Source organism: Lepisosteus oculatus, chromosome 14 (genome assembly GCF_040954835.1).
Source record: "Lepisosteus oculatus isolate fLepOcu1 chromosome 14, fLepOcu1.hap2, whole genome shotgun sequence".
In the NCBI taxonomy this organism is placed as follows: Eukaryota; Metazoa; Chordata; class Actinopteri; order Semionotiformes; family Lepisosteidae; genus Lepisosteus; species Lepisosteus oculatus.
This window is the reverse complement of record NC_090709.1, coordinates 47,991,568-48,053,410: the sequence shown is the minus strand read 5'-3', so window position 1 is coordinate 48,053,410 and position 61,843 is coordinate 47,991,568. Positions and strand designations below refer to the sequence as shown.

Below are 61,843 nucleotides of genomic sequence, written 5' to 3'. Positions count from 1 at the left end.
CTCTCCCTCCTGATTTTAGAATCGTCTCATATTTCTGACATCAAGGTGTGAGACACAATATAACAGACTGTCAAAATCCTGAACTTCAGGACATTTTACGGTACCATTTTAAAAATATGACCCTCTGAGCATGGCATGTGAGAAAATGGCATGTGAGACTGCATTGGGAAAAGGTGAATGCAATTTCTGCTGAATTGCTATGGCCCTCCCTCCTGATTACAAGCTCGTCTCACAGGTCTGACACTGAGGTGTGAGACACAATGTATCAGGCACTCATAATCGTGAAGTACAAGAGATTTTACTGTAACGTTTTTTTTTAATAATGACCCTCTGGCATGTGAGGACTTGTAGTCAACAATATAGCACACATTCTGCCAATTTACTTTGTCCCTCCTTCCTCGTTAGCAAAACATCTTAGTATACCGACACTAAGGTAAATGTCTCTAAATCCAGAAGTTAAGTTGTCAAAGTATATCGGAGTCAACCGATACTGATCAGGTTCTGCTGATGCTGAGCCCGCAGCCTTCACCATAAGGTCCAATTCCCCAAGCCTGCTAACCTTATATGTCCATCCCTTCTCATCAAAATTCGTATTTTCACAGGGTACCCTTCAGAAATCGCAGTATAGAATGAAAAAACTCCAATAGATATCTGCCACTGTTGGCGATTTTCCTTTAAGATAGATAGAAAATACTTTATTAATCCCGTAGGGAAATTGACAAATGATTCTCCAGAAATTTTATGGAGTGTATCACTTTCACTGAGACGGAGAAGTGTTAAGCTGTATGTGAGTCTTTGTGGTTCGGTTGTTAACCAAAAGGGTGGTGGTTTGAGACCTCCCAGGGACGCTGAGCCTTTAAATGAACACACCCTCTTCACTTCATTTCTCCATGGCCGGTCTTGTACGGCAATCAAATACAGAGCCCGTAGGGGGCAGTAAGCTCGCATATATAGCTCACTGTGTATAAAATGAAGAAGCAGAGGTTAGTTTCTCATCTGCATGTTGCAGAGCCTTACGCAACTCGTACCAACAGCTGAGGTTTGATCCCTGCACGGGCTATTAGTTGAAAGACCATTGTAAATGAGGTGTAACAGATTTATCCAGCTGGCTTTTATGTTTCATACTAAATTGCTATCTTGAAACCAAAATAATTAGAAATATGGAACACAACTGTTGTTCCCCATGAAGGAAAGCTGTTTTACACTGACGTCACTCCTTTTTATTTAATCCAGATTTTAAAAACAACTCCGACCTATCAAAGGAAAATGTTACACAAAAGTTGGAAAGCACACTCTGAATCCATCTGTATATTTGATCTCCGCAATCCGTTCAAGGCTGCCTATGTTAATCGTAAGTGTATAGATGAAACATTTAATATATTGTTCAGTTTAAATCAAAATGCTTTACTACTACAAGAGAGAAGTATAGTATGGAGGATGCGACAAATGTGTGATTTCTTGGAAGAAAACTACTTTTCTTTGCGTTCGAAATTAATTCGAAACAATTGACACACAAACCCTTTGTCTTTTTTAAAGAGATTATATCTTTAAACAGACAAATGTATAAAATGTGTTTTTTTTACCTAGAGATTTTGGACAGGGGCGATGTATTACTAGTAGAGGCTGCTGACTAACACTGTACTGTCTGGAGATCAGCTCCATTTGCAATAAAAAAACGTGCGTAACAAAGCTGGAGAGCAGCTGAACTTGTGCTCAGTAGTCAGTATGGTGCTGAGGGTTCAATACTGTCGTTGTTGTATTAGCACGAGCTGCACAGGCTCTGAATCAGACCATTTCAATTAGTCTGATCAGTGCAGGACAAGTTAATGTAGAATTATTGCTTTGTCTGTCTCTTGTTTGTATATAAATGGATGTCTCTGATAACTTAATGTTAGTTTTTATTTTAGTTTTACGATGTAGGTCATGCGTTGATATATGACATGTCTCATTCCTGATTCAGCTCATGTTCCATAGGAGAGAAGAGATTCCTCCTGTTTCTCGTACAACCATATCAGAACAGAAGCCCATGTCACCCAGCTCTGATTCAAGATCGAGTTGCATCTTCAACATTTTGTTTTTGTTTCTGATCATAATTTTCTTTAGTTATGATCAATATTGAACTTTTTCTAAGTAAAACAAAACGAATCAAACATGCAGGCAGATTTTTGAAAAGTATTAGGAGTTGATAGGGCGCTCCTTCGGAATAGTCGTCAGAAAATGTGAGAAAAGGAAAGTTACGTAAACTCTCACACACAGCATTAAAGACCGGAATCTGATCATAAAAAAACTAGCTGTCTCCCCGTCGGTAATCAAACCCCGGTTTCCCGCGTGACAGGCTGGGACACGAACAACTTTACTAACTAGGAGCGCTTGCTAGCTATAAGGAGGCATTTACTCTTAAATATGTTACTGTTTTGGGTTTCGACTTTAATTTTCCCGATACCAGTTTTTTACAAAAGTAAAGGCACATGGCACATGTGTGGCACATCACGTCCAAGTTTAGTGACAACTACCTCAGAGATTGTAAGCTGGGTAGTTTCAGATCACTTTTTTTAAAGGTTCAAGCAAACCCGAATACCTTTGTGTAATCGTTTTTCATAAAGTGTAATTGTATTATAGCATGTGCCCCTGACGATTTTCTTGATACGTTATATGTGCTCTTGTTTGTATTGTATGTAGTTTTGTTGTTCAAATAAAACGTAAAAGACACAACTTTCCGGATGCGGCTGCTGTAAAAATAAAATGACATCAAGGGTGCTGTACGCAGAGGTCTGAAACCTGCTCCACAGAAGATCTTTATCCAGAGGTGTAAAAGAAGTCGAGATCTCGCCATGAGAGGGGAAGCATCTCAGAAAAAGCAGGTGCAGTCGGTTCCACGGTCATAACGCCACTAAGTCGGGCGACAAGAGCAAAACCCACCCGGCTTCCTCCGGGCAAGTAATGAAACAAAGAAACAGCATGCAGCAGGTAGTGTGGCTGAGCGTTTTAAGGCGCTGGATTAAGGCTCCAGTCTCTTCGGGGGTGTGGGTTCGATCCCACCACTGCCAGGTGCTTCTGTCAAGAACCCCTTTCAGCTGGCTTCAGACAAAAGGGAGGGAGTTGCTTTTTGGCAGTCTCTCGAGAAACTAAGCAGAGTGTTTAAAGATACTTTCTCAGCTTGACATCAAGGCACAAAACAAAAACCTTCTTGCGTCCTCTCAACCCAAAAGCGCTTTGCCACTTTTTGCGTTATGCAGGGAACGACGTCTGCCCAGATCACTTTTGTGTCAATGCAAATCGTAGTGTGCCCTCCGTTTTAATGTTGGCTGTGCTGGCGTGCTGCTTCTGTCTGTGAAACTTGAATGTTCTGCTTCTTCACACCAAATCGTCGGCGGGGGTTGAGCTTGTTAAATCTTTGCGCATAGCGCTCCTTTGGAAGTACTTTGTCCAAGTTCAAAAGCAATCGTGGGATTTACTTAATGCGTGCAAAAAGCATGCCTCGCACAACACCTCTACATACCCGACCACCACTGCATCATACAGCTGCCAGGGCACCTCACCGTGTCAGGCCACCACTGTGTCACACATATTTCAGCGCCATATATTTTATGGATATTATGGAATATAATGGATGGATATCTTAGTTATCTTTCTAGTTCACAGGTTTGCATGCATAATTTAATTTTGAAAGCCACTGAGACATCAAGTACTACATCAAAAACATACTAACAACTGTGCCATCCTACTCCTTAGTTAATACATTTTATTATTCATAAACAGTTAACATTGTTAGCAAAATATTTTGAATTATATTTAACCCTATTTTTTCTTTAGTTTTGTATTTAACTTATTATATGATAGTCAGACTTAATGTATATTGGAACAATGAAAATATATTTTTACAAGATTTTACATTAAGCACTTAAAATTAATATGGTTAATAATAGTAAACTGTAACATTCTGTAACAAGATCGGTTAAACTGCGAAGAAAATGCTTTCAGAGAAAATGTTTCAGGTGTGAAGAACATAGATCTCCAATGCAATTTCAACCAAACCTGTTCCCACACACCCTGCCCCCACTACCATTAGAATATACACAAACATTTTAGCGTTTCATTCTGAGCAGAAGACCCTCACACCTGAAGAGTGCTGGCTGTGACGAATTAAACCAGTTTTACAGGTTTCAATCACAGACCATGTGACATGGGAGTCAGGAAACTAACACACAGCGCCACCGGATTTGATAACGCTATAAAAACGCTATAAAATAATGTGACTTGGCACAGAACAAGTTTACAGCACAGTACAAAAATAAATGCTGACCATGACTTTAGAAGCATAAATTGCCTTACACTCAATTTAAACACAAGCTGTCTTTAGCCCTCTAAGCTGGTTCATACAGAAATGTAGAGATCCAGGCTCAGAACACACAGCTTCATTAGCGAATACATATGCAGGACAACTAGAGAAGACGTTTTACAGAGGATGGATTTTTAGAAACATCCCATCAGTGACATCACTGAAGTCAACTCCTAGGTACTGTAACTGTCGTGTGGATAGTTTCACAAGAATCAGACAAAGGTTTAAGCATCGCTTGTTCTAGATAAAACTGCAAAAATAAAAACAACAACCAATAATTAACTTCTTTGCGGCTCTGTTTGCCCAAATCATATATTCACAACGTGAAATCTAGAAAATAATATTACATAACCAAAATCCGCAATATGGAAACTGAACCTGTGTAATTGTTGATAGATGATGTACACGTAACATTTTTTCAAGACGAAATACAACATTTAAAAAATGACTTGTATGTACTTGATATCTCTAATCAATCCACGGGTCCCAGCACAAAACGAAACTAAAACACATACCGTTTCGCGCTTCTTATTAGTTGCTCAAAAGTAATTTGACCGTATGAAATGCATAATATAAACCTAGAAACATATACGTGAGCAGTACTTAAGCACTGTAGTATCGGTGTTAAGACATACCTTTCAAATACTGTAAATCAAGTTAAAAATATCTCAAGACCGATTCTGGTCATAATGAAACCATGTTTCGTGTATGTTTTCTTTTTCATCTTGAAATAACTCATTTCTAAATACCTTTTTCACTGTTAACATCTTGCAGCAACTCTGCGACAAAATATACACTCTGACAGTTCATCCTGCTACCAACATTAAATAAAACAAATCTTAAGATTTCTATATTTATGTCTTTATTTAGTGGTTTCATTAGTGACAAAGGCTAAACTTTCTTGGAAAAATGTCTTTTATGTGTTGCGGAAAAAACTGACTTGCTTTAACAAAATATGTTTACAAATCCTTTCACCTGGCATTTTCGTAGTTAGAAATTATGGAACGCTCTGTTAAAAGCAAGGAAGTTTGCAGTTCTTTTGCAACATGAATTTAATTATATCGTTATTAATTTCTTGAGATACGCGATTCCATATTATATTCCCTTTTAATCAAATTCTAAAAGTATGCTTGTTGACTCCGGTATCACGTTAGTTAAAGACTTCGAAGCTTACAATGTTTAGGGAGAAATGGAATACTGGTGTGTATTTTTTTCTTTAAAGTACCGAGACCAGCCATATACTGTATGTTTATGTTCCAAAATTAATATAGTTTATGGCCTTCACACGCGTTACAGTATGCTCCTATTCTTTTTATGCTCAGCTACTAAGATTTCCCTTCAGTGGTAAAATTAGATATGAATATTCAATACTTAAACGGGCACAGTTAAGACATTAAATATACATATGCTTACTGTATACAGTACAGTTTGCATACGGTAATATGTTTATGTTACGCGATTAAAAAATAAATAAATAAAAATGAAAATGAAAAGTCCAGCACCAGCTGGGTTTGAACACACAACCTGCCAGTTGGTAGTCATGCACCTAGACCAGTAAGCTACAAGACAGCTCGCGTGAACAGGCAGGCGAAACGGCCCTACAGAGCCCTGTCGCAGTACATGGATATAATCATACCGTTATTAAATTCTTGAGATACGCGATTCCATATTATATTCCCTTTTAATCAAATTCTAAAAGTATGCTTGTTGACTCCGGTATCACGTTAGTTAAAGACTTCGAAGCTTACAATGTTTAGGGAGAAATGGAATACTGGTGTGTATTTTTTTCTTTAAAGTACCAAGACCAGCTATATACTGTATGTTTATGTTCCAAAATTAATATCGTTTATGGCCTTCACACGCGTTACAGTATGCTCCTATTCTTTTTATGCTCAGCTACTAAGATTTCCCTTCAGTGGTAAAATTCAATATCTACAACGGGCACAGTAAAGACGTTTACAGTAAGTCTTTCTACGACAGACCAACGGACCACGAGTGCCCCTGTCGGTCAACCAATCACGCACCGCGGTATTTTGCGTCATCGCGCGTCACGATGCACGACGCCGTAGCCAATTACCTCCGGTATGTGTCTGTACCGCGCACTTTGAATGGCTGCATCTGTAAGGAGATTGGAAAATATAAGAGCGTCTGAAACGTATAAGTACAGTACAGGTGGACGTAAAAGTAGTTAGATAAACAGTGTTTGTATTTTTATACAATTAGTTGCAATAGTGGAAACAATTTGGATTTTTTCGAATGTCTCGAAACCAGACATGCTGAAACGCTGTAGGTTTAGAATCAAGACTGGAGAGAATAACGTCTTGTGAGAAGATCTGTTTACTTATTCTGAGTTCTTCCCCTGACGAAGAAACCCACAAGTCTGAGTTGCTTCAGCTTTAGAGTGTCTAATATTAAGCAGTTATAATAAGGCCCTTTTGTGTCGAGCATTGTGGAATTTTAACAGGGCCAGGGTGCAATGTTTTTACGGGGTGAGCACAACTTTTAACAGATCTGCTTAAGGGGGGAGTGCAGTACAAGGACAAGATTGCCTTGGTTCCAGCAGCAAAAGCCGCCTGTAATAATTTGAAACAAGCTCTCTTACAGGTGCTGAGACTGGGGTTTCCTCAGATGGATCAACCATTCCTTTATATGTAAGTGTGGACAAAGGGTTACTGTATATGTATATAATGTATGTATTTGTTGCATGTAGGCCACAATTCTGGATGGCTATGGAGAAATAGGATTCTCTCACAACGGCAGGGACTCCAGTTAAGAATACTGGGCTTGTCTCTGAACTGATTTGTAGTTTTACAGCTGCCGACAGAAGCAGCTTGAGTAAGGTGTAAATAACACAATAAATAAAGAATTCCAGTAACTCAAGGTAACAACCATGCAGATGCAGATGCCAGACGAGCGGCACTGGGAGAGCGGGAGTCTGAGACCCCTGTGAAACCTCTATTGGGGAAAGGGGAGAATTCAGGTTGAGGGCTTTAATAGATGTTTAATAGTGGTTAGAACAAATGTGTAAAAATGTGGGGTTGTATAATGATGGGATGTGGGCTGGCACATACCCAAGTGTATGACAAAGATGATCCCGTGGTACGGACTGCCCTTCCCCTTGGATACTGATCTAGGGGCATATTACACTGGGAAGGTGTGCCAGGCTGTAATTGCCTCACTAGGGGTAAGTTAGAAGTCACATTGCCCCCATCACCCACAGTCTGAAAGACCAACTAAGGAAATATCAACTGAAGGAACACCGTGGGTAGATGCTCTACCTGCAGTCCTGTGCGGTTTGCGGGCTGGAGCAAACAGAACTGTGAGACTGAGCCCATTTGAGATCATCACGGGCAGCCAAAGAAACTCCCTGGAGGCCAAGTTTGGCTAACGCACTGATGAATTAACTAACTCTCTATTAAAGTATTGTAGGTTTGTTAACTGAAGCAGTGCACAGGGCTCGTGAACAGGTGCCGGACGCTTGGGGACCTCCAGTAGAGGTGAGACACGACCGGATACCTGGCGAGTGGGTGTAGGTGAAGAAGAGATACCCTGCCAGACGTTGCAATCCTGCTGGGAGGGACCATATCAAGTGCCACCAACTACTGACTGTGCCATCTGAGTGACAGGATGAGATCGCTGGATCCGCGTATCGCACTTTCACCGACCCACGGCACCAGAGACTGAGTGAACAGAAAGAAGGATGTTGTTACCGTTTCTGTGTCTGATGTTTCCTAAGACCAACAGTGTGCTTGTTAGGCCTGAGGAGCATTTCTGGGGATATGGTATCAATACATTCCGGGTGTTGGCATATCTATAAGCCAAAAAATTATAATCGGAGTTGGGTCAGTATTGCTGTTCCAAGATCCTGACGATAGATCTCCACATGGCTGAGGTCTGCGTTTGGGTCCTGGAGTAGGACTTTATGTATTTGTAGGATTAGGGTTGTTTTATATGTATAATTGTAACTATCACTTGTACAAAAACATCAATAACATATTGTTGTAACTGTGGAACACACAATGTCATGGTAATGCATGCCTGTACATCTAAAAAGGAAAGATCTGCCCTGACATTGTATGTGTAAAAATAGGCAGTCCTGACGTATGCCATATTTTATAAGGGGGGAATGAAGTAAGAGATAAGATGTAAAAAGGGTTAACTTAAGTCAGTTCTGCCTGAAAATTAGACTTCTAAGCAACAGGGGTTTATGGCAGGAAAGGGGGTTAACTGATAAGGATTCCAGATGCGAACAAGGAACCCCCTGGGGGCATAATCTTAGACTGACCATTTGGCCAGGGCCTCTTAACTGGCCAAATACCATGACCCCACCCCTTACCATAACATTGAATGACGTCTGAAGCAGCAAGCAAGGACTATATAACCTAAAAGTTTGTACCGGCACATCGAACAATACTTCGGTTTTGTTGTTTCTTGCGGGAAACAAGACTTCGGCTTTATTGTTCCTTGCATGCAATAAACTCATCTGTTTTACTTCATCTTGGGATCAAGAACCTTATTCCTTCTGTTACAACAGTACCAAACGCACGTTTCTTCTGTAACCGGAGCCGATCATTTGCAATTCGGCTGTGCCGACAGACCAGGACGAGCTCTGTCGGCTCAAAAGCAGCGCAGGACCTGCAAGTACAACAGAAAGATTAGCATCCAGCGGGGGCCTCTTAGTGAGCCCAAGATCTCATCAAGAATCGGCTCCAGCAACAGGGCTGGGCGCATTGTTCCATTTTCCGACCACTCTCGGTGTAAACAAGTCCCTCCTGGTCTCTGCTTGAATTGCACTTTCCTGCGTTTGCTTTGGTGTAAGTGGCTTCCCCTGCATGGGCGAATGTGAAGAAGATCCTTAGTAAGTCATTGAAGAAAACCGAGAAGAGGTCGAAGTGGCCTCTGTCGTTCATCAACGATCCAGTCAGGCAGTACTCCTCTGTAAAGCGCCTTTCGTTCACATCGATTGGCTTTTTCTTGCCTTCATTCGTGCAAGTAGTAAAAGCGGACGCCCCTATTCTGCCGTGACCCGGATTCAAACCGGGGTTGTTGCGGCCACAACGCAAAGTACTGACCACTATACGATCACAGCGAGTTACTGAGACACACGCGGCAGGGCGGAAAGGGCTGTGCTCTCTTCGTGTGACATAATTCGGAAAAGTCCTGACGTTGCATTTCAACTGAGCCCCAGTATACATCGACCCTTCGACACTCTGAGTGACAACTCTCTTGCGTGTTTTCTCATATTTATGTAGTTTCCTTGCATGATGCCGGGAACAGCATGGTTGTTCGCTGCCATATAGTAAGGCGGTTAGGGTTCCTGGTTTTCACCCAGGGGGTTCGACTCGGTTTTGCCTCCTGCTTTCCAAAAGATCAGCACCGTGTACGAAAGAGCCGCATTAAAACTACTCGAACGTGCAAAACGTGCGAGAAGAGGGGGCGCTTGTTTCCAACCGAAACTTCTCGCGTGTGAGACGAGCTGATCATCGCTGTGGGAGGGTTACTCTGGTAGACAGGGCTGACCTTCGGCAATAGGATTTATAGTCTCCAAGATGATATTTACACTTTCTAGAGAGGCGATTTTCTCCACTTCAGTAGCCCGATTTCGTCGATTGCGTGGAGAGGGCTGTAGAATGTGGCGCCGCCTTTCCTGCTCCGTCCATGACAGGCGTGCTGGTCTCTGGAGAGAGAGCACGGTCCATCAGTGCACTCCAATAAAGGCACTGGAAGCAGCTGAATCGCATTGGCGAAGCTCAGCACTGGGCCACTGGGCACGTCTTACCACCGTTTCCATAGTGTAGTGGTTATCATGTTCGCCTCACACGCGAAAGGTCCCCGGTTCGAAACCGGGCGGAAACAGACATCTTTTGTCGCCAGGCACAAAAGGGGATTGGGGATTCGTCGAGCGCTGTGATCGAACAGACCCACTCACCTCTTAGTGTGGCGGGATCTGCACAGTGCATGTCGCAGCGCTTCCTGCTTTCACTTCAATGTGCTTCCTGATGTCGAGTCGTGTGCCGTGCGGAGGCTCTGAAAGCGAGAGCAATGAAAAGGTGCACGACGCTGTGAAAGAAAACAGAGAAGTGAAAGGCAGTCATTTCTCTAAGGAGGTGAAAGAAGAGCTACTCCCCGTCGGGGAATCGAACCCCGATCTCCCACGTGACAGGCGGGGATACTTGCCACTATACTAACGAGGAAGACATCGCTCTCTCCAACCCCAGGCATCGTGTCCCGACCCAGCGTGCTGGAAGCCGACGCGTGCTGTGATCCCTTTACGGAGCAGAAATGACAACCGAGGAGCCGAGAGATCATTTCAGCATTTCGCGTCTGAACGGAAAACACAAACGACCAACTCGGAATGACTTGCCTTTGACGCTTTTCAAAGCGTTCTTTGTGCACGACGACTGCGCCGCCTAGCAGATACAAATGGGTTGTACAACTTTGAACTAGCAAATGGAAGAGGGCTAAGCCCCCTCTCTTTTAGCCCAGGTTCGATCTGTCTCCCAGAATCACCAGGGCGCACACACACACACACCCGTGCCGTTGAAGTGCTCTGCTTCATTTCTAAGGGCAACTCAGCATTCACTCCTACCTCGAGTGCAGAAAAGACAGCATCCACAGCAACAACAGCTCAGGTCTCTGCACAGGAGCTAAGCTGCCCTCATCTCCTCTGCTCTGCGGCTCCTGCGGAGTGGAGTCCTTCCTGGAGCCGTGTTTGCAGGCGGCGGCTCCCCGCGCCCTGTCTGTGCGTCGTGTCCAAGAGCTCCTGGGAGGAAGAGAGAGCCCTCCCACTCGGGGGCTTTTCCACGGTCTGTGTGAGGAGGGGCGGGTGTGTCCAGTAGCTTATCGAGCGGAAGCCTGGGGCGGCGGAGAGCTGTGATCGTGCAGACCTTGAGGTGTCACCTCTTTGTCTGCTTTCCCGCCCCCCCTCCGCCCAAGCTCTGCTCCAAAGTAGCCCGGCAACCCCTCACACCTGCACGTGTCACAACCTAAGGTGCGGTCATGAGACACCCATGGGGTGTCGTTCTGTTCTTGCTAATTGTTTCCTGCCCGTCGCAGGCAGTAGTCCATGCGAGGAAGATGCGCTGGACAGAGCTCAGAGGGCGCAGCTGGGTGGCTTTCCTTCTGATTGACGTTCCTGCAACACTCTCCCGCTACTCTTGGTGCGCTCATGCCACAACACAGGAAGGCTGGAGCAGGTGGGTGAGGTCTTTGTGCACCGCCGAAATAGCTCAGTTGGGAGAGCGTTAGACTGAAGATCTAAAGGTCCCTGGTTCGATCCCAGGTTTCGGCATTTTGTTTCATCGCGCCCTTTGTTCCTCTCTCCAGCGCCCCCTGCCTAAAGTGACGCGTCCCTTTCTCAGCCTGAAACGCAAGCGAGACACCAGCAGCGGTCCCTGCAGGTTTCCGTAGTGTAGCGGCTATCACGTTCGCCTAACACGCGAAAGGTCCCCGGTTCGAGACCGGGCGGAAACAGCCTCGTTTTGCACGCTCCTGTACTTCACAGAAGTCTTGAGCGACCCGTCATTTGTTCCCAATGTATTTCCGGTGCCTTCGTGCACTCTTGTACCAAACGCACGTTCCTTCTGTACGCGGAGCCGATCATTTGCAATTGGGCTGTGCCAACAGACCAGGACGAGCTCTGTCGGCTCAAAAGCAGCGCAGGACCTGCAAGAACAACAGAAAGATTAGCATCCAGCGGGGGCCTCTTAGTGAGCCCAAGAGCTCATCAAGAATCGGCTCCAGCAACAGGGCTGGGCGCATTGTTCCATTCTCCGCCCACTCTCGGTGTAAACAAGTCCCTCCTGGTCTCTGCTTGAAATGCACTTTCCTGCGTTTGCTTTGGTGTAACTGGCTTCCCCTGCATGGGCGAATGTGAAGAAGATCCTTAGTAAGTCATTGAAGAAAACCGAGAAGAGGTCGGAGTGGCCTCTGTCGTTCATGAACGATCAGTCAGGCAGTACTCCTCTGTAAAGCGCCGTTCGTTCACATCGATTGGCTTTTTTTTGCCTTCATTCGTGCGAGTAGTAAAAGCAGACGCCCCTATTCTGCCGTGACCCGGATTCGAACCGGGGTTGTTGCAGCCACAACGCAAAGTACTGACCACTATACGATCACAGCGAGTTACCGAGACACACGCGGCAGGGCGGAAAGGGCTGTGCTCTCTTCGTGTGACATAATTCGGAAAAGTCCTGACGTTGCATTTCAACTGAGCCCCAGTATACATCGACCCTTCGACACTCTGAGTGACAACTCTCTTGCGTGTTTTCTCATATTTATGTAGTTTGCTTGCATGATGCCGGGAACAGCATGGTTGTTCGCTGCCATATAGTCTAGCGGTTAGGGTTCCTGGTTTTCACCCAGGCGGTTCGACTCGGTTTTGCCTCCTGCTTTCCAAAAGATCAGCACCGTGTACGAAAGAGCCGCATTAAAACTACTCGAACGTGCAAAACGTGCGAGAAGAGGGGGCGCTTGTTTCCAACCGAAACTTCTCGCGTGTGAGACGAGCTGATCATCGCTGTGGGAGGGTTACTCTGGTAGACAGGGCTGACCTTCGGCAATAGGATTTATAGTCTCCAAGATGATATTTGCACTTTCTGGAGAGGCGATTTTCTCCACTTCAGTAGCCCGATTTCGTCGATTGCGTGGAGAGGGCTGTAGAATGTGGCGCCGCCTTTCTTGCTCTGTCCATGACAGGCGTGCTGGTCTCTGGAGAGAGAGCACGGTCCATCAGTGCACTCCAATAAAGGCACTGGAAGCAGCTGAATCGCATTGGCGAAGCTCAGCACTGGGCCGCTGGGCACGTCTTGCCATCGTTTCCATAGTGTAGTGGTTATCACGTTTGCCTCACATGCGAAAGGTCCCCGGTTCGAAACCGGGCGGAAACAGACATCTTTTGTCGCCAGGCACAAAAGGGGATTGGGGATTCGTCGAGCGCTGTGATCGAACAGACCCACTCACCTCTTAGTGTGGCGGGATCTGCACAGTGCATGTCACAGCGCATCCTGCTTTCACTTCAATGCGCGTCCTGATGTACCCCAGTCTCCCGCGTGACAGGTGGGGACAGGTGACAGGTCCTATACTAACGAGGAAGACATCGCTCTCTCCGACCCCCGGCATCTTGTCCCGACCCACCGTGCTGGAAGCCGACGCGTGCTGTGATTCCTTTACGGAGCAGAAATGACAACCGAGGAGCCGAGAGATCATTTCAGCATTTCGCGTCTGAACGGAAAACACAAATGACCAACTCGGAATGACTTGCCTTTGACGCTTCTCAAAGCGTTCTTTGTGCATCGAACAGACCCACTCACCTCTTAGTGTGGCGGGATCTGCACAGTGCATGTCGCAGCGTTTCCTGCTTTCACTTCAATGTGCTTCCTGATGTCGAGTCGTGTGCCGTGCGGAGGCTCTGAAAGCGAGAGCAATGAAAAGGTGCACGACGCTGTGAAAGAAAACAGAGAAGTGAAAGGCAGTCATTTCTCTAAGGAGGTGAAAGAAAAGCTACTCCCCGTCGGGGAATCGAACCCCGGTCTCCCACGTGACAGGCGGGGATACTTGCCACTATACTAACAAGGAAGACATCGCTCTCTCCAACCCCCGGCATCGTGTCCCGATCCAGCATGCTGGAAGCCGACGCGTGCTGTGATCCCTTTACGGAGCAGAAATGACAACCGAGGAGCCGAGAGATCATTTCAGCATTTCGCGTCTGAACGGAAAACACAAACGACCAACTCGGAATGACTTGCCTTTGACGCTTTTCAAAGCGTTCTTTGTGCACGACGACTGCGCCGCCTAGCAGATACAAATGGGTTGTACAACTTTGAACTAGCAAATGGAAGAGGGCTAAGCCCCCTCTCTTTTAGCCCAGGTTCGATCTGTCTCCCAGAATCACCAGGGCGCACACACACACACACCCGTGCCGTTGAAGTGCTCTGCTTCATTTCTAAGGGCAACTCAACATTCACTCCTACCCCGAGTGCAGAAAAGACAGCATCCACAGCAACAACAGCTCAGGTCTCTGCACAGGAGCTAAGCTGCCCTCATCTCCTCTGCTCTGCGGCTCCTGCGGAGTGGAGTCCTTCCTGGAGCCGTGTTTGCAGGCAGCGGCTCCCCGCGCCCTGTCTGTGCGTCGTGTCCAAGAGCTCCTGGGAGGAAGAGAGAGCCCTCCCACTCGGGGGCTTTTCCACGGTCTGTGTGAGGAGGGGCGGGTGTGTCCAGTAGCTTATCGAGCGGAAGCCTGGGGCGGCGGAGAGCTGTGATCGTGCAGACCTTGAGGTGTCACCTCTTTGTCTGCTTTCCCGCCCCCCCTCCGCCCAAGCTCTGCTCCAAAGTAGCCCGGCAACCCCTCACACCTGCACGTGTCACAACCTAAGGTGCGGTCATGAGACACCCATGGGGTGTCGTTCTGTTCTTGCTAATTGTTTCCTGCCCGTCGCAGGCAGGAGTCCATGCGAGGAAGATGCGCTGGACAGAGCTCAGAAGGCGCAGCTGGGTGGCTTTCCTTCTGAGTGACATTCCTGCAACACTCTCCCGCTACTCTTGGTGCGCTCATGCCACAACACAGAAAGGCTGGAGCAGGTGGCTGTGTGCTCTTTGCACCGCCGAAATAGCTCAGTTGGGAGAGCGTTAGACTGAAGATTTAAGGGTCCCTGGTTCGATCCCGGGTTTCGGCATTTTGTTTCATCGCGCCCTTTGTTCCTCTCTCCAGCACCCCCTTCCTAAAGTGACGCGTCCCTTTCTCAGCCCGAAACGCAAGCGAGACACCAGCAGCAGTCCCTGCAGGTTTCCGTAGTGTAGCGGCTATCACGTTCGCCTAACACGCGAGAGGTCCCCGGTTCGAGACCGGGCGGAAACAGCCTCGTGTTGCACGCTCCTGTACTTCACAGAGGTCTTGAGCAACCGGTCATTTGTTCCCAATGTATTTCCGGTGCCTTCGTGCACTCTTGTACCAAACGCACGTTCCTTCTCTACGCGTAGCCGATCATTTGCAATTGGGCTGTGCCGGCAAACCAGGACGAGCTCTGTCGGCTCAAAAGCAGCGCAGGACCTGCAAGAACAACAGAAAGATTAGCATCCAGCGGGGGCCTCTTAGTGAGCCCAAGAGCTCATCAAGAATCGGCTCCAGCAACAGGGCTGGGCGCATTGTTCCATTCTCCGCCCACTGTCGGTGTAAACAAGTCCCTCCTGGTCTCTGCTTGAAATGCACTTTCCTGCGTTTGCTTTGGTGTAACTGGCTTCCCCTGCATGGGCGAATGTGAAGAAGATCCTTAGTAAGTCATTGAAGAAAACCGAGAAGAGGTCGGAGTGGCCTCTGTCGTTCATCAACGATCCAGTCAGGCAGTACTCCTCTGTAAAGCGCCGTTCGTTCACATCGATTGGCTTTTTTTTTGCCTTCATTCGTGCAAGTAGTAAAAGCAGACACCCCTTTAGGGAGCCTGTCAGCACCCGGCGTTTTCACCTTCTGTAAGCTCTCCATAGCCTCTCAGCTCTTCTACTGTCAAATCCCCCTCAAGTACTTCCCTATCTTCTTCACTCAAAACGTTTTCTAGCTTTGAGGTAAAAAAATGAGTTTCTTCATCCTTTACCTCTGTAGAGCTGTACAGTCTTGAGTAGAAGTGTCACGCCCTCTGCAGCCAGAGGGCGGTCCTTCTCTGTCCTGTCCCTAGTTTCTGGTCTGCTGTCCTTCCTGTCCCTCTCTTTCCCTTGGCTAAATATTTCAGGGTCTTGCACTCTGTCCTCGCTCAGCACTGACGTTCGGATGTCCTGAGACCCGCCTAGCACCAGGGCGCCCCACGTCCGCTCCCTGAGGGCACAGGTTTCTATACGGCATTCCTGAACTCTTTGCACTAATGAGCCCGGGCCTTTTTCCTGTATCGCCGCTAAGCATATGGGTCTTTTTCCGCCCTCCTGCTCCCCACGGTTAGTCCCCTTGGACGTCCGTGACAAGAAGGCCTCGATGCAGGAGAGGATAGCACTCGGCTCTGTTCTCTCTCTTCCCTCCTCATCAACTACACTTTCCATGACAGACTTGGAGCCTACCACTTTCCTGAAAAAGAAGCAAGTACACTTCTCATTTTCTTCCAAGAACTGCACTCTGCTTCTTAACAGCACTCCTCGACTACTTTCTTCCGCTATGCTCCGGACATCCTTTTTTAAAAGGGTGATATCCTCGAGCACATCCAAGCCACTGTCTCGTGTAGAGACGCTGCAGCTGCCTCTGTTTCCTGGCTAGCACTCTTCTCCGTCTGGCAGCAGCCTTCCTTCCCTCATCCATGAAAAAGGCCTTTGTCCTCACCTTCACCTCCTCCCACCACTCTCCTACTGACTCGTACAGACACTGCAAGGACAGCCACTGTGATAGTTTCTCCTTGTAGCGGGATACTACCCCCTCATTCTCTAGCAGCTTTGTGTTGAGTTTCCAGAGGCCTGGGCCAAAGACAGTCCCGCCCTGGAGTTCCACTCTACACCCTAAAGCCTGATGATCTGAGAAGAGGACAGGCTGAAGAGTGACCCCAACAACTTTCACTCTCTCTGAGACAAAGCAATAGTCAATTCTGGAGCTGCTAGTCCTCCCTGACCATGTATATCCTGCTGTTGTGGGATATAAAAATCTATATGTGTCTGAGAGTTTAAAGTCTTGAACTAAGTTTTGCAGGGCTAGTGAGCTGGAATCCAATTTTATCGGAGAGCTAGACTGCCTATCTGTGTGCTCTAAGATACAATTAAAATCCCCTCCCACTATCACGTCTGTGCTACATAACAATAGGGGAGAGAGTGCTTTGAGTAGCTCCACCCTTCCTCCAACGTCAGTAGGACAATACACATTGATTAGACGCAGGTTAACGGTCCCCCATTCCACATCCACACACAGCAACCTGCCATCTATGACCCTCTGAATACTTTTCAATTTGAATGCCCATCCTTTGAAAAGAATGGCCACGCCAGAGGTTCTGTTGTTATTGTCCCCTGACCAATCAGAAGGCCCTTTATCCCACCTATCTTCAAAGCTTTTATACCTCTCTTGATTTACTTCTTTTTCTTTTTCTTCTTACCAATTTCCTGCCAGCCATCCTCTGAATGAGCCTTCATCAGGGTGGCAGCAGTAAAAGCGTTCACGGAGTCCATTTCAGGGAAGGGGGTAGAGGGAGGGGTGCAGGGGTTCCAGCTGTCCCCATCACCATGCTCTCCTTCCTCCTCGCTCGGGGAGAAAACAGAGTCATTTTTCCTTTTCCTCAAGTCCAGCTCCTGGGAGCACTGAGGGGAAAGGGGTGCAGCCGATGCACCAGTCTCCTCTTCCCCCTCACCCACCAGCTGCTGCAGATCCTCCGTGATGGACTGGATGGAGGAGAGGAGGGCATCTGTAGGACTTGCAGAGTCTGAGAAAAGCAGCTCTGCTGAATCCTGGGTATCCTCGCTGGACCCGCTTCACCGGGGGGCCCCACACTGGCCCTCGTTCTGAGGAGCAGGAGTGGGGGAGGGGTCCTCGCTGTTCTCGGGGGTTTTCAAACCCTCGTGCTTGTCTGGTGCAGTCTGCAGTTGTGGGGGCGTAGTGGATTTCTCTTCCACCGGCCCCGGAGCCACAGCAGGACTGATCCTGGCTGGAGGCTGAGAGTCTTTGTCCAACAAGGGTTCTTTGTTTGACTTGTTATTTGCTTTGGATTTTCAGGCCGGTTTGGCTGAAACAAGCACTGCCTCATCCTTTCTCATTTTGAGTTTATTGGCGTAGGCGTGAGGGCAGTTCTTAAAAACGTGTCCTTCCGAGCCACATAAATTGCAATTTGGCAGCATTGAACAGTCAGAGGATAAATGTCCCTGTTTGCCACAGGTCTTGCAGCATTTCACAGTGCAGGACAATGCCAGGTGTCCCACAGCACCACAGCGCTGACACACCTTTGGTTGTCCCACATAAAAAACATAGCCATTGCAGGTGCCCAGCCGGATTGTAGAGGGCAGGTGCCTTAAGCCTCCATTTACATTGTCCGGTAGCAAACGAACCTCGAATTTCCTTGCCTCCTGTTTTTATACTGTCAACATCTCTAACCTCAGTTCCATGGTGGACGGTGCAGTACTGGTTAAGCCAGGTTTGAATGTCCTCCGTCTTTGCCAGATTCGAGAACATAACAACATGCACTGTTTTCCTCTCTCTCTGTGTCAGAGGCTGCAAGTTGATCTTCTCAAGGGCAGGAACTTTCCCTCTTTTTGCCTCAAACACATCCACACATCGTTCAAACAGAGAATAGGTAGCAAAAACAACCTCAAATGCTTTCTGACCTGGGAGAGCGAAGATGAAATCCAAGTGCCGAGGTTCAAAGCCAAGTTCCTTCTGCAACACTTTTCTACTGAACTGCATGCGATCCATGAAGAGGTCATCCAAAACCTCAAAACGCACAGCATTCTTGCGGGATCCAAAAGTTGCCATTTCGTAAACTGCAAAACAAACACTGCTTCCACAAAACAAGCAAACAATCCAACTACTCCACCTACAGGATGATCAAGGTATCTCCACTGCCAGGTAAGTATAAGTTATATAAGGCCCTGCAAGCGGCCCGGACCCACAGCACAAAGTGCGCAGCCTAGCCCAGCTCCTCGCCCCGCACGCCACTGCCTCCTGCTGGGCCCACTCTTTCGCACACTCACACGCCACACTAACACTCAAAAGGGTGGGCAAAACGAGAAAACGAGCACGCCGTTTCCTACACATCTGCAGTCGCCAATGCGCATTCGCTGCATGTCCCGGGATGCAATTCGGCCTCATTTGCATAACACCAGACCCACAAATCGCTACGCAGGCTCGCATCGTGCGCCTGCCACGCACCGAACAAACACTGGAGCCTTTTCAGCAATTTCCAAAAAATGGGCCTGCTCGCCTGCCCACAAGGCTCCGTCTCTTACCTGCTCTCCAGAGCCTGCTGCCTTCTGTGCTGTTCTCTCGGCACCACTGCAGCGCACACAACACGCTCCGCCGCAGGGAAGGCTCGCTCCGTGTGCACACGTCCTTTCAATGCCAGTTCAACAAGTGCTCCGCATTAGCGGCGTCAGGGCTCCAGCGTGTCACACCTCACCTCACCTCGCACAGCCCCCTCTTCGAATGTCTGGCGCTGGGCATGCCCCACTCTCCTCCACCTTATCTTATCGCGTGTGACCACCGACAATGGCCACAATGTCGGGGAATGGCACCTGTAAAGTGTTAATTGGGGCACAGGAACAGCCCGTCTCGTCCTGGGGGCCGGCTTCAAAGACAATAAAGCAAACACAGCGTGGCGGGGGAAGAAGACGACACGACACATGCAGGTACATTCAGCTCCGGCGGGAACGAGTCATTTGTCGGTCTTTTCAAGTGCTGGGAGCCGAGTAATCCTTCGCTTGTATCGTTTCTCCCCTGTGACTAGATCTCACCCTGCGACTCTCAACTGGGCTCACCCACGGCAGCCCAGCAGGTGTGAGCCTAGCCGGCACCCGGATGGGAGATTCCCCCCGGAAAAGCTCAGGTTGCTGCTGCTCCTGCAAGAGGTGTGACTGGGACCAGTAGGGAGCGCTCACCCTGCGGTTTGTGTGGCTTTCTTATGCCCCAGCATCCTGATGGCGACCCTCCTTGGCCATTAAGAAATCCCAGGGCGTCTCTCAAAAAGAGCCGCCGGGGGTGTCACTCTGGTGTTAGTGTTCCCCTTTACCAATCAGTCGGGGTCTCCTCCTAATCCCCGTCTCATATGTAACAATCAATGACGAGGCCCCCCTGTCCCGCGATATTGTATTTGTCCCCTGGCCGCTGGCTGGCGCCGTGAGATTTAGTACTCGCGCAAGAGAGCGCGAACGCGGTCCCCTGCCCCCCACAAAGTGTGCGCTCCAGGTTCCCTCTCGGGGCTCTGCAACACAGCGGAAAGGCAGCAAGAAGGAGCCTCTTGCTCTGACGCCGCAAGGCCACAAGAGGGCGGAGGCGCAGAGCGCCCGGCCGACATGTTGGACTGGTGTGCTTTATGTGCTGAAATAAACACGCGACAGCCCAGAAATGTTTTGAGTGCTGTGCACTGGAGGTTTTTGTCTTGTGAAGACTTGCCTTGTGCTCCTCCAAGCAGTTTGTTTGTTCTCCTCCAGTGCGGGACAAGCCAACACAAGGGAGCACATTCGCCAACATCCAGGTACGCAATGTGATTTGGAAAGCAGCTCCTTTCCAAAGAGTTGCACACGAACGATCCTTCAGTCCCGCTCGGGGGGCACGGAGCCCCAGCCACACACAGCTTCAAGTAGCGAGTCAGGCGCCATGGCTTTCGTTTGTGGCCACACCACCCTGAATGTGCCCGATCTCGTCTGATCTCTGAAGCTAAACAGGGATGGGCCTGGTTAGTACTTGGATGGGAGACCGCCTGGGAATACCAGGTGCTGTAAGCTTTTAAGCGCAGGAGGCGCCCTATCCCCGCTCGCTCGCTCATTCCCCTGTTCACACGTGCAGTGCGGCTTGTCCGTCTGTTTATTTGTCAGCTTTGGCGAGACACGGGTGCTTGTGTATTAGCGTGAGCGTTTTTTATTCTGATCATGAACAGTTTTACAAGTCCGCAAAGGATCGAGGAAAGGTTTATCGCCAGCTGAAAAGAGACACAGCGCTTCGGCTGTGGAGACTTGTTCGGCTGGCGTTCGGGGAGTCGCGTTTTTCAGAATTGTATTGAGATCGTTTTCCACAGAGCTCAGATGTCAAAGCACAGCAGCAGCTCTCCACAGCGATCCTCTATAGCGCCCTTTCAGCTCCGTCCTCATTGGAAGGAAGCAAGAGTGAAAGGCTGAAGTGAAATAGAGCGGGGACGAAGGCAGTGAAGAGAGAGAACGTGGGAAGAAGAGAAAAACGCAAGGGAAAAAAAACAGCGTCGTAAAAGAGGTGACGGAGCTGTCCTCTCTATAAGAAGGAGAAGAAGAAGAGGATTTGTTTGTCTTTAGTAAGACTTTGTTTTTTGTGAATTTTTGTGTTTTTTTTGGTGTTTTTTGTTGATTTTTGAAGCCCTCCCCTTCAGCCTAGCTCTGTTTGGGGAGGGGAGAGACTTTTGGTTTTTTTTTTGTTGCTTTTTTGTTGCTTTCTGAGTCCTGTTTGTGTTTTAATGGAAGGAAAAAACATGGAGGCAGAGAATGTTATTGTAGTGGAGGAGGAGAGTGGTGTAGGAAAGAGAAGGATGAGGAATTCGGACCGACCCCCCCGGCGGCTTTTTGCGAGGGCGCATACTGTTGTGGTGGATGTGAGCGGCGTGGAGAAACCGTCTGCGGGTGCTATTATCGCAGCTGTGCACGGCGTCTGTGGGGAGGGCTCTCTTTTTGCCTGCCACCCCCGGACGCCAAAATAGTTTGAACTGACTCTGGACTCAAAGGAACATGCAGACGCGGTGGCTGTGGGGCTGGATGTGCAGGGCACACCCTGCTACTGCCGCTGGCTGGAGCGGAAGGAGGTAGTGGTGTCCTTCCTCCATTTCCCGGCATATATCTCAAACGAGACTATCAAGGAGAAGCTGAGTAGCTGGGGGGTGAGAGTGATTTCGGACATCAGGATGCGCCACTACCCTGGGACCACCATTGCTGATGGCATGAGGTTTGTTCGGATTCGCTTTCCCGAGCATGTACAGATGCAGCCATTCAAAATGGGTGAGGTATTTCGCGGCATACCCCGGTGGGCGTGTCGCGGTATCACGCGGTATCACGCAGTTCACGTGTGTCACGTGACTAACTATCCGGCGTCGCCTTGTAAAACTGCCAGGGGGAGCTTAACCTCTCATGTACAGCATTTGAGCCTTTAATTTTGAACTGTGTATTACAGCATGTTAATCATCAGTCATTAAAATGTTGGTATATTTTATGAAAGCAAGATTGCTCAGTTGGACAAAAGTACACAACCTACCTTTATCAGAAATATATATGCATCAAAGCCTTTACTGAAGATATTACTAATAGTATTAATAATGGATGACCTTGGACAAGCTGTATACTCAAAGTATAATTTCTTTAGCACATTTGTACAAGCACTTGGAATCTGTCCAAGCCATACTTTGTCAGGCATTTTGTTTTACTTCAACGGGCATAAAAACTTCCTTGCTTTTAACAGGGCGTTTCATAATTTCTAACTACGAAAATGATTTAAAATGCGACACCTATCATGAAAAGAAAAAAATACACAGCAGTATTCCATTTCTCCCTAAACATTGTAAGCTTCGAAGTCTTTAACTAACGTGATACCGGAGTCAACAAGCATACTTTTAGAATTTGATTAAAAGGGAATATAATATGGAATCGCGTATCTCAAGAAATTAATAACGATATAATTATATTCATGTTGCAAAAGAACTGCAACGGACATAAAAACTCCCTTGCATGGTTTCATTACGACCAGAATCGGTCTTGAGATATTTTTAACTTGATTTACAGTTTTTGAGAGGTATGTCTTAACACCGATACTACAGTGCTTAAGTACTGCTCACGTTTATGTTTCTAGGTTTATATTATGCATTTCATACGGTCAAATTACTTTTGAGCAACTAATAAGAAGCGCGAAACGGTATGCGTTTTACTTTCGTTTTGTGCTGGAACCCGTGGATTGATTAGAGATATCAAGTACATACAAGTCATTTTTTAAATGTTGTAGTTCGTCTTGAAAAAATGTTACGAGTACATCATCTATCAACAATCACACAGGTTCTGTTTCCATATTGCGGATTTTGGTTAGGTATTATCAAATCCGATGGCGCTGTTAGTTTACTGAGTCCCATGTCACATGGTCTGTGATTGAAACCTGTAAAACTGGTTTAATTCATCACAGCCAGCACTCTTCAGGTGTGAGGGTCAAGGGGACAAGGGGATCGTGAGCTGTGTCTAGGTGAATGGTTCCCTCACGAGCTTCTTTCCAGTGACCTTGCCTGGGGGCACCGCCACCTCGTTGATCTACCAATATGCTGACGACACCAGACTGACGTTGGCGGAGATCTCGGCCATTTTAGAGGTGGTGCAGGCCTACTGCGCTGCCTCGGGCGCCAAGGTAAACTTGGAGAAGTCTGAGGTCATGCCGGTGGGGAGGGCAGACCTTGCCCCGCTCTTCGGCTACCCTTTCAGGGTTGAGACGGGTCACCTGAAGGTCCTTGGCGTCTACATTAACGCTGATGAGCAGGCCACTGGGCTTCTCCTGTGGAAGGAGAAGCTCATTAAGATGAGGGCCAATTAAATCGGTGGAGACACAGGTCCCTGACCCTAAAGGGAAGGGTCCTGCTCGTTAACACACTGTGCCTGTCCCTCTTGTGGTACCCATTGTCTGTGATGCCTCTTCCTGAACGGGTAGAGAATGAGATTAGGCAACTGGTGGTTGGATTCGTGTGGGAGGGGAAGCCTCCGCGGGTCACTCATGACATCCTTATTGGGGAAATCTCCAGGGGTGGGCTGAAGCTGTCTGATGTAGGCCTGAAGCTGAAAAGCTTTAGGCTGAAAGTAGTGAAGAAGTTCCTTGACCTGGATAATGTCAGCATTTGGAAGATTGGTATGGCAAGCTACCTCGAGACTTGCGGGGGCTTGGGGCAGGAGACCCTCCTGGTGAGGCTCACTCCGGGGTTGATAAAACATCTGCCCTCCTTTTACAGGGAGGTCCTGCTGGCGAGGGGGTAGTTCATGTCCCAGCATGTCTCCTACACGCCGGAGACCCGGGCCCAGCTTCTGGAACAGCCTCTGTTCCTCAACCCCCTGCTGGTGTCTCGATGGAACAGGCAGCTCTACGGGGCTGGCATATCCAAGGTCAAGGATCTTCTTTATGAAGTAAAGGACGGATTTCTGCCCACCCAGGCTATTGTCGACGCTGTGCGAGAGGTCGACGACGAGCTGCCTGTCAGTAAGATCCGTCAGGATTACAGCTCAAACTCGGTCTCCCGGACAGTTGGCTGGAGAAGCTCCATCTACAAGACGGGGCAGCAGGCCCGGGCTGGCCGGAGCTGAGGGTGAAGTGGGGGGACCGTGGGGTGGACCTCCTGGGGTGCACCACCAGCATGTTCTACAGGCTGATGATGGCAAAACGCTTCAGAGTGCCGGTCTCAGAGGTGTTCTGGGGTAAGATCTTCCCCCAGCTCGAGCCAGGGCGTACTTGATGGTTCTGCTGGATTGTCTGTTTCGCTCTGTTCGAGGAGCTGTTCTTGACGGGGTGCCCTAGAAAGAGCTGTTCCTCTTTGGGTACCGCGGGTCTGAGGGGGGGGGGGGTTAATGCCATTTTAGTGAACCTCCTCCTCAGCCTAACGAGGACAGCTGTCTGGGAGAGGAGGAACCTCATGATGTACAATGGCCTGAAGCCAGACCTTGTCAGGCTGTACATTGCCAGGGTGAAGGGCTGCTTCTCTTTCAGCCTGGACTACTGCAGGGCTGAAAGGCAGATGGCCGACTTTCGCAGGATCTTCTTAAACAATAACATCTTTGTGGACCTGCGGGAGGAAGGCTTGTACTTCCGGCTCTGAGATGGGGGTGTCTTTGAACAAAAGACACACACGGCTCCACCCTTTTCCACCCCTGAATAGAATTGGACAGTTGAATAGCATTTAATTCACATCGAATAGCATTGGTCCCTGACTAGCATTGGTGAAGCTCAGCAGTGGGCCACTGGGCACAATTTCCCACCGTTTCCATAGTGTAGTGGTTATCACGTTAGCCTCACACGTGCAATGTCCCCAGTTCAAAACAGAGCAGCTTTTTTTGTTGCCACGCACACTGTTTGGGGATTCGCCTATGCGCTGTGATCGAACAGACCCACTCACCTCTTAGTGTGGCGGGATCTGCACAGTGCATGTCGCAGCGCTTTCTGCTTTCACTTCAATGTGCCTCCTGATGTCGAGTCGTGTGCTGTGCAGAGGCTCTGAAAGCGAGAGCAATGAAAAGGTGCACGACGCTGTGAAAGAAAACACAGAGAAGTGAAAGGCAGTCCTTTCTCTAAGACGGGGGTAAAGTTAGCTTGAAGTTCGAAAACGATTTTGGCACGCCTGTAGTGCTTTCGGGAAATCTCTTAGAGTTACAAAAACACTTGCTTTGTGTATAAAATGCATTGTGAATGCTTTCTCAGCCTTCACTTTGTCATTTTTATGACTTTTTTTTACCACGCTCAAATATTGTTTTGTCCATATCTTCACAATGGAAGCACAGAACGTCTTCAAACCAAATGCATTTAAAAGACCACAACTTCTGGAAATTTCCACATTCTCTACATCAAACTTTCAGTGAGCTAATTTAGTTTTTCATTGATGCATAATTATGCACTAACTGGAACCCGGGGGACCGCTGTGTGCACATGTTCACAATGCGAGAAATACTGTTCAATACGGCTTCATGCGAAAAACCCGTATATTACCTTAGGAAGCAGAACAGTGCAGTCTCCAATTACCCAGACTGTAAGATGACAAGATGAGTTGATGGAAAGAGCACAAAAGTTCAGCTCGTACAATAGGCAACGAAGGTCCCAGCGTCGTCATCGCACTTGAAAGGACTGCCTTGCAGACCAAGGGCAGTGGGCAGTGCCCGGTAAGAGGGGCAGAGGCGGTAAGACATGATGCCGAGAAGCATGAACCAAGGGGGATGAGCTCAAATGGTAGAGCGCTCGCTTAGCATGCGAGAGGTAGCGGGATTGATGCCCGCATCCTCCAGGTCTGAGTTTAGAGCTCCAGGAGCCTGGTGCTCTCATTTAGCCTCTGTGACTTCTGACAGGTGCTCCTCCGTTGCGGAGGGAATGTCCTTCAATTGTCAAGCGTTGAAGGGCCACACCTCCTTCCCAACCTCAGTCTGCACTGAGTGCGTCTCCGGCATTTTCTCGTCCAATTTGTCAGCTTAGCAAGTGAAAAGTATATCCGAGTGAAAACAGTGCTGATAATACTCTCAGGAATTGTTAGAAGACGTGCTTTTGATCATCGATTGCTTAACAATCACATTCGTTCGACTTGAGCAATCAAGCTCGTAGTTTTCCTTCAAATCTTGAAAGCTCTCAGTGAGAACATCATAGGCTGCAGGACGCCCCGTAACTTGATTACTTCAACAGAAAGAAGAGCAGACAGCTCCACAAATATGCGAGGTGCAGAGAGCGCAAGGCGAGCCGCACACGTTTCGGTGGCTGAGAGAGGGCAGTTTTTGCTTCTGCATTTCCCAAGTAAGGACGCATGACAACAAGCGATCGCGGTGCTCATCTACGACATAGTGGTGATGAGTTTTCAGTACGTGTTCTTTTGAACGAGCAATGAGGTTGCCGCCTCGGACAGCTGACTGCACGCTCTCATTGTGCCACGTGATGAGAATTCACCAGGCTCGTTCAGTCATTAGTCACATTCCATCGTTTGTCATAAGCAGACGTTGCGAAGTGATGTGGATATCAGTTCCCAGTCTTGTGGAAGAGGAGGAAAAGAGCACACAAGGGCTCGTCCGGGAGTTGAACCCGGGACCTCTCGCACCCTAAGCGAGAATCATACCACTAGACCAACGAGCCACAGCAGCACTTTCCATTTCAATCTGTCGCGAGCTTGAGGATGGGGGAGAGGCGTCATTCGCTCGTCCAGTCAGACCTTCATCAATAAGTCAAGAAAGCCGCAATTACACGACTGCCTTGCAGACGAAGGGCAGTGAACTGTGCCCGGTAAGAGGGGAACAAGCGGAACTAGGTGACGTCGAGGCATAAGCCCCAGCGAGGGGGGTTGGCTTGTATGGTACAGCCCTTGCTTTGCATGTGGGAGGTAGCAGGATCAATTCCCGCATCCTCCAGGTGTGTGCTTAGAGCTTGATGAGCATCGTGCAGCTGTCAAGCGTTTCGCTGCCACACCCCCTTTTCATCTTCTCTCTGGCTTAAGCGTCTCCGCCACTCTCTCTTGACATTGTCACGCCCTCTGCAGCCAGGGGGCGCTCCTTCTCTGTCCTGTCCCTAGTTTCTGGTCTGCTGTCCTTCCTGTCCCTCTCTTTCCCTTGGGCTATATATTTCCGGGTCTTGCACTCTGTCCTCGCTCAGCATTGAGGTTCGGATGTCCTGAGACCCGCCTAGCACCAGGGCGCCCCACGTCCGCTCCCTGAGGGCATAGGTTTCTATACGGCATTCCTGAACTCTTTGCACTAATGAGCCCGGGCCTTTTTCCCGTCTCGCCGCCACGCATATGGGTCTTTTTCCGCTCTCCTGCTCCCCACGGTTAGTCCCTTTGGACGTCCGAGACAGACATTTCATGTCAGCTTGTCAGAAGTCCGAGTGACATTTTTAATGGCTGAGTGAGGGCATGATGCTGAAGCAGAGAGGCCACTTCAGCCAGAGAGACTTATGCTAGGTGAGATCTGAAAGACGGACTCGCAACAGAAACAGACCAAAAATGTATCGGTGAGATCAAAAGGCAAATGCAACATTCAGCAGAGGGCGTCTAAAGACGGGTAGTGGGAGGTTGCTGTTTTGAGACGGAGGCATTGGGATGGTGGGCCGAGATCTATTCTTCTTAAGGAATTCTTCATCGTGAAAGATCGGTCCACAGGTCATCCAACGAACTCAGGGAATCATGTGCTACTGAAGGGAGTGAAGTGCTGAAACACATGACATGCCCCCTTGATCTCACATGCACAATTCTGCTGCAATATACACAGCTACCGTCCACACCAGGCAGTGGGGCTTCAGCAGAATCTGCTACGCCACCTGTAATTACATATCCAGCTGCACACATATACATGGCCCTTCTGTCCTTTCAGGATCTCAAAAAAAAGCATAGCGTGGTTTTCCTGTCACATGATTGACCTCATCTCCCTCAGAATGTGCCCCGCCACATTCATTGCTGAAGCAGGACGGAGGCTAACGGACATGTCAGAACAGTGAGGTTCAACGATCTCTCCAAAATATTGTGGTTGTAGTGGAAGAGATATGTTTTAAATTGTACCTTGGTATTTCAAACTCTCTCTAGAATGTTATCCATTTCTATTTTATTTTGACAGGAACTGTTAAAAGGCTAATGACACTAGATGAAAAGAGAAGAAAGAAAACACAACGTTTCAGCTGTGGAGCCTTCTTCAGGTGTGAGGGCTCCACGGCTGAAATGTTGTGTTTTCTTTCTTTTCTTTTAAGCATGGAATAGACCTATTACTTGTTCCTTTGCAGCCTACACATGGTGATGCAGCTCCCCACCTGAACTGCTAATGATACTAGATGCCTGGTAGTTTGTGGTACTTGGTTATTGTCTTATGTTTGCTCAAACTGCATATGTGTTGTAGCAGCGAGGCTTATTAATAAGAAAGAATTAAGTGTTCTGAGCCTTCCCAAATGAGGCCCCATCTCTATTCATCTCTGTGGTGCAGCCACAGAGAAACTATTCATGCAGGCTGATTTAAGGTTTCCTTTGATAAGGGACAGCTCCCAAAGGGGGATGCACTTAGCTAAGCCTGGCTATCATGATCAATGGTCATCCATTGGCGCCTATCTGTCTAGGGAGTGCCAGATGGACATCTGGACTGCATTCCTAGGTGTCAGGAGTAAATGACTCATATCTCACCTTGATCAACCAATCAGGGACTGGTAGGGCCAAGTAACCCACGTGGGACTCTGATGCCCATGGAACTTTCACCAATCAACGAGCTGAAGTTCCTCCAGGTAAAAACAAGAAACACAGAGAGCCTGTAGTAAGATTCAGGAGAATTCTGTGGACTTTTCTAAAGGGAATTCAAAGGAGAATTCCAGGGCAGGACGGCCCAGGAGCAGAAGGCTCCCAAGGGCAGGACATTCTCGCAGAGCGCCTCCTGACCATCCTGAGACTCAGCCCAGACAACCACGGAACGGCCAGTGTGTCTGAGTGCCAGAACTTTCCTTTGTTCTAGAGCGGAGGTTGCCAGAGAGTAACCAGAGGATCCACCCGAGGTTAGCACCAGTAGCAGGCCTCGTGAACAGGTTGGAACTGTGGACAGCTGAATCACTATTCAGAACTAGCGCTTCATCAGGAACGAACTGGTCTTCTTCCTGACTTGCTGGGACCCACAGTCATCTTTTCTCCTGTGCGCAAACTTTGCTAGTTAAAGCCAACACTAACTAGCCGGTCAGTGAGCATCAGCAGCGCACCGTCGCAAGCCGCACAGCACAGCCTGGCACCGAGCCAGAGAGCGCGGATTGGACAGCAACAGCCTGCAACTGTTTCTTTGAGTCCGCAGGATATCTGAATCCCCAGAGATTGGATGAGTATTCAACTTCACTGCATTACTGCTCGAGAATTCAATTGTTATCCCAACCAGTTGATATCAATTTAATTCCTAAGAGTTATGTACTTGTTTTGAGTATCTAATGTAGAAGTTATAACCAAGTTCATTTACGAAACGGTCTAAATGAATGATATATTGAACGTATGTCCTTTTGATATGTGTAACACTTTGTAACTGATTGAATATATACCTTTTGTATTCTGATAACCCTCTCGATAAGATCTGTTAGGTTTATATGCATATTCTATGTATTAATAAATGTATCCTCGTGTATTAGTACCTGTGTGTGCGTTGTTTGAGTTATGTCGCATGGTTGGATTCTAAAGCCATCAAAAGAATCAATTTTGTGATTTACTGCTACAATTAATAATTGTCCCAGTAAATGCCCAAACCCTACAGAACTGGTGCCTTCAGAAAGCACACTACAGTGTGATTGCATATTTTTGTGTATTTTCATATGTCAATATTTAATTCACTCACATTCCTGTATGATTGGAAGGAAGGCAGATTGGATTTGGCACAGGACGCCTGCTCATATATGTTGATCTTTGTTGGGCTGGAAAAACAATGATAAAAAGTGAAAAAAGCTCTCCCCAACATTTCCCTTCTCTTGGCCATGGTTACACTGCCCTTTCTTTCCTTCTTTTGTCCTTCTACAAAGATTCCAGGGCTCTTTATCCACCATAATATCAGAAGCCAAAAATAACCATCTAATGTGTAAACAGCATTTGTAATGTTGGTAGCTGGAAGAGGTTAAGTATGTTTGCAAGACCTAGTTGATTACACCACAGACTTACCTTGTTTTTTTTTCTCTTTTAAAGGCTGTGCTGGACTGTACCACTATCATAGAAGATTTTTTTCAAGACACATCGCAGTTCCATAGTAGAATTTATCAATAGTAGAATTCCATAGGACATTATTTATCAACATCTAACATTACCCAGTGTGAGACTCTGCCAGTAAACCTCAGAGCATTGAGTTCTCCACTGGTGAAGATGGCTTTCTGAAGTCATGAAATCCACTGCTGGGATGCCTGAGAGACAGTGATTGAATCCTGTCTGGAATTAGGCTCTCTGTTAGTGTTGATCTGTGGGAAGTATGTGGTAAAAAGGGAAAACTCCTTTACTTTAGTCACTTTGAAAGTTCAAATGTACAGATCTTCAGAAACCCCAGTCTGAAGGATGAAGCAGGTTCTGCTCAAGGAGTTGCCTACGTTTTGCTCCATTCAATCCAAGCAGATAGTCCAACATTTGCCTTCTCTTGGCCATGATTACACTGCCCTTTCTTTCATCTTTGTACTTCTACAAAGATTTCAGGACTCTTAATCCACCATAATATCAGAAGCCAAAATTAACCTTCTAACATGTACAAATCATTTGCGATGAAAGGAGGTGGAAGGGTTTAAGAATGTTTGTAAGACCTGGTTGATTACCACACATAGACATACTTTGTTGTCAGTTTTTTTTCTCTTTGAAAGGCTATAGGAGGGGTGTGATGGACTGTACCACTATCATAGAAGATGTTTTTCTTCTAAGGACACTTCTGTAGCGGCAAGGCATATTTAAAATACAGGAATTAAGTTTGCTGCTCCCTTATCAGTCCCTCTCTCCCTCATCTCAGTGCAGCTGGATACAGAGAGGCCATTCCATCTGGTTCACATTTAAGGTGTTTTTCTAGCTGATAGAGTTTCCTGATAAGGAACAGCTCCCAAGGCTGAGATTCACCAGCCACCCTAATAAGTGGTCATCTCTGGCGCCTTACTGTCTGGGAGATTCCATGGGAGAGGTTCATCCCAAGGTTTACAACCCTAAGGTCAGAGGTCACTGTTACTCATCCTCCACCTCAATCAGCCAATCAGGAACTGGTAGGGCAGGGTAACCCCACGTGGGTCTCGAATGCCCGCGGAACTTTAAGCCACTGAACTACCGTAGTTCCTCCAGATAAAACAGGCAGCACGATGCCCAGAAGGTGCCCCTCCAGGACGTTCTCAGACTCAGCTCGGACAATCACGTGACGGCCAGTGTGTCCGAGTGCCAGGACTTAACTTTGTTTTAAGAGTCGAGAACGGAGGTTGCCCACGCATAACCAAAGGATCCGCCCGAGGTTAGCCCAGCAGCAAGCCCCGTGAACCAAGGGTACTCCACCTTCAAAGCTCGCCTGATCAACGAGTGAACTACGGTTGGAACTGTCGACAGCTGAATCTCAGGATTCAGGACTAGCGCTACATCGGGAACGAACTAGTCTTCTTCCCATCTAAAGAGTGTGACTGGCTTGGACCCGTAGTCACTTTCCATGTGCACAAGCTCTGCTAGTTTCAGCCAACACTAACTAGCCGGTCTTCAAAGAGCATCAGCAGCGCATCGCAGCAGGAATCTCTCCCTCCTCTCCTTCTCACCAGCCACACCGGCCACTGCCTGGCACCGAGCCAGAGAGTGCCGATTGCACACAACAACAGCCTGCCACTGTTTCTTTGTGTCTGCGGGAGATCTGAATCCACACAGATCGGATGAGTATTCAACATTCTGCATTACAGCTCGAGAATTCAATTGTTACCTCAACCACAATTGATATCAATCTAATACCTATGAGTGATGTAATAATAATAATAATAAACTTTATTTTATATAGCGCCTTTAAAGGTGGCTTCTCAAAGCGCTTTACAGGATGACAATAACAATAAATAAGAAGACTACAACAATAAATAAGAAAATTTCACAAGACAGGACACAATTATAATTACAACAATACAACAATAACAATAGAGGAGACCGTGGAAGATGGTATTAAGAAGAGCAGAGGGGTGAAGAATGGAAGCAGTTAAGTAAAGGCTTTTCTGAAAAGGAGGGTTTTGAGTCTGGATTTGAAGGAGTTTAGAGAAGGTGACTCTCTAATATCCTTGGGCAAGGAGTTCCAGAGCTTGGGGGCATAGCAGGAGAAGGCCCTGTCGCCCATACAATGTAGACGGGCTTGGGGGACAGTAAGGAGGGCAGAATTTGAAGAGCGGAGGTTGCGAGGTGGGGAGTAGGGCGATAAAAGTTCAGACAGGTATTGAGGTGCCAAGCCATGTAAAGCCTTGTAGGTGAGCATGAGGATTTTAAAGTCTACGCGGAATTTGACCGGAAGCCAGTGCAAGGACTCCAGGATAGGAGTAATGTGAACACTTGCACTAGATCTGGTCAGGATTCTGGCTGCTGAATTTTGGACATACTGCAGCTTGTTCAGAGTAGATTTAGATACCCCAGGGAGCAGAGCATTGCAGTAGTCAATTCGAGAGAATACAAATATGTTGATCAGCTTTTCAGCCACAGTTAATGATAGCATAGGGCGTACTTGCTTTTGAGTATCTAGTGTAGAAGTTGTAATCCCAGTTCATTTACGAAACAGTCTAAATGAATGGTATACTGAATGTATGTCCCTCTTGGTTTGGAACTCTTCATGATTTAATATATACCTTTTGTATTCTGCTAACCCACACTCTTAAGATATGTTATGTTTATATGCACATTTTATGTATTAATAAGTGTATTAGTATCTGTGTGTGAGCGTTAATGAGTTAACCCGCAAAGTCGGTTTTCTAATAGCCATCAAAGAATCATTTTGTGACTTACTGCTACAATTAATAATTGTCCCAGTAAATACACAAAACCCCTACACACGCATGGAAACCAATATTTACCTGCTACTCCAGAATGCAGCAGAGAACAGTTGGACAGAAGGTTAGTATCTGTCGATACTGCGTCACAGAAGTCAGTCTCTTCCCCCTCATTATGCAGGCTGACTTGTTCACGATGAACTGTCCTCCAGTGACAGTCAGCTGCAATCACTGACTCAGACATGGTGTTGATACACTGAGGGCACTTTGGCTGATTTGGTTAACATGCTTTCCTCTTAAACAGGAGATGCTTAAATCCCAGCAGTGCTTTTCTTCCTGTCTTGTCTTACAAAATGTATCACTATGGATGATTACGTACAGCTTGATTTTGTTTAACGCAAGTTTTCATTTTCTTTCTGGAACAACTTGCTTTTCATGAAATTCATACAGCTTGTTAAAGATGAAATACAAATCTTGCCTTGTATATCGCAGGCTGGTAAGAAAAAAGCATTATTTTCTTTTTTTTAAGCTTGCAAATGGAGAAAAGGGACACACGTGAGTCTCTGTTAATTAAAAGGTTAGTGGTTTGAGCCCACCCAGAAATGCACTTCTCATTATTGCAATGTAAACCTCATCTCTACTTATTCAAATTTCTTAGCAAAACCTTAACCCACTTCATTTTTGCAAGAAATGTGAATGTTTTTGTTAAACAATTAAGTATGTAAGTCAATATCACTGGGAATTGCCAATAATGACCAACATTCAAGGACATCATATTCAGCCAAGGACTTTGATCTTCGAACGGCTAGCAGAAGAATTCATTTATGCTCTCGATGCATCCTTAGTTAGAATATTTAAAATTACGACACAGATTTGTTGGAGAACTTGACAAGCAAAAAAGACAGTTGGACAGCCTGATTATGCTAGGACTGTACATTTGTATTTTAATACTTTTGTATATTTATCTTAATTGTAATATACATGTAACCATAAATGCTGTTCTATGTAAATACATTTTGTTGTATTTTATCATATTTTAGCTGAGGGCACAAGGGGGTCTATTATACCTTCCGAAACGTCCAAGACAACTATAACAGAGGCTCATATTTTAATATAATTTGCTTTAAAAGAAAACCACAATTTGTACGATATCATCCCTCAATATCGACGTTCAAATGAAGGATTTAAAGAAGCAACAGCGATAGGAGAGTACATTGATTTTGGACCAATGTTTGAATCTGAACAATCCTTCCTCCTGGAAAGAAGAAAAAACAGGTATGTTTTGAGTCTCATGATGATGCTCTTCTGGATTAAAAAAAAAAAACAGTGCAAATTTGTTTCGGATGTATTTTGGATAAAATTATAACTGTCATCGAAGAGAAATTTGATCAGTTGAATGCAGTCGAAACTTTTGACATTTTATATGATGACAGGACGTACATTTAGGACTCAGTACCGATAACGCTGCTGATATTGATGGAGTAGAAATTAAGTGTATTGGCAATTTTATCTGAGGCAAGAAGTACTAGAACACCTCCTATAAAAATGTTAGGATTCAGAGCAAGAAATATTTTTCCACCTCACCCAATGGTATTGCATTAACGAGGCTGAAGCTGGCTTCTTATTCGCCAGCTTCTTCTTCTGCCTTTAATGCTGCTGCTGTGTTGTTATGCCGCCTTTCGCCTGTAGATGGCTCTTTACAGTAATTTTTAAAAGTACTAATCAGGATGGATTACTGTATTTATCCTCAGTAAATGGGAATATGTAAGTAGTGACTATCCAAATAACATTTTTGTGTGAAACACATTTCAGAAAATTGTAAACCAATTTTCAAAACTCACAATAACACAAACACAATAAGTAAATAAGACAAAGGCAAAACATAAGTTCACAGGCACTTTCTGCATATTTACCACGACCTTGCCTTCTGATCATAAAAAGTCTTAAAATCTTGCATTTTACAAGAACTTTTTAATATAAATGGGACATTTAGAACATGGCATATGAGAATATATGGTTAACCGAGGATGAGCAACGGGTGATGGCACTTCCTGCTTCTTGCTATAAATCTACCCCCTGGTTATAAAAACATCTAAAAATTCTGACACTGAGGTGTGAGAGACAATGGAACAGACTATCAAAATCCTGAACTTTAGGAAATTTTACAGTGCCATTTTTTCAAATATGACCCTGTGAACATGGCATGTCCCTCCTTCCTCATTACCAAAACATCTCAATGTTCCAACACTATGTACATTGGTAATTACAACACTTCACTGTTGCATTTCTGAGTTGTGACATTGTGAACATGGCATGTTAAAGTATATAGAAACTCTAGATCAGAACAGGCTTAATGCAATTCATAGTGATTTATCATTTTCTGACTTTCTAAATGAAAAAAAAAAAATTCGGTGATTATGACACTTCGGTATGACATAAAATATGCTTCAATGATAGAATAAATAATCATGGAAAAAATACCCACAGTGGACATTCATAGTTGTGATTATAGGAATGTTAAATATCAGGTGAGTAGCTGCGTCAGCATGCGTAGGCTGCAAAGGAACAAGTAAAGGGTTATTCCATGCTGAAAAGAGAAGCAAGGAAACACGACGTGTTGGCCGTGGAGCCTTCTTCAGGTGTTAGAAAGACAGGGCAGTATGCACAGATAATTTTCTTTTTATCTTTGCTTACTGCAGTTTATCTTTGATGACAACATCAAAGACATTAAGGAATTCTTACGACTAACAGCTCCACATCAACTTCCTTTTATAACTAACCTCATCAGATCTCTCAACTGCACTCTTCTAGTTTCTCACTTCAGAGAAGGATAAAAAACTCAATCATCCTCTACAGAGAAAAACCATCAACACCCCTACCACCCCTACCCCTACCATCAACACCCCTCCACCAATCCTAACCTTGTTGTTACTATACCCTCTGACCTTTCCCTTTCACCCCTTTGCATCCTCAGCTAACATAATTTAATATTACAACACAATTACAATAGATTGGACGGTATTTACAGTTTAAAATTAAGGTAAATATGTCCAAATATCAACATCCAACTGCACAGTGCTAACAAAACAATGCTTGTCAAGTTCTCAAACAAATCTGCATTGTATTTTTAAAATATTCCAGCAGAGGATGTGACGGGAGTATAAATGACGATTCAACGATCATTTTTCTTGGGTGAATATGGTTTTCTGGGGAGTTGCGATGTTGGGCATTATTGGACATTTTTGACAAGTGTTGAACAGTCACATTTCCTACAAATATTAAAATGGCTATGGTTTAGCTGAGAAATCCAATCGACCTATGTGAAAACAATGTTTACATCACAGAATAAACCCACCCCTGGGTGGACTTGAACCACCAACCTTTCGGTTAATAGCTACACACGCTAACTGATTGCGCCACAGAGACTGACTGGTGGAGTCTCTTCTCGAATCAAAAAAAAAATAATCTCTTACCGTTTATTTTGCCAGCCGGTAATATTTCTTCTGCACTGATAACCAAGAACTGAATTTCATGTTTCACAAGCTGTGTGAATTTCATCAAAAACAAGTTTACCAGAAAGGAAATGAACACATGCATTTAACGAAATCAAGCCCTTTGTGATTGCCCAAGATGGTACGTTCTGTACTACAAGATAGGAAGAAAGACACGGCTGGGATTTGAATCACAGTTCTTTTGTTTAATAAAGAGGCACTTAAACCAAATAAGCTACGGTGACAGGACCACCATCACCTTTTACAGCCTCTTGGACACAGCGCTCTGAGACATCTGCGTTCAGAAAGCGCTGAACCTGCTCTCAGAGCAAATTGCCTCTTTTACATACAGTAGCAGCCCCGACACTGAGAAACGAAGAGAACTGGCTTTTATCCGGCATTTTTCATGTCCAATGCGTTTGACATCTCCCAAGGGCGACAGAGTTCTTTTGCAACACTATTTCTTCTTCTTTTTTATTTCTGTACGCTTTGATAAAAAAACGAGAAATCGTGCAAGGGAAAAATGTCTTTTTTTTCATAGAGAAAACGTGCACCAGGAAATGTTGTGTTGAGAAGAGGTGATTTAACATGATACGTGACCTAATTTATCGGAGTAAATGCTCACCCACCAAGGTCTGGAGAAGTTGGAGAGTCTGGTGGATGTAATAATTATACGGTGTTGTGGAAGAAAACAGTCTTTCTTTGAATTCTCAATCAATCGGAATTCCAGTGCGAAACATAAACCCTTTGTCTGATTTAAAGAAATAATATTTTAAAAATCATAAAAAATCGGAAAACACATGTTTCTCACTTTGAAATTTTAGACGGGGCGGTATATTACTAGTAGCGACGCTGAGCACACTATGGGGGAATTCCGGTTATGTGAAATACCAGCAGTTTAATAAATAACGCATCTGATTTTGAATCATAAGATTGTAGGTTCGACTTCTACCTGGCTCGTGTAAATTTTATTCAAGCTCCTCAGTAATAGATGTCGATTATGTAATGAACCGCACCTAAAAGCAAACATTGGGTCTGTTTCCTTTGTTTTCCAGCATGAAATAGAAAATCGTTACAAAAAGTACCTGCTAATGTCCAATAGCGTTTTTTTTTTTTCAAATTACAGTTTCAGGCTTCAGACACTTTTTAATAAAACAAAAGTGTCCGGAAACTCCCTAACTTTCAGGTTTGCTTGAACCTGTATTAAAAGAAGTTATTTGAAACTTCCGGGATTCCATTCTCTGATGTAGCTCTCTCTTAAGACGGATGTGATGTTTCGCAGATGTGAACTGTGCCTTCTCTCTTGTGTTCAAGGGTATTCGCAGTGTGAGATCCTAACTGTATGTCCAGTAGGGCTCTATTTTGTTTAGATTATCTATGTGGTGTACAGATAGAACTCAACTACATTGTGTGAATTCCGTGTTTAGGACGAGCAGAACCTGAAAAACGAAAAGCAGACCTCAATGTGATTTGAACATGCAGCCTTCTGATCTGGAGTCAGATATGCTACCTTTGCGCCACGGCTATCAGCACCTTTGAATTTCCCAAAGGAGACAAATCAACTTCACAAAAAAAAATCTCCTGTGAAGAGCGCCGCTCTTCCGAAGAGAGTCTCTTCATCCCAGACCACATTTTATTCTTCCTGCGCAGCTCTTGTGCAGGTGTTGTTCTCAATTACAGATCCAGGAACACTGATTTTTTTTCCCTATTTTTTTAACTTAAGTACCCCATGGTGCAACGGTAGCACGTCTGACTCTAAATCCCCAAGTTCATTTTCGAAGTATATCGGAGTCAACTGATACTGATCAGGTTCTGCTGCTACTGAACCCGCAGTCTTCACCTTAAAGTTCAATTCCCCAAGCCTTTTGACCTTATATGTCTATCCCTTCTCGTCAAAATTTGTATTTTCACAGAGTACCCTTCAGAAATCGCAGTATAGAATGAAAAAACTCCAGTAGATCTCGGCCGCTGTTGGTGATTTTCCTTTAAAAATCAATGAATCTCTGGAAATGTATTACTTTCACTGAGACCGAGAAGTGTTAAGCTGTACATGAGTCTTTGTGGTTCGGTTGTTAACCAAAAGGGTGGTGGTTTGAGACCTCCCAGGGACACTATGAGCCTTTTAATGTACACATCTGTCTCACTTTATCTCCACGGCCAGTCTTGTACCGCAATCAAATACAGAGCCCCTAGGAGGCAGTAAGCTCGCATATATAGCTCACTGTGTATATAATGAAGAAGCAGAGGTTAGTTTCTCATCTGCGTGTTACAGAGCCTTACGCAACTCGTAGTGCACCAACAGCTAGGGTTTGATCCCTGCACGGGCTATTAGTTGAAAAGCCATTGTAAATGACGTGTAAGAGATTTATAGATACTGTAGATCAGTGGTTCTCAAACTGTGGTACGCGTGCCGGCAGTGGTACGTGGAGTGCCACCAGGTGGTACGCCAAATGACCCTGGAACTGTGTAGTGTGCACTGCAAAATCGGGACGGGTTTTCATATTTTGTATTTTAATACGTGTCGAATACGCAGCCTACGTACTACGATACAGTGCATGCTAATACTTCAGTGGACACAAGAGATACTCTGTAATTCTATACCACTCTATAGGAATGCGTGCTACGGATGCAAGTGACCAATTGTATTTAAAAAAAGCTATTGTATCTCCAGCAAATAGGGAGAAAGGAAAATGTGCGTGATTTTGGAACAATGCCAACATTGTAAACACAGGAATGCATAGAAATACGTGCTACGAACGCAGGCAATCTTGTGAGCACACGAAAGCGTGATAACAGAAAAATATTTAAGAACTGTTCGAATTTGAGAAAAATACACCAAGCGTCTCTGTGTTTCGCTCCCATGCGCATGAAATAAAAACTTTAAATAAATACGGAAATAAAAACAGAAACACGGAAAAATGCAAGCTTGCGGATTGCTAAAGCAGGTAAGCTACACTATTTTTGAAGAACCTTATTTAACGTTGACAAAAGAGCTGACACGTATTATGTGTGGAGAAAAAGCTGCTAAACAGCTCGACCTGCTGCCCCCCTCCCCCTGAAAGACACAGTCATTCATAGAATTATTGAAATGAAGGATTATATCAAAAGTACACTGATAGAGCGCGTTAAGATGAGCAGATGTTTTTCACTGCAATTAGATGAGTCTGTAGTCGATTTGGCCAATTTGCTCGTTTACGTTAGATACGAGTTTGAGGGTATGTCCCATGAAGACTTTCTGTTCTGTAAACCGCTACCAACAGGAACTACAGGAGAGCACATATTTCAGCTTCAGAATGAATTTATCGAAGAGAATGACCTCGACTTGATAAAATGCGTCTGAGTTTGTACAGACGGTGCTAGAGCAATGACAAGCCGACATAACGGTGCAGTTGCACGAATTAGAGAGGTTGCTCCAGAAATTAATGTACGCATTACAACATCCACCGCGAGACCTTTGCCGTCAAGAAAATGCCTGACGATTTAATATCTGTTAGACTCTGTTGTGAATTGTATCAAGGCTCGAAAAATTAATTCACATCTCCTTTGCTCAACTAAATAGGCTCACCCCTCTCACTGAAATGGTGCTTTTTTATTAGTTGTTGTTAATGTTTTTTTCTGTAAAATACTTTGAGAAGCCACCTTTAAAGGCGCTATATCAAATAAAGTTCATTATTATAATATTTATTTCTGGGGTTCCTATGAGATGATGACTTGTAGGTGGTACTTGGATGCTTTGGTTGGATTAGGGGTGGTACTTGGTCCAAAAAGTTTGAGAACCACTGCTGTAGATACTTTATTGATCCCATGAGGGAAATTAATAAAGCTTATCCAGCTAGCTTTTATGTTTCACACTAAATTGCGATCTTGAAACCAAAATAATTAGAAATATGGAACACAACCGTTGTTCTCCAAGAACGAAAGCTGTTTAACACTGACGTCACTCCTTTTTATTTAACCCAGATTGTGAAGACAACTCCACCCTATCAAAGGTAATTGTTGCACAAAAGTTGGAAAGCACACTCTGAATCCATCTGTACTGTATATTTGATTTCCGCGATCCGTTCAAGGCTGCTTGGTGCTTCGCAAGCAAGTCATTTCAGGGAAGAAACTCAGTTTAGAGAACTACTGGTGCATTTTCACTCATTGAATTTGATCTTTGTACTCTCTTTTCATTCTCAGCTATAATATTTCAAAATTACAGTTCGGATTTGTTGGAAAACTTCACAGGCATTATTAAGTTAGGACTGTACAATTGTATTTTAATATCTTGGTATATTTACCTTCATTTGAATATGGATGTAACCATAAATGTCGTACATTTTAACTGAGGACGCACGACGACTATTATACCTTGTGATACATGCAAGACATCTGTAAACGAAGATGTAATTACAGTCAAATTGGCAATTAACAGAAAACCACAATTGTATAATATTATTTCTCTATGTCGATGATCAGTTGAAGGATTTGAAGAAACTATATATTATTCCTCGATATCGATGATCAGTTGAAGGATTTGAAGAAACAGCAGCGATAGCAGGTGATTTTGGTTTTGAACCCATCTTTACACCTCAATAATCCATTTGTCCTCGAAAAAAGAAAAGACAGGCATGTTTTGAGTCTCATAATGATCATCTTCTCGATCCAAAGAAACATATAAATTTGATTCCTTCCGTAGTATTTGGGATTTTCTTACGAAGATCTCACGAAGTATTGCCAGGATCTATATTTAGCGTTCGGTAGTGATAACACTGCTGATATTGATTGAGTAGAAATCTATGATGTATTGACAATTTATCTGAAGCGAGAAGTCCTAGAACGCTGCCTATGAAGTGTTAGGATTCATACCAAGATATACTTTTTGTTTTCAACCCAAAATGCTGCTATTGCATTAATCATTATATGAACTATACCAGTTTTGGTAGCTTCTCTGCATGATTTTTCAAAACTGAAACTAATTACAAAATTATTTAAGATCAACCATGACAAAAAATTATAAATCAGGACTAATATTAATATCAACTGATGTTACTACAGAAAAAAAGATTTAACTGAAATATTAATAAGACTATTTGTGATTATGTCCCTTCTCTGCTTCAGCAAGGTCAATATAAGACTCTGAAAGTAGTAAAGCAAAACTGAACTCAAAATCATATTAGGAATTCTGAGCGATATCTCCATACAGGTAATCCAACAGAACGTTGAAATATTTGAATATCATCTCTCTGTATATTGCGCTGCTTTTAACCTAGAGTAAAACTATTGGATTGAAGGAATGCTAACCGCTGGGTTAAAATGTATAGTTGTTATTTGGAGAAATCTGTAAACTCGTGATCTTATATGTTTTAAAAGACAGCACAGGATAAAACAGTGCTGATTATTTTCCGGAGACGGAGCACTGATGACCTATCCGAGCTAATCGATAAAACCCACCCAGTGGATACTCTAGCAGAACGTCAAAGAACATTCACCTTTGTATCCAAAGAAACCACAGGAACAACATCAGGTAGCACAATCAATTCCCCTTTTAAATCTTTCCTGTAAGGTATGCTATGTGAATTCATGAAGTTAATCCTCTGATCTCTTTTGAGCACGAACAAAGTATTTCTGATGGAGCGCTCTGTTCAAAGATAAGCTATTACCCCTGCCAACGATTCGGCGTGAAGAATTAAAAGTTTCACAGACAAAAGCAGCTCACCACCACAGCCAATATTAAATTTACTTGCCGGTACACTATCATGTGCACTGCCTCAAAAGTGATCTTGGCAGATGTTGTTCCCTATATAAAGCTGAACGTGCCAAAGAGAATTTCTGTTGAGAAAACAAAATATTTTTTCTGCCTTGATGTTAAGCCTGTCTTTTAGAAAGTCTATCTCTAAACACCTCCCGCAGTCTAACAAAAAGCGCTTTTACTGATCATATTGCAGGTCTTAAAAAATTAACATTTGGCAGGGGTGGGATTCGAACCCACGCCCCCAGAGAGACTGGAGCCTAAAATCCAGCGCCTTAGACCGCTCGGCCACGCTACCTTCCACCAGTTCCATCTACCTCACATTCCTGGCTTGGAAAATGCTGGGGGCTTCAGCTCTTGTCGTCGGATCTAATGATATCATGACATGTGGAAGTGACTGCACCTTCATCTTCCAAGATGCTTTCAATAGCACAAACGCTACTTTCACCGGCACAAACATAGCAATAACGAAGGAGGTGGGTTTCATCCTTTGTGCTGTTCGTAGGGGCGCAACTCTACGTCGATCTACTGACTTGAAGAGCAAAAATCAAAATCCTCTGCTATTACTGTTGCTTTTTTCATAGTTTCTTCAAATCCTTCATTTGAACGTAGATTTTGAAGGATATTGATGATAATACCACATAAATTGTGGTTTTCTTGTGATCGCCAATTTTATTCAAATACCAGCCTTTTTTACAGTTCCTTGCGTGTTTCACAAGGTATAATAGCCCCCCTCGCATCCTCAGCTAACATATTTTAAAATTACAATAGATTATACAGCATGCATGTTTACATTTATATTAAAATTAAAGTAAATATACAAGAATACATACAGTGCTAACCCAATAATTCTTGTCAGGTTCTCCAACAAATCTGCGTTGTTATTTTAACATGTTTCAGCTGAGGGTGCAACAGGAGTATAAATGAATTTTCCCGCCAGCCATTCAAAAACCAAATTCCATGAGTGAACATTATTTTCGCAGACGTTGCCGGCATTGGACTTTGCCGGTGGTATTGAATTATGTCCACAACTGTTGTAGTAGTTCCTTCTTGAAATTCGACACGTGCAAAGCACTTGTAATATCATAGGTGTTAAAGTTCGCTGAGTCTATTCGAGTCATGGTGTGTATCCCTGCCTATCATTGGGAGACGGGTAGCTTTTTTACACTCAGATTCCAATCTTCAATGCTTTGTGTCAGAGCTTACATAACTTTCATTTTCTCACATTTTCTGACGACTGTTCCAAAGGGGCACCCTGTCAATTCCGAATACTTTTAAAAAATCTGCCTGCATGTTTGATTATTGTCATTTCATTTCGAAAAAGTTCAATATTGATCATAACTAAAGAAAATAATGATCACGAACAAAAAAGGGATAAAGATGCGAGTCGATCTTGAATCACAGCTGGGTGACACGGGCTTCTGTTCTGATATGGTTGTACGAGAAACAGGAGGAATCGCCAATCTCCTATAGAACATGAGTTGAATCAGGAGTGAGACATTTCCTATACTCGTGCATATGTCAATGCCTGACCTACATCGTAAAACTAACATTAAGTTGTCAGAGACATTCATTTATATACAAACAAGAGACAGACCAAGTAATAATTCTACATTAGTTCAGGTGGGTAAACCTGAACTAACTAACTAATAAACCTATTAATAATTCTACATTAACGTGTCCTACACTGTTCAGACTAATTGACATGGTCTGATTCAGAGCCTGTGCAGTTCGTGCTAATTACAACAAGGACAGTTCTGAACTCTCATCACCGAACTGAGCACAAGTTCAGCTGTTCTCCAGTTTTGTTACACATGGTTTTTCATTGCAATTGAGTTCAGAGCTGGAGCTGATCTCCAGACAGTACAGTGTTTTGGGTAAGTTGTCAAAATTCGCATGAGGCTGCAGACAACTTACCCAAAGTGTTTTCTATAGCTTTCAGGTGGAGTTCATTTATATAAAAGAATGTAAGTGGTATAAACGCAACAAGCCAGACGGCAGGCCAACCTATAATTTTCTGACGCGAGGCCTGACGCGTTATTCATTACGCCACTGACCCTGCTATTGCAGTACTAAAAAAAACACATTTTCTACATTTATGTCTGTTTAAAAATCACTCTAAAAAAGACAAAGTGTTTGGGTGTCGCGCTAAAAATCCGCTTCATATCGAATGCAAATAAAAACCGTTTTGTTCCAAGAAATCACAAATTTGTCACATCTTTCATACTATACTTCTCTCTTGTATCAGTAAAGCATTTTGATTTAAACTGAACAATATATGAAAGGTTTCATCTATACATTTACACATAATAAGTATACGAATAAATACTCGGAAGAAGCCGCAGCTCAGGTATTAGAGAGATTTAAAATCGGATCGGAGGATTTAGAGCCCAGACTGCAAACCAACAGCTGACACAGGTCTTTTATAGAACCGTTTTGATTTCCTCTACTTTGTCCCCATGACGTCATTGTCCTGCTCGCAGCCGAGCCCGACACACGTCTGGTTTCTGTCGCTGGGCGCACACCCTGCGGTCCATGCGGGTCCTGATACCCCAGTACAATGACGGGGACACTAAACTGTAAACAGGTGCCGTCCTTCGGCTGAGACATTAAACCGAGGTCCTGAGTCTCTGTGATCATTCAGGAGAATGGTGGTGGTGGAGGGGAGTCCCCATTACCTGTAAAGCGCATTGAGTGGAGTATCCAGAACAGCGCTATATAAGTGTACGCAATAATGATGATGATTATTATTATTGTAATGTAAAATGCAATAAAAAATAAAAAAAATATCAAACTTTGATTCAAAATAGATTAATATAAAACTGATAAAGCTAATGCTTTTTTCAGGGCTATAGCTACTTTTTTAAAAAAAAAGCGAAGTCTGTCGCAACTGAAAGTTAGAGAAGGTATACCAGCGGGTGCCTTCATATCGTGAGCGTCAGTCTCGCCAGTAGCTGCGAGAAGGTTAAAAGCGCACAAGTGATCTGTCTTTCGTCAAAGTAATTGCCGGAGCAGTAAGACTCAGAGCACCATCCAGCAGCTGTAGATGATGTTCGGAGAAGAGCTAATTCTGTTTTTAGCACAGGGAGTGAGAATGAGCTCAGTCCGGCTCCCAGCAGAATCCATCCTGGTTTGGTTACAGTGCGTCTGAGGCTCTTTGGATCGCAACGTAAAAAAAAACAATTGCTCACATCGTGTGACTTCCACGACAGGAAGGAAAGATATCACTTAAAAAAATCAGAACTGAAGATTTGGATCCTGGGCCTCAATTTGATCAAATTATTAAAATAATAATTATCAAAATATCAGATTGTGTTTCTGCAACAATTCGTGCACAGTAGGCCATTTTAATCTAAAACAGTCACAACGAGGGCTTTACACGCAGTCTGGGGTATTTTCCCCTTTTATATTTTTGCCACTTTATATCGAACCTGTTATACTCCCAGAAGTGCACAGTAGCTTGTACTTAATAAAAATGTACAATTCACCGCTGGTATAAACAGATGTGTGCCGTGTTTGCCTTTGTAAGCATTTGTTTAAAAAATAAGTTCACAATACGATAAAAACACAGAAAGCACAAACTTTATAATACAACGATACAAAATCAATACCAAATCATTATGCCAATTAAGTAACTATCCTTTGAAAACAGAGAACACCTTTATATCTACAAAAAACGTGACATTTGTATGTATTTTTGAATTACAAAACAGACAGTGTAGTCCCTTAATTCAAAGATCAGATCTTGGCAAAAAAAAGACAATCAGACGTGGGCTGAATTCGGAACAGGAGCCTTTGCTTAGTCGATTATTGAGCTTTTGATCAATGTCTGAATAAAACAGAGTCGCTTTTTTAACTCTTTGATTAAATTACATGAAAAGCACCTTCCTTCGAGCCGGAATCAAACCAGCGACCCTGTTGACTCCACTACAGTCCTCCACTCTACCAACTGAGCTATTGAAGGGATGCTGTGGCATTGCTCTCTGGCACATACTGCCCAATGAAGTAAAATGTGAACTTGGTGATTTAAATCCCACTTCGACATCAAGTTTCCAACTCGTTTCCTTAGTCTCATTTACCTTGAATTTAAGCCAAGAACCAGGATTCTACTGTATAAACTTCCAGGGATATTACAAAATGTTTGATGGGGCATCAATCATTCCAGGCGGAAATTGATTCCTTTTTTTTCTCGAGGGATCATATTAAACATTTCATTAGTATCGAGAGGAGGATCACCAGTAGACACAAAACAAACAGTTTCTTTCTGTCTTTATTAGAAAGTAGCGTTTGTGCTACATTAATAATATTTTCGTGAAAATAAAGAAGTTGTAAATTTTAAAAATTTATATCTGAATCGAAATGTGGTTTTGAGTTAAATATTAGCGTGTTCATGTAATTAGTGTTTGTCATTAATATATATATATATTGCCATGTTACTAGAATTTGTAACTGAAGTTTACTAGTTGTGTTTTTTATAATGATTAGACATTTGAATACAATATTGTATATAATGTATAATTTGAACTACATATTGTTAAGGTGTGAATAATTGTATATTTTAAGAATACATTTCTAAAACAAATCATTGGCTTTATTTACTAGTTTCTACACCTATAAAAATCTTTCTTTGATGTCTAATAGACATCAAAGAAAGATGTCTATTATACATCAAAGATGAGCAGTGTGTGTCGTGTTCACAGCTGATAACTAGAAGATGTCTGGAAGAGGCAAAGGCGGAAAGGGACTCGGGAAAGGAGGCGCTAAGCGTCACCATAAGGTTCTCTGTGACAACATCCAGGGAATCACCAAGCCCGCCATCCGCCGCCTGGCTCGCCGTGGGGGAGTGAAGCGGATCTCCGGGCTGATCTACGAGGAGACCCGCGGGGTGCTGAAGGTGTTCCTGGAGAACGTCATCCGCGACGCCGTCACCTACACCGAGCATGCCAAGAGGAAGACTGTCACCGCCATGGACGTGGTGTACGCGCTGAAGCGCCAGGGCCGGACCCTGTACGGCTTCGGAGGCTAAACAGGAGAGGAGCTTCACTACCGGACCCTGACGTATAAACCCAAGTGACCCAGTGACATTTGTCACTGCTGAGGTTGCTTTATGGGTCTATTTTCTATACTGTGCTGATCAATTGGAAATCAAATGGCAAAAAAGACCCGTTCCCGCACCTAAGGTCAAATATTAGGAATCAAAACTGCTTGAGTGTATGGAAGCACACAGCTTTATCAAGATTTCCAAGTGCAAGATCTTTTTATTCATAAAAGACCCTATTTATGTTGTATGAGAAATATTAATATTAATACAGAATCCTTTTTCACCAAATAAATGGGGTTCCTGACTTCAGAAAGCCTTCTAGACAAATACTAAAAGAGCAAAAATTCAATTTGGTAAATTAAATGAAAACACATACCCTACCAAACCTTGAGTACAGGCCATTCAGGATGATAATACAAAACCATTTATAATTCAACAAATAAAACCTGTCAACTGGTAATCACCACTTATCATAAAAAAATAAGTAGCAATACACAGTAGGGGACTCTTGGGTGCAAGTTAAATCCATGCAAGAAGGGGTTTAGTGTTATATTTCCAAATCAGATATGCAAATGAGAGATCTGGCCCATCCAATCTCAAAGCTCCCATGGTATGGAATGGAGCTGCTCCCCTCTTCTAGTTATTCACACTGGAGTTAGGTTACATATTAGCACATTTCATCTAAGAGTTGCTCCAGAAACAAAAACGTAAACAAATGATCTGGAATGTGACCACACCTATGAGAATGTAGTTCAACAGATAACTTGTAAACCTTGTCATAAGATGTTTTTTGTTCTACAAAATATACTTTATTCTGCAAAAAAAACATCTCAAAAGGAACATCTCACACATATTAACACTCCATGTAATAAAAAACAACGGCGGAACGGAGATTGATTGTCCGTTATCAATCTTTGCGAGTGGGGGCGGATTTGCGCAATTAAGAGAGTCCCTCCAAATCTACCACTTGCTATTGTCCTTTAATCTCTGTATAGGGCCCAAAGTCCATTCCAGCGCTCCCTCGCCGTGGGGAAACCCCATTTGGCGACGTGGTGCTTCGTCCTCCTCCTGAGGTCCGCCAGGATCCTCTCCTCCAGCTCCCTCGCCCCCCACTTTATGTTGTGCCGGATGAGAGTGTTCCTCGCTTTCCACAGTCCTTGTTTTGTGAGGGACAGTAGCAGCCCCCACAGGTCCTGTGTCCCCTTGTCCAGTCTGGTGGGTGCCAGCCCCCAGCAGAATGTACTGGTAGCTGAGCACTGCATCCTTTCCCAGGAGTTGCATAATGTTGTCCATTCTGCCCACACCACCTTGGCGAAGAGGCAGCTCCAGAACACGTGCTCCTGAGTCTCCTCGACAAAACACGTGTCCCGGGGGCAATGCGGATTCCTGGTTAGCGAGTGTCTGTAGAGGACCTCTCTGGTAGCCAGTCTCTTGTGCACAGCCATCCTCTCTGAAGGCACCAGTTTTGTAGGGTTTGGGCATTTACTGAGACAATTATTAATTGTAGCAGTAAATCACAAAGTTGATTCTTTTGATGGCTTTAGAATCCAACCATGCGACATAACTCAAACAACGCACACACACAGGTACTAATACACGAGGATACATTTATTAATACATAAAATATGCATGTAAACCTAACAGATCTTATCGAGAGGGTTATCAGAATACAAAAGATATATATTCAGTCAGTTACGAAGTGTTACACATATCAAGAGGACATACATTCAGTATATCATTCATTAAGACCGTTTCGTAAAGTGAACTTGGTTACAACTTCTACATTAGATACTCAAAACAAGAACATAACTCTTAGGAATTAAATTGATATCAACTGGTTGGGATTACAATTGAATTCTCGAGCAGTAATGCAGTGAAGTTGAATACTCATCCAATCTCTGGGGATTCAGATCTCCTGCGGGCACAAAGAAACAGTTGCAGGCTGTTGCTGTCCAATCTGCGCTCTCTGGCTCGGTGCCAGGCTGTGCTGTGCGGCTTGCGACGGTGCGCTGCTGTTGCTCACTGACCGGCTAGTTAGTGTTGGCTTTAACTAGCAAAGTTTGTGCACAGGAGAAAAGATGACTGTGGGTCCCAGCAAGTCAGGAAGAGGACCGGTTCGTTCCTGATGAAGAGCTAGTTCTGAATAGTGATTCAGCTGTCCACAGTTCCGACCTGTTCACGAGGCCTGCTGCTGGTTACTCTCTGGCAACCTCCACTCTAGACTCTTAGAACAAAGGAAGGTTCTGGCACTCGGACACACTGGCCGTTCCGTGGTTGTCCGGGCTGAGTCTCAGGATGGTCAGGAGGCGCTCTGCGAGAATGTCCTGCCCTTGGGAGCCTTCTGCTCCTGGGCCGTCCTGCCCTGGAATTCTCCTTTGAATTCCCTTTAGGATATTCCACAGAATTCTCCTGAATCCCTTCTGAATCTTACTGAATCTCTCAGGCTCTCTGTGTTGCCTGTTTTTACCTGGAGGAACTTCAGCTCATTGATTGGCTGAAAGTTCCATGGGCACCAGAGTCCCACGTGGGTTACTCGGCCCTACCAGTCCCTGATTGGTTGATCAAGGTGAGATATGAGTCACTTACTCCTGACACTTAGGAATGCAGTCCAGATGTCCAACTGGCACTCCCTAGACAGATAGGCGCCAATGGGTGACCATTGATCATGATAGCCAGGCTTAGCTAAGTGCATCCCCCTTTGGGAGCTGTCCTTATCAAAAGAAAACATCTTAAATCAGCCTGCATGAATAGTTTCTCTGTGGCTGCACCACAGAGATGAACAGAGAAATGGGGCCTCATTTGGGAAGCTCAGAAACACTTAATTCTGCCTTATTATTAAGCCTCGCCGCTACACCACTCTTTTCTTTTGTCCTTCCGAAGGTGGATCCTCTTTCCCTTCTTGCTGGGAGTTATCCAGGGCCCTTCCTCCAGTCAGCCATTTTGTCCGTCGTCCTGGCTGCCATCTTGAGGCACTGGTGCGGCTGGGGTGTGGCCTCGGCAGTTTCGGTTCTCTGCGGGGGAGGTGCGGGTTCTTTGTTCTCACCTCTCTCCCTTTGTCTTGAGACCGGTTTCTGCTGGTCGGCTTCCACCACCTGCGCAAATGAAGGTTTGCTTACCTTGCATTAGTGAAGGAGGTGTCCCTCGGCGCCGCATCCATCGCACTTTTTGGCTGCCCGGCAGGTTTTTGCCAGGTGCCCCTCTTTGTTACAGTTGTGACATCTGACGATGTCACACGTGTTCTCCTTGTGGCCGGACTGTCTGCACTTCTTGCAGAAATCCGCCATCCTGGGGTAGTAAAGGTACCCCCTGTCGGCTCCGATGTTGAAGCGGGCCGGGGGGTGCTGGAAACCGTCGACGCCCTCTAGGTCCTCTTTCAGGAGGACTCGGTACTGGCGTTTGCCGTACCAGACGCCGCAACTGTCCCTGATCTCCGTCGGTTTGCCCACCACAGTTACATACCTCCCTAGGTACGCTGTTACCAGTGCCATTGGTACGTAGGGGTTGTACGTGAGGATTGTGATGGTCCTCTGGTTTGTCTTCCTCATAGGCTCCGGCCTGAAATCAGAGAAAGAGAGAAATGGGGGTGCTTACCTTTTTCTCTGATCATTTTCGTTGCCTTTTCATATGAGGCGTCCGTGGCTATGTAGGCCTCCATGTATCTCTCTGCCTTGTTGTCTTGAAGGCAGTAGAGATCTCCGGCCACCAACTGCAGGATCCCTCTCAGGAAGGTAATGAAAAAGGATTTCGCAGTTGGCATCGTCTCTGTTTTCTTGGTCCAGTGGAACCGGATCAGTGTCTTCTTGTCTGCCATCTGGAAAGGAGAAAAAAGAAAAAAGGAGAGAAAGAGAGAGAGCAAGGTCCTGTGGAGAGGAGGGTTTAGCTGCTAAAGGAGCAGCGAGTGAGCCCTGGACTTTGTCCTTGTGGGCAAAGCCCAGCTAGGTGCAGGCGCAGGAGGAGAGAGAGAGAGGGAGCGGATAGCGCTTCTGAGTCTCGAGGAAGAAAGCAAGCACCGCGGGCAGGCCACGAGTACCTACTCCCAGCCAAGAGGCCAAGGAGGTGGAGCAAGAGAAAGGGGGAGGGGAGAGGAGAGAGCAGAGAGAGAGAACGTTGCTGCCGGATCCCACCCAGCTCAGCTGCTGCTTGGCCTTAACCCCCTAGGCTCAACCTAGGACGATACCAGCTCAAGCACTCTTCAGGATCTTCGATCGCCTTCTAGAACTTTGGAAAGACAAGAACTGCGGGCATGCCACTAGAACTTGATCTTAGCCAAAAGGCCGATAAAATTGGATTCCAGCTCACTGGCCCTGCAAAACTTAGTTCAAGACTTTAAACTCTCAGACACATATAGATGTATATATCCCACAACAGCAGGATATACATGGTCAGGGAGGAATAGCAGCTCCAGAATTGACTATTGCTTTGTCTCAGAGAGAGTGAAAGTTGTTGGGGTCACTCTTCAGCCTGTCTTCTTCTCAGATCATCAGGCTTTAGGGTATAGAGTGGAACTCCAGGGCGGGACTGTCTTTGGCCCAGGCCTCTGGAAACTCAACACAAAGCTGCTAGAGAACGAGGGTGTAGTATCCCGCTACAAGGAGAAACTATCACAGTGGCTGTCCTTGCAGTGTCTGTACGGGTCAGTAAGAGAGTGGTGGGAGGAGGTGAAGGTGAGGACAAAGGCCTTTTTCATGGCTGAGGGAAGGAAGGCTGCTGCCAGACGGAGAGGAGTGCTAGCCAGGAAACAGAGGCAGCTGCAGCGTCTCTACACGATGCTGCACAGTGGCTTCGATGTGCTTGAGGATATCACCCTTTTAAAAAAAGACATCCGGAGCATAGCCGAAGAAAGCAGTCGAGGAGTGCTGTTAAGAAGCAGAGTGCAGTTCTTGGAAGAAAATGAGAAGTGTACTCGCTTCTTTTTCAGGAAAGTGGTAGGCTCCAAGTCTGTCATGGAAAGTGTAGTTGATGAGGAGGGAAGAGAGAGTACAGAGCTGAGTGCTATCCTCTCCTGCATCGAGGCCTTCTTGTCACGGACGTCCAAAGGGACTAACTGTGGGGAGCAGGAGTGCGGAAAAAGACCCATATGCGTAGCGGCGAGACGGGAAAAAGGTCCAGGCTCATTAGTGCAAAGAGTTCAGGAATGCCGTATAGAAACCTGTGCCCTCAGGGAGCGGACGTGGGGCGCCCTGGTGCTAGGCGGGTCTCAGGACATCCGAACGTCAGTGCTGAGCGAGGACAGAGTGCAAGACCCGGAAATATATAGCCCAAGGGAAAGAGAGGGACAGGAAGGACAGCAGACCAGGAAATAGGGACAGGACAGAGAAGGACCGCCCTCTGGCTGCAGAGGGTGTGACACTTCTACTCAAGACTTTACAGCTCTACAGAGGTAAAGGATGAAGAAATTCATTTTTTTACCTCAAAGCTAGAAAACGTTTTGAGTGAAGAAGATAGGGAAGTACTTGAGGGGGATTTGACAGTAGAAGAGCTGAGAGGCTATGGAGAGCTTACAGAAGGGGAAAACTCCGGGTGCTGACAGGCTCCCTAAAGGGGCGTCTGCTTTTACTACTTGCACAAATGAAGGCAAAAAAAAGCCAATCCATGTGAACGAACGGCGCTTTACAGAGGAGTACTGCCTGACTGGATCGTTGATGAACGACAGAGGTCACTCCGACCTCTTCTCGGTTTTCTTCAATGACTTACTAAGGATCTTCTTCACATTCGCCCATGCAGGGGAAGCCAGTTACACCAAAGCAAACGCAGGAAAGTTCATTTCAAGCAGAGACCAGGAGAGACTTGTTTACACCGAGAGTGGGCGGAGAATGGAACAATGCGCCCAGCCCTGTTGCTGGAGCCGATTCTTGATGAGATCTTGGGCTCACTAAGAAGCCCCCGCTGGATGCTAATCTTTCTGTTGTTCTTGCAGGTCCTGCACTGCATTTGAGCCAACAGAGCTCGTCCTGGTCTGTCGGCACAGCCCAATTGCGAATGATCTGCTCCGTGTACAGAAGGAACGTGCGTTTGGTACAAGAGTGCATGAAGGCACCGGAAATACATTGGCAACAAATGACCGGTCGCTCAAGACCTCTGTGAAGTACAGGAGTGTGCAAAACGATGCTGTTTCCGCCCAGTCTCGAACCGGGGACTTTTCAGGTGTTAGGCTGACGTGACAGCCTCTACACTACGGAAACCAGCAGGGACTGCTGCTGGTGTCTCGCTTGCATTTCAGGCTGAGAAAGGGAAGCGTCACTTTAGGAAGGGGGTGCTGCAGAGAGGAACAGAGGGCTCCATGAAACAAAACGCTGAAACCCGGGATCGAACCAGGGACCTTTAAATCTTCAGTCTAACACTCTCCACACCCACCTGCTCCAGCCTTCCTGTGTTGCGGCATGAGCGCACCAAGAGGAGCGGGAGAGTGTTGCAGGAACGTCACTCAGAAGGAAAGCCACCCAGGTGCGCCCTCTGAGCTCTGTCCACGGCTCCAGGCCTGCAAACACGGCTCCAGGCAGGACTCCACTCCGCAGGAGCCGCAGAGCAGAGCAGAGGAGATGGGGGCAGCTTAGCTCCTGTGCAGAGACCTGAGCTGTGGTTGCTGCGGACGCTGTCTTTTCAGTTCTCGGGGTAGGACATCAGGAAGCACATTGAAGCGCTGCGACATGCACTGTACAGATCCCGCCACTACTGGGCCCGATTTCCCCGGATCGAAACCGGGCTGAAACAGGCCTGTTTCGTTTGTTGCCACGCACACTGTTTGGGGATTCGCCTAGCGCTGTGATCGAAAAGACCCACTCACCTCTTAGTGTGGCGGGATCTGCACAGTGGATGTCGCAGCGCATCCTGCTTTCACTTCAATGCACGTCCTGATGTACCCCGGTCTCCCGCGTGACAGGTGGGGATACTCGCCACTATACTAACGAGGAAGACATCGCTCTCTGCTTAGTGTGCAAAACACTTACTTGCAGCATTGTGGGTGCTGTGGTTTAAATGCTATTGGTTTGTGAACAGAATACCCCTATCCCAGTGCATTGTGCCACATTAAATAAACGCACGAGAAAAAGAGATTCAGAACGCAAAGCTGTGTCAGTGTTCTGTGTAAAAAATCGGTTTGAACATCATGGGAGCTGTTTTTAATAAGCTGCTGAGTAAAGAATATTTTAATCTTCCTGCTGTCAGTAGTATTGTGCATATAGTTGACTCTTACCTGAATGAAAACAGGACGTAAAGAAAGGGTTTCAGAATTCAGACAAAGCTTTATTCGCGTGCTTACAGTCTGAGTAATTGGAGACTGCACTATTCTGTTGCCTATAGTCATATACGGGTTTTTCGCATGAAGCCGTATTGAACAGTATTTCTCGCGTTGTGATCTTGTGTATACAGCGGTCCCCCAGGTTCCAGTTAGTGCGTAATTACGCATCGATGAAAAACCGGAGGTTTAAAAAAAGATAATTAGCTCACTGATACTTTGATGTAGAGGCTGTGGAAATATCCACATGTCGTGGTCTTTAAAATGTATTTGGTTTGAAGGCGTTCTGTGCTTCCGTTGCGAAGATATGGACAAAAGAATATTCGTGATTGGTCAAAAAAATGTCATATAAACGAAAAAGTAAAGGCTGAGAAAGCATTCACAATGTATTTTATACACAAAGCAAGTATTCTCGCGATTCTAAGAGGTTTCGTGTAAACGCTACAGGCGTGCCAAAATCGTTTTCGAACTTCAAGCTAACTTTACTCCGGTCTGGTACCGTAGGTCACGTAGGTTAAAATCCCAGTCATGTTTTTTTTCCTATCTTGTGGTACATAACGTACCATTTCAGACTATCACAAAGGGCTTGATTTCGTTGAATGCATGTATTCATTTCCTTTCTGGAAAACTTGTATTTCAAGAAATTCACACAGCTTGCGAGAAATGAAATTCAATTCTTGATTATCAGTGCAGAAGAAATATTACCAGCTTAACCTGAAAGTTGTGATGGGAGACACGGACCCACCATTCCATCTGTGTGGCGCGTTTGGTTGTTCACTGAAAGGTTGGTGGTTCGAGTCCACCCAGAGACGTGTTTCTTATGTGATGTAAACATTGTCTTCACAAAGGTCGACTGGATTTCTCAGCGAAACCTTAACCATTTTAATATTTGCAGGAAATGCGAGTGCTTAACACGTGTCAGAATCACCGGGAAATGTCCAATTACTGTATGCCCAACATCGCAACTCCCCAGAAAACCATATTCACCCAAGAAAAAGTCGAGTCGTCATTTATAAACCGCTACAGTAAAATTTCTTGTATTTCGGGATTATGAGAGCCTGTTACATTGTGTCTCACACCTCAGTGTCAGAATTTTGAGACATTTTTATAACCAGGGGTAGGTTCATAGCGATAAGCAGAAAGTGCGATCATCCTTTGCTCATCCTCGGTTAACCATATATTCTCATATGCCATGTTCTGAATGTCCCATTTAAAACTGCTATATTAAAATTAAGACTTTTTATGATCAGAAGGCAAAGTTGTGGTAAATATGCATAAAGTGCAAGTGAACTTGTGTTTTGCCTTTGTCTTGTTATTGTGAGTTTTGAAAATTGGTTTTCGATTTTCTGAAATGTGTTTCACACAAAAATGCAATTTGGATAGTCACTACTTATATATTCCCCTTTACTGAGGATATGTACAGTAATCCATCCCGATTAGTACTTTTAAAAATTACTGTAGAGAGCCATCAGAAAGGGAATGAAAACTTGCATTAAACAAAATCAAGCTGCATGTAATCATCCATAGTGATACATTTTTTAAGACAAGACAAGAAAAAAGACACTGCTGGGATTTGAACGCAGAATCTCCTGTTTAATAGGAAAACACTTTAACCAAATCAGCCAAGATGCTGTCAGAGTATTAACATCATGTCTGCATAAGTGATTACAGCTGACTATCGCTGGAGGACAGTTCACTGTGAACAAGTCAGCCTGCATAATGAGGGGAAGAGACCAGCCTCTGTGATGCACTATAGAGTTACACTAACCTTCTATCCAACTGTTTTATGCTGCATTCTACCCTAATGGTAAATATTGATTTCCGTGCGTGTAATATTCATTTTTTTGTCAAATATTATCAAGCACAAATTTTGTTGTTGAAAATAAGCCTTGTGGTTTTCAATGTTGTGATCCTTTTCCCCCACTGTCACCCAAATTGATACACTGTGCTTTGACAATTCTTCAGGCGATATTGTTTAGAGGAGCTCAGTAGAATTAGTTTGCGTATATAAAGTATTTCTTTTCCCTTTAATCCTTTAAAACATATTACATTTTCAAAATATTGTATCTTTCTTCCTACTAATTGTAGCGGCAATGCTTGTTAATAAGACAGAATTAAGTGTTGCTGTGCTTTCCCAAATGAGGCCCCATCTCTCTCTTCATCTCTGTGGTGCAGCCACAGAGAAGCTATTCAGGCAGGCTGATTTAAAGATGTTTTCTTTTGATAAGGGACAGCTCCCAAATGGGGATGCATTTAGCTAAGTCTGGCTATCATGATCAATGGGCATCCATTGGCGCCTATCTGTCTAGGGATTGCCAGATGGACATCTGGACTGCATTCCTAAGTGTCAGGAGTAAGTGACTCATATCTCAACTTGATCAACCAATCAGGGACTGCTAGGGCCGAGTAGCCCACGTGGGACTCTGATGCCCATGAAACTTTCATCCAATAAACGAGCTGAAGTTCCTCCAGGTAAAAACAGGCAACACAGAGCTCCAAGACTATTCTAAAGGGAATTCAAAGGAGAATTCCAGGGCTGTGAGACAATTCCAGGGCGGGACGGCCCAGGAGCAGAAAGGCTCCCAAGGGCAGAACATTCTCGCAGCGCGCCTCCTGACCATCCTGAGACTCAGCCTGGACAACCACGGAACGGCCAGTGTGTCCGAGTGCCAGAACATTGCTTTGTTCTAAGAGTCGAGAGCGGAGGTTGCCAGAGAGTAACCAAACGATCCACCCGAGGTTAGCACCAGCAGCAGGCCTCGTGAACAGGTCGGAACTGTGGACAGCTGAATCACTATTCAGAACTATCGCTTCATCAGGAACGAACTGGTCTTCTTCCTGACCTGCTGGGACCCACAGTCATCTTTTCTCCTGTGCACAAACTTCGCTAGTTTCAGCCAAAACTAACTAGCCGGTCTTCAGAGAGCATCAGCAGCGCAACGTCGTGTGATCCACTGTCCCAGCCTGAGGAACAGACAGTCAGCCCGTCTCTCAATAATAATAATACGGTGTGTGATCTCCTGTCCCAACCTGAGGAACAGACAGAAGTGAGCCAGTCTCTCAATAATAATAATACAGTGTGTGACTTCCTTTCCCAGCCTGAGGAAAAGACAGTGAGCCTGTCTCTCAATAATAATAATACAGGGTGTGATCTCCTGTCCCAGCCTGAGGAGCAGACAGCGAGCCTGTCTCTCAATAATAATAATACAGTGTGTCATTTCCTGCCCCAGCCAGAGGAACAGACAGTGAACATGTCTCTCAACAATAATATAAATAAACTGTGTGATCTCCTGTCCCAGCCTGTGGAACAGACAGTGAGCCTGTCTCTCAATAATAATAAAACAGTTTTTGATCTCCTGTCTCAGCCTGGGGAACAGACACTAAACCTGTCTCTCAATAATAATAATCCAGTGTGTGATCTCCTGTCTTAGCCTGAGGAACAGACAGTGATCCTGTCTCTCAATAATAATAATCCAGTGTGGAATATCCTGTCCCAGTCTGAGGAACAGACAGTGATCATGTCTCTCAACAATAATATTAATAAACTGTGTGATCTCCTGTCCCTGTCTGAGGAACAGACAGTGAGCCTGTATCTCAATAATAATAATAATACATTGTGTGATCTCCTGTCCCAGCCTGGGGAACAGACAGTGAGCCTGTCTCTCAATAATAATAATCCAGTGTGGAATATCCTGTCCCAGTCTGAGGAACAGACAGTGATCATGTCTCTCAACAATAATATTAATAAACTGTGTGATCTCCTGTCCCTGGTTGAGGAACAGACAGTGAGCCTGTATCTCAATAATAATAATAATAAATTGTGTGATCTCCTGTCCCAGCCTGGGGAACAGACAGTGAGCCTGTCTCTCAATAATAATAATACAGTGTGTGATCTTCTGTCCCAGTCTGGGGAATTGAAAGTGAGCCTGTCTCTCAGTAATAATAATATAGTGTGTGATCCACTGTCCCATCTTGAGGAACAGACAGGAGTGAGCCAGTCTCTCAATAATAATAAAGCAGATTATCATCTCCTGTCCCAGCCTAAGGAACAGTCAAGAAAGAGCAAGTCTCTCGATAATAATAATAAAGTGTGTGATCTCCTGTCCAAATCTGAGGAACAGACAGTGAGCCTGTCTCTCAATAATAATAATACAGTTTTTGATCTCCTGTCCCAGCATGAGGAACACTGAGCCTGTCTCTCATTACTAATAATACAGTGTGTCATTTCCTGCCAAAGCCAGAGGAACAGACAGTGAGCATGTCTCTCAACAATAATATTAATAAACCATGTGATCTCCTGTCCCAGTCGGAGGAACAGACAGTGAACCTATCTCTCAATAATAATAATACAGAGTGTGATCTCCTGTCCCAGCATGAGGAACAGACAGTGAGCCTGTCTCTCAATAATAATAATAATAAAGTGTGATCTCCTGTCCCAGCCTGAGGAACAGTGAGCCTGTCTATCAACAATAATAATACAGTGTGTGATCTCCTGTCCCAGCCTGAGGAACAGACAGTGAACCTGTCTGTCAATAATAATAATACAGTGTGTGACCTCCGGTCCCAGCCTGAGGAAGAGACAGTGAGCCTGTCTCTCAATAAAAATAATACAGTGTGTGATCTCCTGTCCCAGCATGAGGAACAGACAGTGAGCTTGTCTCTCAATAATAATACAGTGTGTGATCTTCTGTCCCAGTCTGGGGAATAGAAAGTGAGCCTGTCTCTCAGTTATAATAATATAGTATGTGATCCACTGTCCCAGCCTGAGGAACAGACAGTCAGCCCGTCTCTCAATAATAATACAGTGTGTGATCTCCTGTCCCAACCTGAGGAACAGACAGGAGTGAGCCAGTCTCTCAAAAATAATAAAGCAGATTATGATCTCCTGTCCCAGCCTAAGGAACAGTCAGGAAAGAGCAGGTCTCTCGATAATAATAATACAGTGTGTGATCTCCTGTCCCAGCCTGAGGAACAGACAGTGAACCTGTCTCTCAATAATAATAATACAGTGTATGACTTCCTGTCCTAGCCTGAGGAACAGACAGTGAGCCTGTCTCTCAATAATAATAATACAGTGTGATCTACTGTCCCAGCCTGAGGAACAGTGAGCCTGTCTCTCAATAATATTAATACAATGTGTGATCTCCTGTCCCAGCGTGAGGAACAGACAGTGAGCCTGTCTCTCAATAATAATAATAATACAGTGTGTGACTTCCTGTCCTAGCCTGAGGAACAGACAGTGAGCCTGTCTCTCAATAATAATAATACAGTGTGTGACCTCCTCTCCCAGCCAGAGGAACAGTGAGCTTGTCTCTCAATAATAATAATACAGTGTGATCTCCTGTCCCAGCCTGAGGAACAGTGAGCCTGTCTCTCAATAATAGAAATACAGTGTGTGATCTCCTGTCCCAGCCTGAGGAACAGACAGTTAGCCTGTCACTCAATAATAATAATACAGTGTGTGTGACCTCCTCTCCCAGCCTGGGGAACAGTGAGCCAGACTCTCAATAATAATAATACAGTGTGATCTCCTGTCCCAGCCTGAGGTACAGTGAGCTTGTCTCTCAATAATAATAATGCAGTGTGTGATCTCCTTTCCCAGCATTAGGAACAGACAGTGAACCTCTCTCTCAGTAATAAAAATACATACAGTGAGCCTGTCTCTCAATAATAATAATTCAGTATGTCATCTCCTGTCCCACCCTGAGGAACAGTGAGCCTGTCTCTCAATAATAAAAATACAGTGTGTGATCTCCTGTCCCAGCCTGAGGAACAGACAGTGAGCCTGTCTCTCAATAATAATAATAATAATACAGTTGTAGTGTGCTCTCACGAGGCACCAGTTCTGTAGGGTTTGGGCATTTACTGGGACAATTATTAATTGTAGCAGTAAATAATAAAATGATTCTTTTAATGGCCTTAGAATCCAACCATGCGATATAACTCAAACAACGCATACACACAGGTACTAATACACGAGGAAATATTTATTAATAAAATATTTATACATAAAATATTTATACATAAAATATGCATCTTATCGAGAGGGTTATCAGAATACAAAAGGTATATATTCAATTAGTTACGAAGAGTTACGTATATCAAGAGGACATACGTTCAGTATATCATTCGTTTAGACCGTTTCGTAAATGAACTTGGTTATAACTTCTACATTAGATACTCAAAACAAGTACATAACTCTTAGGAATTAAATTGATATCAACTGGTTGGAATAACAATTGAATTCTCGAGCTGTGATGCAGTGCAGTTGAATGCTCATCCAATCTCTGGGGATGTAGATATCCTGCGGGCTCTCTGGCTCCGTGCCAGGCTGTGCTGTGTGGCTTGCGACGGTGCGCTGCTGATGCTCACTGACCGGCTACTTAGTGTTGGCTTTAACTAGCAAAGTTTGTGCACAGGAGAAAAGATGAGTGTGGGTCCCAGCAGGTGAGGAAGAATACCGGTTCGTTCCTGATGAAGCGCTAGTTCTGAATAGTGATTCAGCTGTCCACAGTTCTGACCTGTTCACAAGGCTTGCTGCTGGTGCTAACCTCGTGTGGATCCTCTGGTTACTCTCTGGTAACCTCCGCTCTAGACTCTTAGAATAGAGGAAAGTTCTGGCACTCTGACACACTGGCCGTTCCGTGGTTGTCCGGGCTGAGTCTCAGGATGGTCAGGAGGCGCGCTGCGAGAATGTCCTGCCCTTGGGAGCCTTTCTGCGCCTGGGCTGTCCTGCCCTGGAACTGTCTCGCACCCCTGGAGTTCTCCTTTGAATAGTTCTGTGTTGCCTGTTTTTACCTGGAGGAACTTCAGCTTGTTCATTGGCTGAAAGTTTCGTTGGCATCAGAGACCCACGTGGGTTACTCGGCCCTACCAGTCCCTGATTGGTTGATCAAGGTGAGATATGAGTCACTTACTCCTGACACTTAGGAATGCAGTACAGATGTCCATCTGGCACTCCCTAGACAGATAGGCGCCAATGGATGACCATTGATCATGATTGATCTTAGCTAAGTGCATCCCCATTTGGGAGCTGTCTCTTATCAATAGAAAACATCTTTAAATCAGCCTGCATGAATAGCTTCTCATTGGCTGCACTACATAGATGAACAGAGAGATGGGGCCTCATTTGGGAAAGCACAGCAACACTTAATTCTGTCTTATTAACAAGCATTGCCGCTACAAGTGAAAGACTGAAGTGAAATAGAGTGGGGACGAAGGCAGTGAAGAGAGAGAACG

At 45.0% G+C, this 61,843-nt stretch overlaps 1 protein-coding gene and 10 non-coding genes across 11 annotated transcripts; 8 read left to right on the top strand and 3 right to left on the bottom strand.

Annotated features, from left to right (window-relative positions):
• The first annotated feature begins 10,122 nt into the window (after positions 1-10,122).
• On the top strand, positions 10,123-10,195 carry trnav-cac (transfer RNA valine (anticodon CAC)). Its single transcript has one exon. It is a non-coding gene; the product is annotated as a tRNA-Val (tRNA).
• A 266-nt stretch (positions 10,196-10,461) lies between these two features.
• Positions 10,462-10,533, bottom strand: trnad-guc (transfer RNA aspartic acid (anticodon GUC)). Its single transcript has one exon. It is a non-coding gene; the product is annotated as a tRNA-Asp (tRNA).
• Positions 10,534-11,557: 1,024 nt separating this feature from the next.
• trnaf-gaa (transfer RNA phenylalanine (anticodon GAA)) lies at positions 11,558-11,630 on the top strand. Its single transcript has one exon. It is a non-coding gene; the product is annotated as a tRNA-Phe (tRNA).
• A 109-nt stretch (positions 11,631-11,739) lies between these two features.
• trnav-aac (transfer RNA valine (anticodon AAC)) lies at positions 11,740-11,812 on the top strand. Its single transcript has one exon. It is a non-coding gene; the product is annotated as a tRNA-Val (tRNA).
• Positions 11,813-13,151: 1,339 nt separating this feature from the next.
• Positions 13,152-13,224, top strand: trnav-cac (transfer RNA valine (anticodon CAC)). The gene has a single exon. It is a non-coding gene; the product is annotated as a tRNA-Val (tRNA).
• Positions 13,225-14,936: 1,712 nt separating this feature from the next.
• On the top strand, positions 14,937-15,009 carry trnaf-gaa (transfer RNA phenylalanine (anticodon GAA)). The gene has a single exon. It is a non-coding gene; the product is annotated as a tRNA-Phe (tRNA).
• Positions 15,010-15,118: 109 nt separating this feature from the next.
• trnav-aac (transfer RNA valine (anticodon AAC)) lies at positions 15,119-15,191 on the top strand. Its single transcript has one exon. It is a non-coding gene; the product is annotated as a tRNA-Val (tRNA).
• Positions 15,192-20,603: 5,412 nt separating this feature from the next.
• On the top strand, positions 20,604-20,722 carry LOC138216153 (5S ribosomal RNA). Its single transcript, XR_011179865.1, has one exon. It is a non-coding gene; the product is annotated as a 5S ribosomal RNA (ribosomal RNA).
• A 6,001-nt stretch (positions 20,723-26,723) lies between these two features.
• trnap-agg (transfer RNA proline (anticodon AGG)) lies at positions 26,724-26,795 on the bottom strand. Its single transcript has one exon. It is a non-coding gene; the product is annotated as a tRNA-Pro (tRNA).
• A 20,248-nt stretch (positions 26,796-47,043) lies between these two features.
• Positions 47,044-47,355, top strand: LOC138243177 (histone H4-like). Its single transcript, XM_069198692.1, has one exon. It carries the CDS (start codon positions 47,044-47,046, stop codon positions 47,353-47,355), a length of 312 nt encoding a protein of 103 aa, XP_069054793.1.
• Positions 47,356-47,661: 306 nt separating this feature from the next.
• On the bottom strand, positions 47,662-47,717 carry LOC138243859 (U7 small nuclear RNA). Its single transcript, XR_011192477.1, has one exon. It is a non-coding gene; the product is annotated as a U7 small nuclear RNA (small nuclear RNA).
• Positions 47,718-61,843: the final 14,126 nt, after the last annotated feature.

Excerpts from the sequence above, each read along its gene's own strand:
- LOC138243177 (XM_069198692.1), top strand. The coding sequence starts at position 47,044 with ATGTCTGGAAGAGGCAAAGGCGGAAAGGGACTCGGGAAAGGAGGCGCT.